The sequence below is a fragment of the Podarcis muralis genome, chromosome 1 (assembly GCF_964188315.1).
Source record: "Podarcis muralis chromosome 1, rPodMur119.hap1.1, whole genome shotgun sequence".
Classification (NCBI taxonomy): Eukaryota; Metazoa; Chordata; class Lepidosauria; order Squamata; family Lacertidae; genus Podarcis; species Podarcis muralis.
In genome coordinates, this window is record NC_135655.1 from 33146804 (window position 1) to 33218561 (window position 71758).

Consider the following 71758-nt stretch of genomic DNA (forward strand, 5'->3'; position numbering starts at 1 on the left):
CTGCGGGTCATAGAAAGATGGAATGACCCTTAAATCTAGTTGAGGCATAGCCAAACGTGGCCCTCCAGATGTTTTGGGACTACAACTCCCATCATCCCTGACCACTGGTCCTGTTAGCTAGGGATGATTGGAGTTGTAGTCCCAAAACATCTGGAGGGCCGAGTTTGCCTATGCCTGATCTAGTTCATACATAAAGCTTGGCTATGGATTCTCATCCTGTGCTGAGGGGGAATGCAACTCCTTTCTCCAAAGGTCTTGTATGATAGCTTCACATATAAGACAATATGCATGGGGTCCCTGCTTCAGACATTGATTATGAATGGAGTTGAGAAAGCAGGACATACCTGCTCTTCCATCAAAAGATCCACAGCCCAGGTGAAAGCAGGAAGTGGGCATTAAACAATGTGGGTTGTATTCAAAGCAACGCTAAGTAGAATCGTTCTGTCAGCACAAGGATTTCTTCTTGCACAATGGAACGTTCCCCCCCCTCTCCACTTCGCTCATGCCCCCAACCCTCCAGAGCAGATTTGGGGGCAGGGTAGGATGCACCCAGGGAGAGGAGGGGAGGGAGGAAGTCCTGCTCCTCACCCTCCACTCTCATCAAGCCCCCGCTACTTGAGATGCAGGATGCAGAGATCTCTGTGCCCCCCCCCAAAGATTCTGTGCCCAGGGCCTTGACCCCCTGGCACCCCCCACGCTACACTACAGGTCCCATTTTGGTCCTGTTGGTAAAATTTAAATCCACAAAGCGTTACAATTTTGTTTTTCATAAAATAAAATTATCTCTTCTAGGTGGTGCAGTGATGCTTCTGGTTTATGAATATGCTTCTCGGTGGCTTCAAGAAAACTGGTGATCAAAGACATAACTCCCAAGGCAGCAGATGGTTTAAAGCAATGGCTGTTAAAATATGTTTCAGTATCAAATTGGAAGCAAATATAGCACAAATAATATGGATATGGAGCCAGTAACCCAATCCACCATTTTAGCCTGGGGCTTTCTATAGGTGCTTTTTATGAAGAAAAAGACAAGCAAGCCTGGGCTTCAAACACACTTTTCAATGTAACATGTAGTGTGACTTTAAATGAAATGATTTCCCCAGTTGTTATTACGTTTATATCATTTTTCTGTGAGGTAGGGCATTTAGGACACTGGCTATCAATCTGTAACTTTTCATAGTGAAACGATTTGTATTTTTTCTTCAATAAATTTGGATTTTAACCTTGTTTCCTTCATTTTGTGTGTTTGTGTGTGCGCATGCGTGCACACACACACAAGAGCAGTTTTCCCTTCTGTGGTTTCCAGACAGTGGCGGAGCTTCATGCTCCGGTGAAGTGAAGGACATGAGGCAGGAGTTGATAATGCAGGTGAGCTGCGCACAGGTGAGCTGCAAGCAAGCTGCCGGCCAGCTCTGTGGAGGCTCCTTTTATTGACACAATATGCAAACCTAGGCAGATACATTTTGGGCTGTGACCTTTACACATCTTCCAGTCCCAAGATCATGAGGTGGTACAAAGTTATTTTGGCACCGCGTCATTTTCCCCTTGCACAATGTATGACGAAGGAGACAAAGGTCTCAGAGACAAAGGTTACAGACAGGACACGGCAGACTACTGAGACCGCAAAAGGTTAGACAGAGGACAAGATATTCAGACAGCTGTGGCTTTATCTTTGAGAGGGAGTGTGCTCCTCACCCCAAGGTCACGCATGCAGGCAGCTGAGGCTGCCTGTGGGCGGGGAGTGTGCTCCAGAAACCCAGCAATCATTCCTACACTCCGACACCGGTGTGTGTGTGTGTGCAGAGAGCAGGTGGGGGTGTGGCTGGAGCGCGTCCCGGGGGCGTGGCGCCCAGCCTGGGGGCATGGTGTGGCGCCCAGCACGGGCAGGAGGGCAGCTGCGATGGCACCCCACCGGGGTCATGCTGCCAAGGGCAGTGTGCTCCCCCTGCACCCCTCTTCCCCCGTCAGTGTTTCCAGAAACTGGTATTCAGAAGCATTGCTCCTCTTGTGCTTGAATCCTGCTTGCAGGTTTCCTACAGGCAACTGTTGGGTCACATGATGCTGGACTAGGTGGGCCAGTGGCCTGATCCTGCACTCTCTTCTTATGTGCTCGGAAAAACTGACTCTTAAAAAACAAAATGTTTGAGAATAAAAACTGACATGTGCCCTATACATCTTCTAGGATCCAGAACTCCAGCCACCCATATATATTGGTGTACTTCTTCTGAGTGGCTTTGCAAAACTCTGTCCCTAAGATTTCAAGCAAAAGGAATCTAGTATGGATTGCGGTATTTGTATTCTTTCTTTAAAATAAAAAATAAAAAAGCACCAAAGTATAGAGGCATACACTGCGCAACAAAAGCAGAGGTGCCTTCTCAGCATTTAAAAAATACTTGTGCTGACATGAATATCAAAATATCTCTTTTGTCTGGATTTGACCACAGTGACTTCTTTGAAATGTGCTTCAGTAGGCAAAGTCAACAGAAAGGTAATTGGTTCTTTTTGTCTCATACCAAAGGCAAGTCTTTTGGGAGGGTCATTTTGTCATCAGTTATGCATTGGGTCTCTCCGGTGAAGGAATGAAAGATTTTAAAAAGGAAATTAGATCCACCTCAGTTAATTCTTTTCTTTATTAATTTAGAGCATTCAAGATATAAAAATAAAAGGCTTTATACATACTTTATATACATACATAGCCTTCTGGTATACATTGTCTCCAACATGTTTTTAATTACATCTTCAGCCCAATCTTTAATTAAAAGCAAAACCTCCTCCAAATACGTGTTTTTTAAAAAATAGCTACGAAGTTCTGGTTTTCTGGCTACAACACAACCTTTTTGCCAAATTTGATCTCCAATTTTCATTTATAACAATAGCTTATTTCTACCACAGTGTAAGAATATAACACGTTGATCTCAGTTGGATTCTTTAGCAGTAAGTCCCATTGATTTCAATGGGATTTCCCCCAATCCAAATAATGTGTTTTGTGTGTGGAAAAACAGCTGATCCAAAGCCAACTGGAAGCAAGGGGGAAACCCATATTCAGCAACCACCAGCATAAATCGTGTACAAAAAGAATGATGGTGCAGTATCAGTAGTCCCTCTATCCTAAAAAGCAGATGTGAGAAGCTTCAGAGTTAAAATTCACAGATAAGAAGAGACTGCTGGATCAGGCCAATGGCCCATCCTGTTCTCACGGTGGCTGACCAAACACCTGTGGGAAGCATGCAATTTAGGCATGAGCACAAGAGCATCTTAAAGGTAAAGGTAAAGGGACCCCTGACCATTAGGTCCAGTAGTGACTGACTCTGGGGTTGCAGCGCTCATCTTGCTTTATTGGCCGAGGGAGCCAGTGTACAGCTTCCGGGTCATGTGGCCAAGCATGACTAAGCCGCTCCTGGCGAACCAGAGCAGTGCACGGAAACACCGTTTACCTTCCCGCTGGAGTGGTACCTATTTATCTACTTGCACTTTGACGTGCTTTCGAACTGCTAGGTTGGCAGGAGCAGGGACCGAGCAACGGGAGCTCACCCCGTCGAGGGGCATCTTGCCCACATGCAATTTCCAGCAACTGGTACTCAGAGGCATCATGCTGGCTGGTAGTCCCTGCCGTCCATCTAGTAATCCATGCTGCGAGAATCTATTAGGCAAGATGGTAGTGGGCAAGAACAACAGGAACACTAGGCCTCCCTAATACCCATTCCTATCCTTCCTGAGCTCTGCACCACGATTGCATTTTCAGAGCGGAAAATGATGTGGAAGACATTGCCTGTGAGGTGTGACACACCCTAGCTATCATTTCTGACCCTGACCCAGCTGTGGTTGGGGGGCAACTACTGACCCCTGGATACAGATGTTCATTCCTCCTTTGTGTCAGATGCTCTGAGGCAGTCAAACAGGGCTCAGGTGAGTGTTGCAGTGTAGATGTACATCTAGATATTTATCTGTATCAGCAATGTGCACTAATATCTTGGGCTGAAACAGGGTGGGTGGGTGTGGGTGTTAGTGCTCTAAAGACCCTGCAAGATTTGTTTGAACAGAACTCATAAGTGTAGATTGCAAGTAAAGATGCTACTATCATCAAGTCACGTTGCTGTCTGTCTCTTGTACAGTTTCTTGAATTAAAGTCAGTGCTGTTTTCTAGGGGGGGGGGAGGTGTCAGAACTCACCATGAGGGGTGCCGGAACTGAATTCCGGTGAGTTCTGGCTGTGGGGGAAAACCCTAACTGAAATGAATGTGTTTTGAGTCAGGACAAGAGGCCAATCCTAAGGCACTTGCTTGGAAATGCATTCCACTGAAGACCATGGGACTTCTTCCAAGGGCTGTGTGAAGGATCAGGGTGAAAGCTTTTGCAGGTTTGGATCATAAGGATAGTCTACACGGGGACGTGGGTGGTGCTGTGGGTAAAACCTCAGTGCCTAGGGCTTGCCGATCGCATGGTCGGAGGTTCGAATCCCCGCGGTGGGGTGAGCTCCCGTCTTTCGGTCCCAGCTCCTGCCCACCTAGCAGTTCGAAAGCACCCCTAAGTGCAAGTAGATAAATAGGTACCGCTTTATAGCGGGAAGGTAAACGGTGTTTCCGTGTGCTGCGCTGGTGCTGGCTCGCCAGAGCAGCTTCGTCACGCTGACCCCATGACCCGGAAGTGTCTCCGGACAGCGCTGGCCCCCGGCCTCTTAAGTGAGATGGGCGCACAACCCTAGAGTCGGACATGACTGGCCCATATGGGCAGGGGTACTTTTACCTTTTTTAATTAGTCTAGGCTTTTGTAGAATAAATATTGCTTTAAAAGGCTGAAGTTATTTCTTTTTCCCTTCCCCATTTTAGAGTAATTGGAAGATCAATTCTTGAAACAATGTCAGTGGGACCTCTTTTATTTAAATCTTCTGCTCTGATAAATGGGTCCGAAATTGATATAAAAGAGAGCGCAGCTACATAATTTCATCTTGCACTTTGCCTCCTATGCATGTCTTACATGTTCTTAGACAAATGTAAATACTTTATAATAACATAAATGAAGAACAACTTTTAAAGAGCCAGAAAAAAAACCAACGTTGTTCAATGGGCTCCATTGACTGATTCCTGTACTTTGAACAGCATTATTTTCAACAACTAGCCTATTAATATCCTCCCAGGTACAAACCAGCAGGTATAAGGTTATCAAGGTCTGACCTTCCCTTAAAGGATGAAGACTGTGTCAACAACCTGTGCCATTAATTCATATTTCCACAAGCATAATTGTTTTAACTATTATTTAGAGACACTCATACTTCATGGGACATTCAGAAAAAAGATTATTTGTTCAGGAAAATAAAATGTTATAAAATGTTAACTACAATCGCTTTGATATTTGTAATACATGCTTTTGTTAAAAAAACCAAAATGGTTTAACCATGTTTCTTGCTATCCCCAGCTTTGCTGTGGTCATGCTAACATGTCACAGCTATGCAAAATTCTGCTTCCTATGAACTTGGATTCCACATGAACCAAAGCAAATAATTTACTTAATTTAAGATGGGATTGTAAACGTAGCCCCCCCCCAAAGTTGCAATCTTGGTGAGAGAGTCGGAATCATTGTTGCATGTGTGTGAATTTACTAGAGTTAAGCATTATATTATTCATTGCATAACCCTGTTTTTTTAATTAAAAACTTCACCTTTCTTTTTTTAAAAAAAGAATTAAAATTAAATAGAGACAATAAGAGTAGAGGCAAGGAGAAACTGTCACACTGTATACAAATAGGCTTCTTTCTTTTTCCTAGTATTTTTCTTCCTCTTCACCAAATAGGATTTTTCATAGAATCGATACGAGCTGCATGAAAGATGGGGGGGCCCACTCAGGATTAGGGTACTTAACTTCTAGACTCTGATCCACATGGTGAAGAAATGGATACCCAGGCAAGTGCTTTTTGCACTGTTTTCAACAAAAAGGATTATGTGAAATTAGGCTCACATGCCTAGGGTAAAGTTACCAGATTTTTTTCAATGAATCCGGGGACACTTTTCAGCTTCCTACTAAATAGATGGATTTTGTCAGGGGACTGATTTGTAAATCCGGGGACTGTCCCCAGGAAACAGGGACGTCTGGTAACCTTAGCCTAGGGTGCAGTGTGGGTGTGTTTATTATATCTGCCCTTCTTCCAGCTGCAGGTGTGCGGGATGACAGGTGCTGCCCTCCCCTGCCAGCTGCTCCTGCAGCCCCATTTTAGTCTTTAGCAGCACAATCCTATACAGGATTACAGTCATACCTCGGGTTAAAGACGCTTCAGCTTGAGCGTTTTCAGGTTGCGTTCTGCGGTGACCCGGAAGTAACAGAATGGGTTACTTCTGGGTTTCACCGCTCGCGCATGTGCAGACAATCAAAATGACATCACGTGCATGCGCAGAAGTGGTGAATCATGACCTGCAGATGCTGGTTGCATTCTGCTCAGGATGCAAATGGTGCTCCGGAACGGATCCCGTTCGCATCCAGAGGTACCACTGTATTCAGAAGTAAGATTTACTGTATTCATTATGATTTATACCCAAGAAAACGTGCATATGCCTGTTGTTTTTCTCCATGGAGTTTTCTTGGCAGGGATACTGGAGTGGCTTGCCGGGTCCTGCTCCAGGTGGAGCACGTTTAGTCAAAACTCTCCACTGTGACCTGTCCATCTTGGGTGGCCCTGCATGGCATAGCTCATAGATTCTTTTGTATTATGGTGCTGGAGGAGTCTCTTGAGCAGGGGTTGGCAACGTGAGGCCCATGGGCCAGATGCGGCCCACGAAGACCGTTTTACCGGCCCACAAGCCGCCTGCAAACTGAGCTGCCCGCTTGGCAAACCCCTCACGCGCTGCACTAAAGCAGTGCAGTGCGGCACAGCGCGGGGACTCACTGAGGGGCGCCAGAAATGGCGTCTGCGCACGCGCAGATACCAGAGATCACATCTGAGCATGTCCAGATGCTGAAAACTGCGCCTGTGCAGGCACGGTTTTCGACATCTGTGCATGTGCAGAAGCGCTCTCTGGTGCCGCGGACATGCGCAGACGTGATTTCTGGCATCGCACTGTGCCAGTCCAGCTCACGGGCGATCTCCATTGGAGTGATCCAGCCCATGGCCGGTAAAGCTTGCCAACCCCTGCTCTTGAGAGTCCCACGGACTGCAAGATCAAACCTATCGATTCTTAAGGAAATCAGCCCTGAGTGCTCACTGGAAGGACAGATCCTGAAGCTGAGGCTCCAATACTTTGGTCACCTCATGAGAAGAGAAGACTCCCTGGAAAAGACCCTGATGTTGGGAAAGATGGAGGGCACAAGGAGAAGGGGACGACAGAGGACAAGATGGTTGGACAGTGTTCTCGAAGCTACCAGCATGAGTTTGACCAAACTGTGGGAGGCAGTGGAAGACAGGCGTGCCTGGCGTGCTCTGGTCCACGGGGTCACGAAGAGCTGGACATGACTAAACAACAAACGTGCATAAGATTGCAATCCAAATCACTTATTCCTGAGTATTTGGGCAAGATCCTGTGTCACACAAGCAGGCTTCCACTTCTACAGCTGGATTTCTCCTTCCTCTCCTACCCCCACACCCCACATGGTTATCTGGCTGTTAAGGAGACCCTCTGAAGCAGATTTGGGGGCACTGGGGAGTTGAGAAACTGGAGGTCCCATTGTGCAAGCAGACTTCCCTTGTGCCAACTGGCAGACATTCTTGGATGTCATCCTTTGTTCTGAAATATTCATTCGCTGCCTTTTTGAGTGAAACTCATTCAAGGTGGCTTGAGAGAGCCCAGATCAACAGAGCTGTTCTGCTGGCTGCACTAAGATTGTAGCCAAAATGAATACTGGCCCATGATCCAAGGGTAACACACACAAGGGTAACACACAGCGCATCAAACACAACAACCGCACACCCTTCATTCATTTCCAGCAGTTAGTTCCTGGTCAGTCGGTTCTGTTGTGTGCCAGAAGAAAATTGTGACCCGGAGACTGTTTGCTCATGCTGATTATATCTCACCAATATTCTCAATTCAACATTTGACTAAATGATTGCAGTAGGAAAATGTTTTGGAAAGTTTCCCAGGAAGTATCGGCATGACATCACATATTATTTTCTTTGCAGTGCCTTAGAAATCTACCTTTGTTGGCATTTTGAAACAAAAGCATGAAATTCTCATAAAAGAGACAGGATCTTATCTTGCTGTTTCAGCAGTATATGTAGCATGGCTAGGAAGAAACGGAGATAATTTTATTAAAGAAGTCTTTCAAAATCTGTATTGAATGATGTGTCTTTACATTATTGCACTAGACTTACAAAAATACATAATATATTAATATTTTATAATGCGAGGAAATATCATGTCAATTTTCAAATCGTTCCTTTTCATGGTTAATCTTCAGCACGCATCTGCAAGCTCGAGGAGGCTTTCCGAAACTATATTCACAACTTTATTATTGTCCAAGGAAAACAGGCCATCTTGAAAAGATTATACTGTTAAGGGGAAAAGAGTAAAAGAGAGCAATTGGGATCCAAAAGGCTGTGAAATGATGCTTGATAAAGAATACAGAAATGTAAAAATGGAATTTTGTTAACATTATAAATAATATCTGTAGTACCGCCACCAATATGCCTATGAATGAAACATGCTTATGTACAACATTGTAAACTTTACCGAAAGTCTTTCTTTTTTTACATTCAATAAAGCATGAATTTAAGACAACTTTTCTCATTTTCCTTTTTTAAAATGACAACAAAGTTTTGGGCTGGAATTACTGAACACAGGTAAGCCAACAATTTACAGTACAGTTTTCTTTCACAGTGGTTAACATGGGGCATAACTCACCCACCTCCTGCACAAGCACCCACTGAAATGAATGGGAGGTGCACAAGAACTCTACCATGCTTGGGCAGGAGAACTTCCTGGTGGATTGTGCCCTTGGCTTATTTTAAAAAAAAAACATCTGCACAAAATTTCACATTAAATGCAGGCTCCCATTCTGTTCAGGTCCTTCCCATCCACGAATCTTTATATTGGTGTGATGATACCATGATTTCAGAAGATTGGGTACCATATGGAGGAATTTTCTCAGCCCTAATCCAGAGAACATAAGTCACACTCAAGTGCCATTGTAATCAGTGGGTTGGATCCAGAGTCTGTGTGAGCAGAACACAGAACAATTCTGCTGGATTTTTGCTAATTCCCCCCATGGCCCCTGAAAGGTCACTCCAGACGCTTGCAGAGACCCTCTGAAACAGTGTGAGACGCTGTAGGGAGAGGAAATTGGAGAAAATTACTTTCCCCTCTCGTTGTACAGCAGACATTTTGGGATCTTAATCTCTTCTGCAAATGGAAAGTGCAGAATGGACACTCTGAAACCAACCCACGGGGATTTGAGGGGGGGTCACGTTAAGTTCTCTGCTGTAGAAACAAAAATGCTTTTCATGAGATGCAGGTGTCTCCACCCTGTGCCCAAAATATACTCAAAAGAACTGTCAAAATTTGGATCGTTTAAGGTAAAGGCCATTGTTAAGAAACGAAAGCAACACATGGCTAGGATGTCGCCTTTCAGGCAACAAAAAGAAAACAGAAATGAGTCGAGTAGTGGGAACGCAAATTATGACCAAGGTCCTTATTTACAGATAGAAAACAAAAGTTAAATTGCCTTTGTAATCACAATAAAATACAGGGTAAATAACAGAGCCATGTATTCATTTGCTTTTCTTGTTTGTTACTAGAAGAAGTCAACTGTCTGTTAGCCAAAACTCTTCTCCACTTGTCCATACAATTTATTTATTTATTTTGTGGAAAAAAGAACGATTGAGTGATCCAGAAGAGAACTTCTGGTTTTGGTCGCCTTTCTTAGTTAGGATCATAGCATTATCTACTGGTTTTCCTTGACTGGGTTTTCACAAATCTGAAACAATTGCACGTTGGAGACACTCCTGTTTCTTAGAATAAATATGTGTGGTTTCACCAATGAATAGCCCTCTGAGGGTTGTAAGGTCTTCTCGATGCAAAACAGTGCAAGGGGCAGCAACACATTTATCACTTTCTTAGGTTATTTACACTTACTGAACCCCAAGGATTATTCTTATTATTATTATTAATGAAGGGAAAAAATATTTCAAATGTCAGCAGCCCCATAAGGTCCATCTGTGAGAAGGAATTACAGGGAAAGTGACTGGGCTCGTCTGGCTTCAAATTGTTCTGCCATGTTTCTGATATCAGAGTGCAGAGGCTGTGACAGAGTGACTACCTTCTCTGGCTGTCTGCATACCCTTGAAAGCCAGCGACGCAGGGATGTCACAGTTGTGGGGCGATAGCGGAGTGCCTCCAGCATGCTGCCAGCCATGGCCAGCTACGTAACCAGAAGGAGCGGCACTATACGCCATGTACGGAGAGACTTGCGCTGCCGTGGGATAAGGCGCCATTGTTGGTGCAGAGACAAAACTTCCAACAGTGGGGAGACAACTTGGTGCCTGAAAGAGAGGAGAGGAAATCATGACAGTTACTGAAAAAGAATAAACACGTGGATTTTTAAAATTGGGGGCAGCCCTGCCGTTAGGCAGAGTGAGGCAATGGCCTCAGGCAGCAGACTTGAGGTGTCATGAAAAGGCAGGTAATTGTTAAGCTATTAAATGGTTGTATTATATTTTTACTGCTTAGAACGGGGAGAGGCACTAGTGGGATTTTCCGCCTCAGGTCCCAGGTACTTTGAGTGAGAGGTTTGTGGGGAGGGGAGACATTTCTATTGTTTTTCCTCATAAAGCAAAATGCCCTGGACCAGCTCTTAGTTTTTTAAATTATCAACTAACATCATAATGTTGGCTTCAGAGGTGCCACTTCAACTTTCCAGGATGCGGTGAACAGCCAGACTTAAAAAATCCAATGGCTTTTAGGTACATCTTTACAGTGTAAATACTATCTTGTTTCTTTCACCTCATAACAACTACTGCAAGCTTCTTAATGCTGCAAAATTACTTCCAAAAATATAAGTGGTACACTTGTTGTGTTTTTGAGTGGGCTATGCTGTTTACTGTTGCTGGGCTTGTTCCTATTTCATTTACTCGGAGGATGGTTTAATCCAATTGACATCTTTTAAGTTTTGATTTTAAACATACCCACTGGGGAACCCTGTTGAACGAAAATCCTTCATTAACTAGAGAGCATATTTGATCTGTAGAAAATGCAACTTGAAAAAAGACACATTGCACATAATAATAATAATAATAATAATAATAATAATAATAATAATAATAATAATATCTTTATTGTAACTTTTGTAAACTTTTGTAAATCAATAAATCTTTAATATATTTTTTTAAAAAAAATAAAATTGGTGCCCCCGTATATATCTAATTCAAAATATAACAATAATAAAATGTAAAATAAAGTTATATTTTTCAAAAAGAAAAAAAAGAAAGCATATTTGAGTTTACAGTGCCTTCTGCTTTCTAGCTTGCTTTCAAAAAACACACCAGAGCAAAAGGCATTCATATAATCACTTGGTGAAACACCCTAAGATGATGTTTACATACTTCCTTGAACAGGGACTACCAAATTTACATCCGACTGCTGTGCTCATTGAAGTTCTCTTGCACAAGCCACACTGGAATTAAAGTGAGCGGCACAGGAGCATTGCCAAGCCCATTTCTATGGAATTCTTGCTGGAGAACGTTCTGGTGGAACCTCCCCCCAAAACAACAACAACACTGATCATTAAATCCAGCCCTTGTATTTTAAGGCTTCATTCCTGGGGAAATAAAGTATTAAAAGACACAGACAAAAAAAGAACAAAATTCTCTCTCTCTCTCTCTCTCTCTCTCTCTCTCTCTCTCTCTCTCTCTGTGTGTGTGTGTGTGTGTGTGTGTGTGGTGATCTTGTCTTGAGGACAGGAGGCATTCTGTGATTTAAAGACCAAACTTCTTTTATTTAAGTAAAGTGTCATTCACTGTGAATTCCGACAGAGACAGGGGGTTGCCTCTCCCTTCTTTATACAAACAGACACCTGGACCACCAGCTTGCACAAACACCCATGGAGAGCAGTTAACAACTTCAGGCCCAATCCTGCTGTCATTCTACTGAGGAGAGACAGTGGACATTTCAAAATTCCAAATTTATGGGAATTTAAAGAACGAAAACCACAGCTTGGGCAATCTACAGTTGCAGGTCATCAGGCACTGCTCTGACACCAAGTCATTGTAAAAACAGCAAAAAGTACTGGGTTGCCTTAAAAGCTAGCGATGCCACAATATTCTCTGCTGTTTTTGTTGCAACGGATTAATACAGCTAGCGACCCCTCTGGAAACCATTAGAATCCCCTGTAATTTAACTGAATAGAGAGAAGTGTGTAAATATTTTGTTTAGCATGTTTGTATTGTATCCTCTCTTCAAGGATTTCAGGGTGGCTTATGCGAGGTTATCTCATTCTCTCCTTAGAGGTGTCTCTGCAGATAAAATTAATCCTCATTTACTCCTTGTCCGGACCCTTTTGGGCTCTGGTGCAATTCAGTGGGAGGGGTGAAGGGCTGCTGCGATTTCACAAATTGTCACAGTAGAACTGTAAGTGGTGGCAGTTTAATGGATGTGAACCATATCATAAGCCCAATCCCTGCCCTCAAAACCATCTTAACTGGGCCACTGATTTGAACTTTTATTTCCCCCCTGCAAGTCCTCTCTCTAACCACCACACTGGATCTTATTGGTGTCTTCTAGAGATCCAGAAGGAGATACTCTCTTAAAACAGGATACTTCCAAGTACCTTTTTTCTTTTTTACCTTTTAAACACCTGCATGCCAAAATCAGTATGCCATGTGGCATACATGGATATACGGCATAACAGAGTGTTGGAATGAGGTTTGGGGGAGCAATTCAAATCCCCACTCAGCCAGGAGGTGCACTGGTGTCCTTGGGGCTGTCACTGCCTCTTGGCCTAACCTACCTCACAGGGTTGTTGTGAGGATAAAAATGGAGAAGGGGAAAGCCATGTATACAAACTTGAGTTCTTTGGAAAAAAATTTAATGATAGTTAGAATTTATTTACCACACATGTCCCATTACACTGTACCCTATTAAATAATAAAAGATCCCTCTACTGTTATGTTACTACCCCGGTGAACAATGACATTATATATATATATATGTATAGACTCCCAAGCAAAACATCTCTACTGAAGTTATTAATATGGAGAATAGAAAGCAAGAGAGACCATTTTAAAAACAAAGCCAAAATCTACATTCCAACCAACATAGGTCATTTGAATAACAAATGCAGGGAACTGAAAATCTGATTCAAATGTCACTTTTCAAAAAGGCCATGCAATCCTACCTATGCTTGCCTAGAAGGAAGTCCTACTGAATTCAGTAGGCCTTACACTCAAGCAACTATGGCTAGAGTTGCAGGTATGTTGTTGGGACTAGCTTGAAATTTAGGCTGCCTGGGTTAACGGTGGAATTGACACCCATTTGTTAATCTGGCATTTCTGACAAGAACTACAGTCACTTGAAGTTGAACTGGAGGGGATTAAATTCCAAGGCCCAGCAAATATTGGGCCAATAATTCAATGGAAGGAAATGAACACCAAAATACAAAATCAGGAGTTGGGAGAACCCTGCGGTGTTTATGGGCTTGTAAGGTACTTCGAAGTCTTTACTTAAGTGCTGGGTTTTGAGAAACATTTTTTTAGTTCTGTAAATATTACTCACATAATCGAAGCCATTGTTTATGAAAGGAAATTTAATTATTTAAGAAGTGCTTCTAGCTGAATGTAACCTATGTTCTTTTCCCTTTTCGCCCCCTCCCCCCCTTTGCCTCCTCTTTAAGGGGCAAAATCCACAGGGGAGATGTTTTGGATTGTTTCGACGGCTCAGAATTAACGTTTTGCAAGAGTCAAAGAGAACTGGAACTTCAGAAAATCTAATGCTAACCCCCTTGGCCTTTTTGATGCTTTATATATTTAGCAAAATGCATTTTTACAATTTTGCTGCGGCTGATGTAGAATATACAGTGCAAAAGGCCTGCATCAGGAGTTACCCCTCAATTATACTAAATTAATCTGTGTCACTCGGTGTATGGAATCAAAGAGTTAAAACAGGTTCAGATGCACAATTGTGCTTATCAGTGTTGTTCTAAAGAATCTGAAGGGACTGCTAAACATCTGACATAATAAAAGCCTTTCTGGACCCCATGATCTGCCGTGCGCATCTGGCTCAGGATAGCATCTAATGTCCTTGTCCTCAGGTTGTGCGTGTTTAGTCTATTGCAGGGGTGGCCAATGCGTTGCCCTCCAGATGTTGCTTGACTACAGTTCCTATTATCCTTGACCTATAGCCATGCTGACTGGGTTGATGGGGACTGTAATACAACATCTGGGAGACACCATTTTGGTTACCTTACGTCTAATGTCTATACACACCTTTGGGACCTGCATCGGTGGCACCATCTTGGGTTGAAAGGGTGGATATTTTTGGATGGTTGGTGGAGATGGATGCTCAAAGGTCACATGAAAGAATGTGACAAGTTATAAGAGTAAATAGGTAAAGAAACTCGTATAGGATCCAGGAATAGACAAGTAGCCAGTGTAAGGATTTAAGGAAGGGTGTCACATGCTCAGAGCAATGACAGAAGTGAATAATTTGGGTGGCAGAAAGTGTAAGAACTGTATGCATATTGCCTTGGCCCCATTCACACAGATAAGTCTACACACTGACAATCTGAATGTGTGTAGGGCCTGTTCAGACAGTACACTTAGCATGAGTAGGTTGGGGGTGCACATTGAGTCTACATGTCATCTCAACCATAAAGAGTTGTGATGTCTCAACGTACATACATTATACTCTTTTATACACAAGACTAAGGAACTTTTATCAAAGCTGGTCTATGGTTCATTATATGGTTCAGATATATATATATCTGTTTTTGCAGCAAAGTGCTGGTCGGGAAAAGCTTCTCAAACCAACCACCAGCCTGCATTGAGAAATCACTTCAGCTTGGAAGAGCATATAGCTGGAAACAGGACAGATTGCAGCTGAGCTTAGTGTTGATTCACACAACCTATCCAGTGGGCATCAGCCTTGAGAAAAGCCCACCTCAATCTGACTTCAAAGCATTTCAACCAGTGCTGCGCCACTCTTGGCCTGTCACTGTGTGGTGGAGATACACAAGAAGCTGCTTTATACCAGTTCAGACTAGTTGTCTACCTAAACCAACATTGTCTATTCTGAAAGTAGCTCTGTCTTGAGTGTTAGGTCTGGAGACTGTCCTTTTAAACCTTCAGCTCAATCCTTCTAACTAGAGATGCCCTTCTTCATGCAAAAGACACACTCTGCCACTGAGCAATGGTTCCTCCTGAATACTGAGAGACACGCCAGCCTTAACAAGGAAAGTCCAGCAATAAGTATAGTTCAGTCATTTTTAAAAATTCAAAAACTGAATACAGTGGTACCTCAGGTTACATACGCTTCAGGTTACATACGCTTCAGGTTACAAACTCCGCTAACCCAGAAATATTACCTCGGGTTAAGAACTTTGCTTCAGGATGAGAACAGGAATTGTGCTCTGGTGGCGTGGCAGCAGCGGGAGGCCCCATTAGTTAAAGTGGTGCTTCAGGTTAAGAACAGTTTCAGGTTAAGTACGGACCTCCGGAACGAATTAAGTACTTAACCTGAGGTACCACTGTAGTAAACATATAAGAATGATAACTAAAAGTGATCCCACTAGACATTGCCCTCAAGTACAGAGAGGCCACCATAAAATTATCACAAGTGGTCACCATTAAACAGCAAACTGCTAAAAACCATACACCGAGTGAGCAAGAGACAGAGATCACCATCCAAATGGTTGGGGCGTACACAAAAAATTCTTAGCTCAGTAACAGAAAGATGTTAGACTTGGGGCCAGACACACAGCCCTGGGGAAAGCATTCCAAAGACGAGGAGCCATTGCAAAAAAAGAAGGCCCTTTCTCGTGTAACCACCCTTGGACCTCCCTTGATGGTGTTACCAAGAGAAGGCAACCCAAAGACAAACAGAGGATCTGAGGACGTTCATATGAGGAAAGGCACTCCATAAGAATCATCTAAAGCTTTATAGGTTAAAAGCAGCACTCTGACTTTGGCCCTGAAAACGACCCAATTCCAGTGGTGATGGGCCACACTTCCTGGTCCCGGTTACAAGTCTGACTACCAAACGTTGCAGTTTTCAAAGGCAGCCCCATATTTAACACAATATAGTAGTCTAGGCACAAAATTACCAGAGCATAGTCAACTGAAGTCAAGACAGTGGGGCCAGCAGCCCAAACTTGTAGAAAGTGTTCTGTGTCCCAGAAGCCACCCAGGCTTCCAATGACAGTGATGGATCCTGAAGCAGTCCCTAAAACTATGAACCTGCCTTGAGGATTATTATACCAGAAGTTGAGCTAAATTTCTTAAAATCAATCCATCATTAGCTCCTGGATCTCTAGGCATGGCTTAGCCTCTGCACCATCACACTCAGACTGCAAGATGCAGCAAATTTCAAAATGGATTGCATCAAGGCACAGTTATTCCTTAACCATGTGCTACGGAAAGAAATATGAAAACATGATTGTGTAAATAGAAAAGATTTCAGCGTTTGACAGCTGTTCTTTCATCACCCTTCTCTTTCAGGGCATTATCATTCCTCTGCAAACAGATTAATTCCCCCACTACCCATTTGAAAGCTGCAGCTCAGCAGAATATAAAGATGTGTGTCCAACAGACTAAACCTCACGTTTGCGAAATAGCTGTTAAAACTGTATGTTTGCATAACCAAGGGACATGGCAGCGCTGTTGCATACTTGCTGCTTCCACCCCCCCTCTCTCCCCCCCTTTGTTCTTTCTGACGGAATGAAGCAATGACCTTAAATTCTATATAAACATATTTCTTGGAAATAACGCCCCATGTGTTCTCCAAAGATTGTACTTCTGAGTGTGGACTGGGATGCCAGTCATATATGAGTAATATTAAAAGGGTAATATAACGGGAAGAGGGTGTAAGCCAAGGGCAATACACAGGATGTGAACATACTACATCACTCCTCTATTGGACAGTAAAGATGATTTATATAATCAAATCAATTTATGCAGTCCCAAGAGAAGACTTGACCGTTTGCCCAAATACAACTTAATCAGCAACTTAATTCCATCAGCGGTGGAATTCTTATTCACCGACGTGGAATTTAGTGTGCATTAACACTACAGTGGTACCTCGGTTTACGAACTTAATCCGTTCCTGAAGTCCATTCTTAAACTGAGGCGCACTTTCCCTAATGAGGCCTCCCGCCACCAGTGCCCATCCACTGTTCAGATTCTGTTCTTAGACCGAGGTAAAGTTCGCAAACCAGGACACTATTTGCGGAGTTCATAAACCAAATCATTCTTAAACAGGGCTGTTCTTAAACCGAGGTACCACTGTACAGTGGTACCTCGCGTTAAGAACTTAATTCATTCTGAAGGTCTGTTCTTAACCTGAAACTGTTCTTAACCTGAAGCACCACTTTAGCTAATGGGGCCTCCTGCTGCCGCTGCGCCGCCACTGCACAATTTCTGTTCTCATCCTGAATCAAAGTTCTTAATCCGAGATACTATTTCTGGGTTAGCACAGTCTGTAACCTGAAGCATATGTAACCTGAAGTGTATGTAACCTGAGGTACCACTGTACTGTCTTTTTTTAGAATATAATATATTTTACACACACACACACCACATCTTTTTTTAAAAAATCAATCAGCCCTGCGCACAGTTCTCCAGAAGCAAGATTTCAAAACTGAACTGCCAAATAAATTGCACCAGTGTGCTAGAATGGCATCTATATTCCTTGCCCACTGTTAATTCTACAGTGGCAAAGAGCACAAACATTTATGTGAGCAATGAGTCAACTAGCTGAGATCCTTTCCAGAGGAAATGTTATTTTATTTGCCTAAGAACCGGCAAAAAAGAATAAGGAGAGTATCTAGAACAGCAGTGGGCAACCTGTGCTGTTCCAGATGCTGCTGGAATCAGTTCCAGGCAGTGGGGACAATGCCCACGGATAATGGAAGGTATAATCCAGAAACATCTAGAGTGCCCCAAATTTCCCATCCCTAATCTAGAAGCCCTGGAGTAGAATGAAAATGGCAACATTCAGAGGGACAGAGAAACTTGACCTTCATATGCTCAAATTTCTAATAAAAAGCACATCCGAATGTTATACAAAGTTTCATATGGATAGCCAGAAATGCTTTGGGACAAAACTAGAACAAAAAAAAAAAATAGTTTTTAGGGTTTTCCAATTTATATTTTGTACACGTGTAGCAGGTACCCAATTCCACCAACAGAGATTTGCAGCAGTCCTAAATTTTGCCAAATGTTAAACAAGGCAGCTACCACAAATAAGGAAATTTGTAGGCAACATACTTGTTGTGACCATTCAACAGATGGCAAATTTTGCCCCAGAGGAAATCCTGGGCAGGATAAAAGCTGGTGAGGAAATATCTGATAGTTTGAGAGAGGCTTAAGTTCACATGGTTGACACACATTTTTATTTCGCCCCACTGCCAAATCTGGTTGAACAGGTTTTTCAGGCTTTTAAACAATTCAATATAATACAATACAAAAAAAGCCCGTCAACATTTCTGCTTACTGTTAAGATCGGTGGCCACCAATCAGTCAACCAGCTTCTCCAGCATATTGGAAATTAAAACCTGTTTACCAGAGATGAAAGTGGGAGGAACAATTCCTTCTTTAAACCATCATCAATTCTCTGAAAGAAAATTATTGTTTGTCTCCAGATTCAGCAACTTTTTTTGAGGAATGGGAAGAATATAAGGAGCAGTAAAGGAAGTACAGCTATGTGCTGGCTATCATTTCAATATCACAGATACAAAAAGCCTTTGCTCAGAAGGGGATTATTATTTTTGTTTATGAAAGGCTGACACAGAGAGCAAAGCCAACAAAGGTCCTTTTTAGAATTCCCATTTTTCAGAGCATGTAAGTAGCATCTCCAAACTACGGTCTGCCTTAACATAAAACCCACACTGAAGGAAAATCCAGTTCCTAAACCATACCTGAAATCCTGGATTGGATTATGACTTTAGCAGCACATGGATCAAGAAAGCTCAGAAAAAGACACAAAAACTCCAAATTGACTGATCAGCATAATAGAGATCCATAGAGACCAATTGGCATGATTTTTTACCCATTCTGGGATAAAGTGATGAAAGACTGGATATAAATCTAAATAAATGATAAAATTGCTTTCAAGAACCATACAGAAGGATAACTACTGCATCAACAAATAGTTCTAGCTGTCATTTATCAGCCAATCTGAAATTATCCATCCATTGCAAATTAAGCCAATAATAAATCAATATCTTTACTTTTAGTAAAACCTAGGTCCCAGGAAGTGTCTTTGAGATTGGTGATAATTAATGCGATATTGTTTCTCTGCCCCAAGATTTGCTACACCCGCCTACACCCAAACATAGGTGCTAGTCAGCATTCCATAAGGGTACATTAGCTAACACAGTGTAGTCTCAAAACATCAAGATGTTACGCTGGCATTGCAGAGGCATCACAAACCGCTAAAGCAAATTATTTAGGTTTGGAGGTGGGGAACCCACAGAGAAGAGTAATGTTTTGTTGTCAGTACCATCGCTCCATTCATAATATATTGCATAATTATTAGGTTATCACGTTTCAAATAAATCTGCCATTAGAAACAGAAACCATAAAATGTGATTGACTCTGCACCAACAATTACTCACTTGCAAAAATATTGTGCAAACAGTAGGATACAACAAGAAGAAGTGAGAAGTGGTTTCTTAGAGAGTCAGTCAATGAAAATCAAACCACAGTCTCTATTGGAAACAGGTTGGGATGGGGAAAGTTACAGGAGAAAGGGCTTATAAATTTCGAACCCCACTGGGAAACTGGGGCTAAATATTTTCAGATATTGTCTGCTGAAAGAAGAACACAGATGGATTTCATAGTGGAGACAGCACCACAACGAGGAGCTGGCAGCACTGTGGGAAGGGAGCAAAAATAGCCTACCAGCAGGGAGAGAAAAGCAAGTCAGATCTTGGCAAGTATTTAACTATGAAGTCAATGGAAGGGCTGGTCCAAGCGAAGGAGGCCTGATGGCTTGTTCTTCCCTCCATCTATCCCTAGTAAGAAACATGCGCTCTCATGCTGATTTAGATTCTGATAGTGAGAGCCATAGCGGGCACCAGCAGGTGGTAAGACAGCACTGCATACCCATGGCAATACAAATCTGACTTATTAAACAGGGCGGCAAAATATGCAGGAATGGAGGAGACATGTGGTTCCATTCATTTCTGATTTTAATACGAGCCTACCTAATTTGTACTTTCTGAAACAATATGCAAACTGAAATGTAGGTATCCTTTGAAACTCGCACATCCCAGAATTCTGTGATGCTGTTCTCCAAAGATGGTCAGTCTCCTTTTCATTGCAATTGCCATGAACTCTTGAATGCCGCAAGGACTGCCGCTCTCCATATGACCCTAGCCAGACCCTGAGATCATCCTCAAGGGTCCTGCTTCATGTGTCTCCTCTACGGGAGGTCCAGAGGCAAGCAACACGAGAACGGGCCTTTTCTGCAGTGGTTCCTCATTTGTGGAATGCTCTCGCCGGGGGGGGGGGGGTTGACTGGCGCCAGACAAAAATGTTCCTCTTTAAAGGTAAAGGTAAAGGGACCCCTGACCATTAGGTCCAGTCGTGGCCAACTCTGGGGTTGCGGCGCTCATCTCGCTTTATTGGCTGAGGGAGCCGGCGTACAGCTTCCGGGTCATGTGGCCAGCATGACTAAGCCACTTCTGGCGAACCAGAGCAGCACACGGAAACGCCGTTTACCTTCCCACCAGAGCGGTACCTATTTATCTACTTGCACTTTGAAATGCTTTCGAACTGCTAGGTTGGCAGGAGCAGGGACCGAGCAACGGGAGCTCACCCTGTCACGGGGATTCGAACCAGAGTCAATTTCCCTAACACCCCAGCAAGGTATTCAGGTGACTCTTGTAAACCAGTGGCTCCACTGGGTAGGGTGAATGCACACAACCATTTACCAACTGGGTTCCACCATAGGCTGCATGCAACATCATATTAGCAGGTCGTGTGAGCCCCCACAGACAACAAAATTATGCTGACCCGGTGAGCCTTCTCACCGCAGAGTAACTTGGCCTTCTGTATCACTTAGTCAACTGGAACAGAGTATTTTTGCATACATTGGGGCACCAGTGGCATAGTGTGGGAGGCATGGGGACTGTGGCCCCAGGCACATTTTTTGAGGGGGCGCAACCAGGTGCCCCCACAACAGGCTCTCTCATTGGAGCCTGGCTCTGGTACACAAGGGACAGCTTCCTTGCACGACGGCCCAACCCTGCTGGGCACAGAAGCAGTCAGTCAGGACGGAGGAGGTCTCACAAGGGTTCACTGCAGCTCACCTGGGAAGGAATCACATGTATGAGGTAGAAACAACTCACACCCTTTCATCTACATCATGCAATGACATGGATGACTTTGCATGAAAACGTGGATGATATTCTAATCAAGGTAAATTAATAGCTTGGGAACAAAACACATTTGGGAGGTTCCTCCTTCTCGTCATCATCATGGACCTCCAGATGTCCTCAGGCCCATCAATTATGCCTTGCCTGCCATCATCCACTCAAGTATTTTGACACTGAACAAAATAATTCCACTTATCCCAAGTAGCTACACATGCACAAGCAATCATGTGAATAGAAAGGATAAAGAAAACAGAGACGGACTGAAAGGAAAGGGCTTCTACCATTTTCCTAAGTCTTGAGAGGATGGGCCTGAGAACAAACAAATTCCACAAGAGGGTGCCATAACTGAAGAGGTCCTGCCACTTGCACTCACCAGTCTTGCCTCTGAAGGCCAGGTACTCAGAGAAGGGTCTCTCCTGATGACCTGAGTGCATAGGGGGAGGAAAGGTTACATATAGGAGAAGGCAATTCCACTATGTCCATATTCAAGAAAATTTATTCCCTAGAAAGGGATTCCCAGGTTCAATGTGAATGCTGATGAGAGGATTTCATAAGCATTTAGATTACCATTTTCCTGGGGTAGCGAATGTGATGTCCTCCAGATATTGTTGGACTACAACTCCCATCACCCCCAACTATTGGCCAGCCTGGCTGGGGCTGATGGGAATTGCAGTCCAACAATATTGGGGGGGGGCACCATGTTGGCTAACCCTGGCATATTCTACCTGCAACAGTGGAAACAGGGTTCAGATTAACTTCAGTGAACTTGCAAAGCCAGATCAAGTTGCAGCCTGACCAATTTTAAACCATCCACGAAAAGCTACCCATGTTTAAGGGGTGTGCATGTAGGTATAAAATTCTACTCTAAAGCTGTGTGATTCTAAACAGACTTAGGATGGTATTTAACTAAGTTTCACTCAGAGAAGACCCACTGAAATTATTTAACATGACTAAATTGGGTCCATTAATTTCTACGGGAGGAATTTCATGTCCTGCTAAGGTGATTGCTCAGTGAGGGCAAGCATTTTGACTTGCAAGATGCAACAATCCTCTCTTTCCTTCACCCATGCACTGTTCTGGGGTGGGGGGGGAGCATGTGGGTGAGTGGAAGCCCCATTGCACAAGCAGAGGTCCTTGCACAGGGCTTCCACTGACAGGACCTATTAGTTGAATCCTGCCCAAAGGTCTATTCCAGGGTTTCCCAACTCCCATCCTCCCTAGCTAGCAGGACCAGTGGCCAGGGATGATGGAGACCGTAGTCCAAAAACAGCTGGAGACTCAAGCTTGGGAAACCTGGTCTATTCTAAGGAAAACTTAGTTGAATACCACCCATATTTCTCAAGCCTTACGGGGGGGGGGGGGATTTCAACTGGACGCGTTACATATCGCCCCCATTCCTCTTACTGTCAAAGTGCAGAGTGTAAGTTATTTGAGGCAGAGACTTTCCTCTCAGCTTTTTAAAAAACAACCTTTGGTTACTCTGTAAAGTTCCTTTGTCATATAAACAAAACAGTAATTATAAAATATATGATTGGGATATGAGTAAGGAAGAGCTTGAATAAATTCTCTACCGCATCCATTTCTGAAGCTACCATATGTAAGACTCAAGGCATTTTTAGCCTGCACAATGCAGCTGGGGGAAAGAGATGTTCTCCACTACTGCACCACTTAAAGGTTCAGGAAGGTGATCCAGCTTACAGCCTAGAAACACGCAAGGCATGAAACTATGGCCAAGCACAATGCTTTCTTCTCCTTATAACTACTGCTTCTTCTTTCTGGGCAGATCAACCTGCACGTAAGCCAGCCAGTAAGGAGAGAGGGGGAGGGGGAGAGAGAGAGAGAGAGAAAGAGAGAGAGAGAGAGAAGAACAAGCATGCTTTTCTTGCCCATCTATGCCAGCATTGCATTCTTACAGTGGCCAGCCTGATGTTCATGGGCAGTTCCCCAACAGGACATTTGTTGTTGTTGTTGTTTAGTCGTGTCCAACTCTTTGTGACCCCATGGACCAGAATCATAGAATTGGAAGAGACCCTGTGGACCATCTAGTCTAATCCCCTCAATTCAGGAATATGCATCCATACATGGGATCAAACCCATGACCTTGGCATTATAAGCACCACACTCTAACCAACAGAGCTAACCAACAAGGCATAAGCACAAGAAAAAATCTCCTGGGTTTTGGGATCCTCAGCAGGGCCTTCAGGAGCTGAACGGAGTCTGACTGCATAAACACACAGTACATTCTCAGTTTGATGGTAGGCTTATCACCAGCTGTCAACTATTCCATCCCTATTTTCAGAAGCAACCTGCTTCTGAATACCAGTCAATGAGAGCAATAAGTAAGGGAAGGCTATGGTATGGATTTACCCAAAAACATCTATCTTCCTGGTTGGGAACAGAACACAGGAGTATATGAGCCTTTTGATCCGGCCAGTCAGAGCTCTGCTTAGGTTCTTAAGCACAGCCTGTCCACAGAATATGAGAAATACAGAGGAACGAGTTCCACACACTGAAAGTATCTGTAGACAGAACCATCTTATAAATATACCGAGCAGCATGAGTTTTCAAAGACATTCACTTGCGAATTAAAGAATCACAAAAAACCAAACACAGAGACTTTCATCATCAAGCTACTAGCCAGGGAAATGTTATATATAACTCAGACAAAAATCCTTTGTAATCATCCCACTAAAATGCAGTGACTAAATGCAGAGTGTGTGTCTGTGTGTGCGCATGCGCATGCGCTTTCCACTGGTGACAACTTCACTGACCTATGGCAGTGGCGTAAATGTGAAGAGTATTCAAGTGGTGAATCTGTCCCACTAACTTCAGGTTGGCCTATATTCTATGGAGGCAATTACAAAACCACCACTTCCTGAACAGAATCTGAGTAATCAGGTTTCATTCAGGAAACTGTGGAGATTAGGAAAACGGCATTCAGCCCTTAACCCACAGGCAAAACACGTATTTGACTATAGGAAAGGGGGGTGGGTTGGAATGCCTGTGACTTCTCTATATCACATTATCTGCTCTGTTCATTGAAAGGGCAGGATATAAACTAATTAAATAAATAAATAATCAATCAGTCTTAGTTACATATGTATAAAAGGTCCAGATATGCAACCAAATATCACTGGTGAGCATAGAATACTGCATACTTCCCCCCCCCCCTTTTTTTTTCTTTGCTCATGTAAACACAGACAAGTTGTTTTCTATTTTCATGGAGCGTAACAACCAAAGCTGCAACCGATTCAATTTTTTTATCAGAATGATTGCTCGCTTTTCAACTGCCTAATAAGTTAATCAATTTATTACATCTACATATTGACGAAATTAAGATCTAGTCTAGTAGCATTGTTTTGTTCTTAGATACTGAACCAGGTAAGAGACAACTGCAAAGGTACCAAGCACAATAACATACAAAAAGCATACCTTTGGCATTTATTTTGCCCCATTTGCCTACTGCAAGATGTAAATTAGATGAAAAAATCAACAAGCACACCCCTAACTCTCAGGCCCACCAATTTAAACCTTGTTAGAATTTGCATTTGCCAAATGTCCAGCTAAAGTTGGTTTTAGTAGGTTAGTCTACTGCTTAAACTCTTTGGGACTTCTAGCCTTACTAAGTGACACAAAAGTTAGAGGAATTAGCACCATTCAACTGTTTATGAATGTCTGATACAAATAGTCTCTTGCATCTGACGAAGTGGACTCTGGCCCATGAGAGCTTACATTTGTTAGCCACTAAGGTGTCTTGAAATCTTGTTGTTTCACTATTCTCTTATTGTTGATATGAAGAGATGAGGACTGTTAAACACAATCCCTCGTGCATCTAAACAGTTAACATCACTATTAACTCTTTCCTGAAAGAGATTAATGACACTGGGGGAAGGAGAGAAAGGGGAGACCTATATTCAGCCACATGTGGCATTCCCATTACCCCTGACCATTGGCCAGGCAGCTGGGACTGATGGGAGTTGAAGTCCAACAGCATCTGGAGAGCCAAAGGTTCCCTATCTATTCCCCAGCAATTCTACTACATCATTAGGTAAGTGTTCTACGTGCTTAGAATCATACACTGCGATTACGCTAGTAGGATTGCAAGAAGTTTTGTAAGGAAGATTATGCGAAATATTGCAGAGAAAACTACGATTAGAATTATTAGTGAAGGAGTATTAAATGTAATACTGAAAATAATGAAATGCAGATTAAGTGATAAAGCCAGAAAAATCTTCAGATGCAGTTGATGGAAGTCCAAAACATTGTTTAAGATAAGAAAGTATGTTATATGATTTTTGTAAATTATTTGTAAAAATCAATAAAAATATTTTTTTTAAAATAGTATTGTACACTGCATATACACCATGCAGTTAAAGCAATTCCCCAGAAGCCTGGGAACGACAGTCTGCTAAAGGTGCTGGGAAATAAAACTCTATAAGGAGCAAAATACAATTCCTATTATTTTTCTGGGGTGGCAGGGATAGAGATGTGCTTTAAATGTATGGAATGTTGGAAGGGACCTTAAAGGCCATCCAGTTCAATGTCCTTCTAATGCAGAAAACCCACTACTCTTGCCCCCTCAGCTCCAGTCATTCTTACTACAGCACTACAGAACAGGCCAGTCCCTGCCCCCCTAATATTATAAGGAGTGGGGGCAGAGACAGCAGACACCTAGGGATGGAATTAAGGCTGTCTTGACGCATAATTTATAGGAGGAATTCAACACTCTTCTGGTCATTCCATCAGCACAAGCACTTCTGTTTGCTAGATGGAACAATATCCCTCTGTTCCCCTCTGTGCTATTCTAGGGGCTGTTTTCATCACACCTAAAGCAGATTTGGGGAAGCGAGAAGGGGCCACTCAGGAGGAAGCCCTGTTGCACTTGCTAGAGTCTTTGTGCTGGCTTCCTTAGTTGAATCTAGGCCTGTTTTCACTACATTCCACACCAGCACCAAATAGTCCCCAGCCTGACCCTATACTACAGAGTACAGGGTTCTCATATGCACAGATCCCTTGCAGTAGCAAGACAGGGATTACTTTCAGGATCACACACATTCTGCACCAGCAGGTTTTTCTACTGCCAAAGAAAGGAGGGGAGAAAAAAAATATTTGAAAAACTCAATCTTTCCTCATTAAATAACAACAACAATAACAACAACTATATTTGTACCCCATCTTTGTTCCAAGTACCTCCATTTTTTTACCTCACAACAACCCTGAGAGGCTGAGAGTAAGTAACTGGCCCAAGATCACCCAGTGAGCTTCATGGCTGAATGGGGATTTGAACTCTGGTCTCCCAAGTCATAGTCTGACACTCTAGCCACTACACTACAGTGGCTTACAGTACTTGCTGTGCTCACTGTAAAGGTAAAGGTAAAGGGACCCCTGACCATTAGGTCCAGTCATGGCTGACTCTGGGATTGCGGCGCTCATCTCACTTTACTGGCCGAGGGAGCCGACGTTTGTTCGTAGACAGTTTTTCTGGGTCATGTGGCCAGCATGACTAAGCCGCTTCTGGAGAACCAGAGCAGTGCACGGAATTGCCGTTTACCTTCCTGCCGGAGCGGTACCTATTTATCTACTTGCACTTTGATGTGCTTTCGAACTGCTAGGTTGGCAGGAGCAGGGACCGAGCAACGGGAGCTCACCCCGTTGCGGGGATTCGAACCGCCAACCTTCTGATTGGCAAGCCCTAGGCTCAGTGGTTTAGACACAGCGCCACCTGCGTCCCTTTGTGCTCACTATGCTTATCACTAAATCCACAGAACAGGAAGCAGTTACATCGCGGGGGAGATTAAGGCAAATGAAAGTGCACCTGGTCCCATGTATGCGGATTTTACTCAAAGGAACACAACAAGGCTGCAGTTGGTTCCCAGTTCCTTATTCAACCCAAGAGCTGCATGAGCATGACCTGGACAAGGAACTAAAGTTTACACACCTCTGCAGTCCAACATAAACTTTCAGCAACCAGAAATCACATATGCCTATGTAAACACCAAAGGAACAAAAATTCAAAATGAAATCTGTCCTGTACTGTAACAACTCTGCTGGTGTTAGAAATTGTGTAAGACCTGGGCAGGGGAACCCTCTTTCACAACTTCTTTAGAAATGCTGGGTTGGATCCAGGCCGCTGAGCGGAATTTAGTTCTCAATGAAACCAATGGGACTTAAAGTGACCATTACTAACCTGTCCCATTTATTTCAACAGGACCTCAGTTCAGCTAGCTTATCAAACAATCCCATGGCTGGGTTGTCTGCAAACAGTTTGGTAACCCAAATTCTTTGCAGTACAGAAAACAAGCCTTTCCAAGCAATTGCCATCACACAAACAGAAGCTGAGGATAGAGATGCCATGCACAAGTGTGTGTGCCAGGGTGTGACCAGCTCCTTTGGCATGAGGGTGATTTCTGAGGGCCATGTGCCAGTGGTCAGAGGGGTGAGAGAAAAACAGTGGATGCAGCAACAAACACACCTGTTACCTTTGTGCAGTAAGTTAGTTTCTACACTCCTGCATGCACTCCAGCCCAACAAAACTACTCAAGAAGAGGGCAAAGCAGGGGCAATGAGGGGTGTGGCTGGGGAGTGGGTGTAGCCTAGGGAGAGTGCCATAGGTGGGGCAGAAAGGCTTGGAGAGCTGTATCTGGCCCTGGGCCTGAGGTTTCCCACACCTGGCTTCTATGCCAATTCTAAAAGCCTCTGAACAGAGATGGGTAAGCTGGGGTGTTGAGTATTAAAGGACTGCATATATATATAATAGGAATAATAATAACCCAGTGGAATGGAGAACACCAGTGAAGCATTCTCACTGGTTCAGAATACAAACTCTATAGGAAGGACAGGTTAGGGCATAAAAGGTTGGTGTGTCAAAGGGGGAACAGACTGAAAATCCCAAAAGGGAAAGACACCTTCACAGCATCGCTGTGGGTGGCAAGACAGGTCCCAAAGTAATGATGTACTTGGAATGTACCCAAATGCCCAGGGTGATCTCAAGATGGAGAATGCTACCAAGGAGGCCTCTAAAGGAGGAAGTGTTATAGTAATGGGAAGGATGGATATGTGCATATTATGGTCTCCACTAAGAACTAAAATGTCAAGATACACTAAATGACTATGCTGCAGAACACCTAAAAAAGGTGAGGCAATCCTGGATTGAAACTTAAGTGGTGCCCAGGACCTGGTGGGAGATGGAAGTGTTGTCAAAGGGACTGGAAATAGTGGCCATAGTAATCTCAAATTCAGCATTTACATATGTGGACAATTGTCAAGGAAGTCCGACATAGGCACATTTGACTTCAAGAGAGGAAACTCCTTGAAAGTTGAAATGGAAAGTCAGGAGGGTCAAATCTCCCAAGAATGCAGGCAGGGGTTATTCAAAACTGCAATAACAGAAGCCAACTTTGAACATACAATATGTTGCAGATTAGGAAACAAAGCATCAAGGACAATAGGAAAGATACCAGAAAGGATGTAAGCATGGTTAATGAGAGATGTATATACAGTGATACCTCAGGTTACATACGCTTCAGGTTACAGACTCCGCTAACCCAGAAATATTACCTCAGGTTAAGAACTTTGCTTCAGGATGAGAACAGAAATCACACCGTGGCGGCGTGGTGGCAGTGGGAGGCACCATTAGCTAAAGTGGTACCTCAGGTTAAGAACAGTTTCAGGTTAAGAACAGACCTCCGGAAAGAATTAAGTACTTAAACCAAGGTACCACTATAATTAGGCATGGTGTGGAAAACATGAAAAGGAGAAGGTTTTATCCCCCTCTCCTAGTGCCAGAATCCAGAGTCACAACATCATGAGAGAAGAGTTTCCAGCTACCCCACACTTTGCCTTTGGAAGCCTTGCAAGTTGCTGCAGGAGAGGGACTGTAAGTGACATGATGGGAGGGGAGTTTCTAGGACCAAGGTGACACAGTCAAGCTCCCTGGTTACTTTTGCTAGTGGATATTAGATGTTGATGTAATCTCATTGTATTTATGGTACGGGTTTTTTTGCATGCTTTTATATACAGGCAGGTAGCTGTGTTGGTCTGCCGTAGTTGAAACAAAATAAAATTCCTTCCAGTAGCACCTTAGAAACCAATTAAGTTTGTTATTGGTATGAGCTTTCGTGTGCACTGGTATCTGAAGAAGTGTGCATGCACATGAAAGCTCATACCAATAACAAACTTAGTTGGTCTCTAAGGTGCTACTGGAAGGAATTTTTTTATTATGTTTTTATATGTTATTGTATTGCTGTTATGTAGGTATTATGCTATTATGAAATTGCTTTTGCACTATTTTATTCTGAAATTCATTCCTGTTTTGTAAGCTGCTTTGGGTATGATTTTTGTGGGGGGGACATACAAATAAAATTATGAATGAATGAATGAGAGCCATCCAATAAAGCTGATTGTTGAGATTGAGGGCATACTAAAAGAAGTACTTCTTCAAGCAGCACATAGTATTTGCTACCACAATATGTGGCTTCCAAGCTTGGGTAGCTTTAAAAGGGGGACCATATAAATTCATGGAGAAAAGGGCTATCAATGATAACTAGTCATGATGGTTGAATACTTCAGTGTCAGAGACTGCATGCCTCTGAATAATCATAAGGATCTGGTTGTCCACTGTGAAAATAAGTTACTGGGCTTAGATGGGCCTCTGATCTGATCCAGCCGAGCTCTTCTTACTTTCTTAAATAAATCATCAGTCAGTTGAACCAATTCCTCAAAACGTGGTGCATTTACAGTACACAAAAATATATTGGTGAAGGGTGTTATTTATGCTTAAGTGGATGTACTCACAAGTCGGGGTAATCAATGAGCAAAAAGAAGCATCCACAGGCAGAACATCGTTCTGGATGAAAAATGATAAATATGCATGGAAATAGCACACCTGGAGCAGCATCTACACATCAGTCACTGCACTGGGAGCAACCAACTAATCTGAGGTTGAAGAAATAAAAGACTTGGAGAAAGAATGAATAAAGGTTCATGATATATAAAAGGTAAAGGGACCTCTGACCATTAGGTCCAGTAGTGACAGACTCTGGGGTTGCGCCGCTCATCTTGCTTTATTGGCTGAGGGAGCCAGCGTGCAGCTTCCAGGTCATGTGGCCAGCATGACTAAGCCGCTTCTGGCAAACCAGAGCAGCACACGGAAACGCCATTTACCTTCCCACCGGAGTAGTACCTATTTTTCTATTTGCATTTTAATGTGCTTTTGAACTGCTAGGTTGGCAAGAGCTGGGACCGAGCAACGGGAGCTCAGCCTGTTGCGGGGATTCGAACTGCCGACCTTCTGCTCGGCAAGTCCTAGGCTCTGTGGTTTAACCCACAGCGCCACCCGTGCACCACAATTCTAAGGAGGTCCATTGGGCCACATGGTGGGATATATAGTAAGTACATTACAAAGCTTGTTTGGAGGTTCTAGCAGGGGAGTGCAGCAATCGTGTATCCTTGACCAAAGAATGGTACATGCCTTCTACCTGGGATGGTCGTCCTCTCGAATGCACAGCTTCAGGAGGGACGCATATGAAGCTGCGAGGGAGGAAGCGGACACCCGACTAGCCAGCCAAATCAACCCTGGCAATCAGTGGGGTGACAGATGTCACAGCCAGATCACACCACAATTCTAAAGAGGTCCATTGGGCCATATGGTGGGATAGAAATACATTACAAAGCTAATATCCAAGGTTATGCCATGGTCCAAAGGGCACTCTGGGGCCTATTCACATGACCAATGCATGTAGCTTTTATGTGGTCATCTCCACTAGTCCCCATTCAAAGGTGGCATTTAAATCATGTTAATTCCACTAAGAAAATGAAGTAGGCGCTTAACAGGATTAAGCAAGTTGACTCAGAAATAGGTATTACCAAGTTCAATGGGGCTTGATCCCCAGTAAGGGTGCTTAAGGAACTGTCTCCACTCATCTAGGAATAAACCTCATTGGACACAGTGGGACTTCTGAGTGAATGTGTAGGATAGAGCTGTATGTTTTTCCTGTTCAAAACCAACACGACTTCAGGATGCTTCACTGAAAGGTGCCCAGAGACAGTAGCACAGTACTGTATTCAGTTTGCTCATAATGGACCAGGGCAGGAAAGAAATAGTTTGCTAAGAGAAGACAGAGCTCCACCCCCCTTCAGTTCCAAGACAGCAGGCAACATACTACAAACCAAGTACCAGTAAAATCTAAAACTTAAAGCAAGGGACTCTTGGTCTGGCAGATCATTAATTGAAAACCTAGCTCAGTATTCCCACGCTGGAATGGCACAACCTCGGAAGCACTTCAGAATAAGCCAAGCCTCCCCTCCAGCACCTCTCAACAAGTGACAAGTAATAATTAATAATAATTAATTTATTATTATCTATACCCGGCCCCATCTGGCTGGGTTTCCCCAGCCACTCTGAGCGGCTTCAAACTCATATAACACATATAATCAGGTTTACTCTGCATTGGAACAGGACTAACAGTGCAAACCTATGATCTTGTGTATGTCTACTTAGAAGTCCTATTGAGTTCATTGGGCCTAACTCCTAGTTTGCCTAATGAAATCAATGGGGCAAGTTAATCATGACTTCACTTAAGCCTCATTGATTTCAATGGGAATAAAGTTCAAGTAACTGAGCCAGATCAAACTCTCAGTATGGGAGCTGAGGCTGCTTCCGGAATATATTTCCAGCTAAACTCTCTCCTGTGGGTCCTGGCTTTGCTGAAGACAAAGCAAGCGTGCACAGGATTCGGGCAGGACCATCCTGAATTTCTGCTGCTGCGTACTATTTGTGATACCCCAATATCACCCCCAAAAGGGGGTGGAGTGGAGAGGAGGGTCATACACACACACACACCAAAATAGGTGTGTGTTGGAAGATTGACTTAAAGCAATTCATTGGATCCTGGCTTTACTAGAAGGCAGGGGCGTAGCTAATGGGGGGCAGAGAGAGGAAGCTGACCCCCCAAATCAATAAAAATAAATGCATAGTTAAGAGGTTCTGGCCCTCTAACAAAAGGCCTGCCCCCCCCAAAAAAAAATCCTGTCTACGCCCATGCTAGAAGGCAGCTTGTTTTGGCTTTTATCCGGAACCGTAATCCAGATCGCTGCGTGTTCCAGTTCGAAAACGTTTCTCTCTTTATTGGAAGTTAAAAAATGATTCTGCTGTGTAAGTATATTGGAACTCAACTGGAATATGGCACAGGGAGGAAAAGAAAGCCAATAAACCCTAGTCACACTTACCTCGGAATAAGCCCCACTGGACTCAGGAGGGCTTACTTGGAGGTAGGCATGGCTAGGCCTGCGCTCCAACTAACTACCTCACCACCAGGGAAGGGCACTGAGAGCTCAGCCAGCGATTCCTACCCCTCCTCCAATCCCCCCCCCCAGCCCTTCTTCCAGGCAACCGGCGCTCGCTTTTTACCTGGCTGTACTTGGCCTCGGGCTCCATGGAGCTCTTGTCCAGCCCGTTCACCGCGACGTGCTGCGCTGTGGCCGCGAAGCCGCTTCTGCTCAGGCTGCTCCATTCTTCCACCTTGGGGCTGTGATAGGGCGAGCTGTCGCTTACTGCGGGCAAAGACAGGGCAAAGGAGCGTCAGCGAGGGGCGCCGGCCTCGGATCGGGGCTCCCGGGAAAGCAGAATCGTGCGCAAGGGAGGGCCGGGTGCAAGGGGTATAGCCAGGGAGGGACAGGGGGGCAGCAGCTTTCCCCCACCCCACAATCAAGAAATTGTAGAAAGATTTTGACACATATATTATTCTTTTTAGCGCTTGGGGTCAAAAGAAATTTAAAACAACTGTGGCTGAGACATTTCTTTCCGAATCTGCTAGACAGAGCCAGAGGAGGATGACAGGTGGGTGTCCTCCCGTCCTCCCCCAATAAATTCTGGCTACGCCCATGGCCGGCTGGGGTTAGCATCTCCACCAGAGACTGAGGGCCCGGCTCCTCCCTCCCTCCCCCCCCCCGTGAAAACCCTCATCTACATGCACCTCGTTAGCCAAGGTCTCCCGGGGCCAGGGAAAGGGCGACTGACCCTCGTGCCTGACCGCACTGACTCGGAAGCAAGTCCCGATCATGGAACTGTAGAGCTGGCAGGGACCCCCCGAGTCATCTTGCCCAGCCTCCTGCAATGCAGGAATATGCAGGTGACCCCTAAGTTGGTGCATCGAAGGGGCGGCAATTCTGGTTTCCTTGGGTGCTAAACCCCTTTTTTGCAACCAACGGGGCTTGGAAACCTCCTTCCTAATGGAGGCGGGCTGGGGGTTTCCGTGCCATTTGTTCCCAGATCTTCATTTCCCCCAGCCTGAAACCGTTCCCCCCCCCCTTCCTTGGGAGGAAAAGTCGTGAAACTAATCAAATTTGCTTGAAATCGTTCAAATCAGTGGTATTTGTTTCTATTTAATGCGCCTAGGATTTAAGGTTTCGGGTAGTCGGAAATCAGCCGTCTCGATTACAACGGCTCTTCAAGCCCCGTGGGCAGCCCGAGCCTAAAAATGTTTACTTTGAAGTAAATCCCATGACGTTTCATTCCCAACTAAATGGGTTTAGGGTTGCAGCAGCCCTGCAGCCAGGATCCCACGCACGTTGACTCGGAAGCGAGTCCCACCGAGTCCAGCGAGGCTTACTCGGGAGTAAGTTTGCCGAGGCGACACTAGTATACCGCCTCCGCTGGGTTTATATGGTTTCCACAGCGGTACTTCCCAGGCGCTGGATCTCGCTCCAGCCTGGAATGTAGTTTTGAGGACTGCGGTGCCATCGCAACCGACGGGACCCACATCCCAGAGCAAATCTGCTCCAACGGAGGCCTCCTGTTTAAGTCAAGGGATTCAGCCTATTAAGGCTTAGTAAATCAGGCGCTAGATCGCTTCTCTCACCACCATCCAACATGAACATTACCAAAGAAATAAATGGAAAAAAAGGAATGAAAATGAAAGCAACAGGAGGCCCCGACTTGGAAATACGTGGGACCTCTCTTCGCAGCGCAAGCTTCTGGCGACACCTCAGTCGGTATCTGCCAGGCTTTGCCCATCAACAAACAGCGAGCGCTATTTCAAGCTGTGGTTTTAACGCAGGCTCATAATGCGCCGCACACACCCCGCCCCGTCCCAGAGTCTTCTTATTTTCCGAGGGTCTCGTTCTTTCTCTCCCTCCCCCGCAGTTAAAGTATATTCGGGGTGCGCGGGCGGCAGGCCGAGCGGAGTCCCTCGGTGCAAACCCAGCTTCCCGCCTCCTGGCTCCTTGGATGATTCCAAGAGACGGTGGACTGCCAGCTGACCTGGCGAGGAAAAGGCTTCTGAAATTGTTAAGCAACAGCGCAAACTCGGGATCACTTAACGGAGGCTATTTATTGCCTTCGCTGCGAAGAGATACTGGTTACTGATACGCCTGAGAGTAAGTCCCATTGGCCTCAATGGCGCTTACTTCTAAGGAGACACGCATGCAACTGCGCTGTAAGGAAGTAAATAAAACAGGCTGAAGCCAGCCCACCTCCTCCCTGCCTAGTGCGTTTCCACAGCCTGCGAGCTGGAAACTTTTGCTCCTTCTTTTAAAGTTCAAGTAACTGAAACCCCAATCCTACGGTCCGATAAACAGCTATTTATAAGTACTTATTTCTGAATAAACGTATAAAGGAGCAGGATGCACATGTAGGACTCACTGCCGAGGAATGTGTTTCCTCGGAAGTAAGCCCCTCTGTGGTCAAGCGCGCTTACTCGCCAGCAAACGTGTTTACGATTTCAGCTTTACCATGTTAGAAAGGAGAGAGCTCTGAGCTCCCACAAACCAACACTGAAAAACCTGTCTGCCTTCCTTTCCTGGAGATCGCAGTTAATATCCCTGATACAGAGAAGCTGCGATCCTAATAATATTCTGAACCACAAACAAGTTCCAGTGAAATCAAAGTAACACAGATATTCAGCTGAGCATAGGGGTATATTAAGTTTAAAGGGGTGGGGTAATTTTAGCTCGTAAAAGGGTATTTGCTGTGGCTGCTTCTTTTTTAAAAATAAAAATAAACCTACGTTAATACTTCTGGGGGGGGGGGAATTTGACTGTAGTTTGACTACAGTCTGTGTTTGATTATAGTTGTGCAAACATTAGATGCGCTAGATACATAGATACAAACACACGAATCAAAGTCTCCTCCAAACTTTTTCAGCCTGTATGGGTCTACCAAAGGAGAAAGCCATGCAAATGACCAGTAGCTTTGTCCACCGGGAAGCTAAGCTTAACTTCATACTTCACACACAAACTAATTCTCATTTAATTAATCGCAAAAGGACAAACCACTATGAACACCTGCAGAATTAATGAATTGTGTTAAATTTCCTGATGGAAGGTCTTTCCTCCTAACACTTTGGCTTGTGACTCGTGATTTGGGTCGCCTTGTTATGTCCCTGTCCAGCACCCGTATAATTCTGTTTGCCTTTTAAGTCCCATCCTAAACGCGTTTCTAGTCACTGAGTTTCCAACAGCCTGATAAACACAATTCATAAAAAGAGAGAAAAAGAAAAAAGCTATCTAGTTTTGGACTTCCCCAGCCTCAAAGGCCACCACTTATGACAGAGTGAACTAGAAGTGGCCATTCATTCCAGTCACACACTTCCATGAATAAACGGTAATCGATAATAGGCAATATATTTAATATCAGAGAATGGGGGGGGGGGTTACAGGGCAGTATGGCGTCATTTTAGCACATAGTATCATGATTCTGGTTTCACGCCTGAATCCACTTCCTCCAGAGTACCCCAACTGTATTTACTGGCTCCATGGGTGGATTGAAGTCTTACAGTGACATCCCATACCTGTCTATTAAAAGGTAAATGCCATTGAGTTCGAGACTGGGTTGAATTTACAACGTTCAAATAAGGAACGGAAATCCATTTGGAGCGTTCCAAATAATTGGATTCCAATCTTGTTCTGCGCAGCGTTTAAGCGCCCTTGAATTAACAAGTGTTTACTTCCAAGTAGACATGTTTAAGGCACATGTGGACGGGCAGATCTGACATTCCATTCCACCTTCCACACTGTTTTCAACGAACCCCGCCCCGCCCCCAAACTCCAGCGCCCAGTTATTCCATCCTAACACAAAGGAAGGAAATTATTTGGGCCTAACTGGATTAAGAAAAACTCCGCAGTTGTTGAAAGTCACCCATCATCCTCTCTTGCTGACAGCCCCTGCGTAGTGATAAGTATCTTTGACATAATTATTTTCAAGGTCGATTTGATGGAATAGTGTCACATTTTAAGGCAGGAGATGCGTAATGAAAACTAACTCGCAAATTAATACGGAAGGTGGGTTTTTTATTTGTTTGAAAAATTTAGCTTGCAACCTATATCCTGTTACGGATGGAGGAGGCAAACCCCACTGAGCTCCATAGGACTTACTTCAGAGTCGACGGGTACAGGATTGCACTGTTTGAAAGCTGCGCGGTTGCAGCAGCCACCAGAAAAAGGAATGTTTGCGTGTCTCTATCCTAAACCTGCATCAATATTAGAGCCTACTTCCAGATGTGACTATGATCCCCGCCTCTTTTGCCATGAAGCAAGTGCCTTTGAAATCCATGGGGCCAACTGACTTCCTTCCAAGCAAAAACCCGTAAGGATTTAGGGGCGAGAACACTTGGATCCTAAGATAGGACTGATTGGGGGCAAGTCCCATAGATTTCAACCGAATCTTAATTCGAAGCCATCAGCGAAAGCTGGCAAACGCAGCGAGCCTTCGATGGGATCCACAAGCCGGTTAAGCCAGGGCATTTAGGGTGCAAACAGAACCTTTTATGCGCAAACACTTGGGGGTTTTATTTTATGAACTCCTGCCATCAACAGGCCGTTGGAAACTCGGTGGATGCCCTAAAGGGCGAAGGAAATGGTACGGGTGCTCGGCAGGGACATAGAGGAGGCCCTCGAAGCAAGGACGCGGGGGGGGGCTCCTCTCCGGGACGAAAGAGGGGAGCCCCCCAGCCGCTGGTTTCTTCCCTTCCTCGCGCTGGCGCGCGTCGAAAGTTGTCTTAAGAAAGCGAGCTGTCTCTGCGAGCTCCCTGTTCTGCTGATCTCTCACTTTCCCATGAATAGGGGCTTCCTTTCCGTGTCAGCAAGGTCAGCTTATCCTATAAATCAAGGGCAAAGCGCCCTCAGATGCAGCTCCGCAAACCGGAGCGGGGAAGGGGAAGGGGAGGGAGCGGAGGAGGCCAGGAGACGGGATGGAAAAGCCTCCTTGTCATTCAGATCCCACCCGCTTGCCCGGCTCCCTAGGTAGGAGGCCTTGGCCACTATGGCTCTAAGAAAAGGAGGAAATACACGCCAAGTCGCGTATCGCTCTCGTGCAGCAACTTCTCTTTCCCCAGCACCCACCCACAGGGGCACGATTAGCATTTGCAAATCTCCCCCCCCCCCTCCCTGGAAAATGCATTGTAATTTTTAAAGACTGGCAGCGTTCATTTTCCTGCAGAAATTCCAACTGGAATCTTAAAAGTGAGCTAGGAAAAGTTAGAACCTAATGATTAGCTGCTATTATTATTATTATTATTATTATTATTATTATTATTATTATTATTATTATATTTCTGCCCTCAGCATGCAAAGCAGTGTGAATTTTTTTTAAAAAAACACCCTGAATTTTATTAACATGGTTTTTTTTAATTATTTTTTTGCCAAATCATACAGCAGCCATTATCTAAATAATAGTGTTTAGTGATAAAAGTAGGTAGAATTGATGGAGGGGGAGTTAGACTATTGGGAGGAGTTGACTAGATTTACAGACACCTTTTTTGGGGGGGGACTTGGCCCCATTAAAACCTATGAGACCCCCCTAGCGAGATTGTTTGTGTAGCATCACATTTTGAGATGGTGGGCGAGTATCTGATGCCGTGTGTTTAGTTTGAGTGTTTCACTGTTCGGTTCAATCGCTCTTGCCTTTTTGTAACGGCAAGGTTTCGATTTCTGGAGCAAAGTAAGGAAAAGCGAGCCGAGCAGCAGTTCTTTGGAAGGGGCTAAATGCTAGTTAAACATCGATAGTTTCAGTTTTCTGGACCACCGCTTTGGAGGAAAACAAAGTGAAGCAGAAGAACGAAAGCAATTAGGTGACATTTGAACTTCCTGTCTGAGCATATTTGGCCTGATTGCGAAAACTGGTGGTGGATTTGCCTGCAATTTCAAGGAGATGCCTTTCCTGTAGAATCCCTGACATGAAAGCAAACAGGCACAAAGGCGGCCTGGCAGGGGGAAAAAGCAAATATACCTGATAGCTTCTCTCTTTTTTTGCATGCTTGCCTATTGCTTTGCTTGTGCATTATTCATCTATATCACAGACATTTAGATTTTTAGGATATATTAAAATATGTATAATCTCACACACCATTTGCTACCTTTCTGCCAAACTGAAGGTGACATTTAAGCATTTGAGAAAGGCAGCTATAGTCTGCAGAAACATAATGGCACAATAAAATTGTTTTTAGAAAGCCACAGGATTCTTTATCGTTTTAACACCCTCATATGTTTATATAACTGTTACTACCAGGTATATAATAACAGCAAAGAGGATTGTGACACCTTAAAGGCTAACAAATTTATTATGGTATAAACTTAGGCCATATTAAATTTTTAAAAGATGTCACAAGACGGTTGCTTTTGCTGGGGCAGATGAATATGGCTAGCCATCTGAAAATAGGTTGCATTATGTTATATTTATTAAGAGGTATACTTGTAAGGCAGGAGTTACACAAACTAGGCTTTCCAATATAGTGCCATATAACATTAGCAAACATATCTTCAAATATGCAGATAAGCTTGAGTGCCATATCACAAACACATAGCCGCAGCCCAGTTTAAAAAATGAGATGCAGGATTGTTTATTGAGAAATAAGTCCTACTATGCTCAATGTCACTTAATCCCAAGTAAGCATATGTAGGAATGCAGCCTAATGTGGTCTCTGAACAGGCCAATCCTGTGCATGTTTACTCATAAGCAAGTTAAACTAAGCTCAATGGAAGTTACTCCAAAGTAAATGAGCCACTTATTGGGCCATAGATTTAAGCAAACTGGGTTCTATTTCAATTTGGAACTAGGTAATTTAAAATAAAACACAACATATTTGTTTTCATGCATTTGATTTTTGTTAGCTCAAATTAGTTTGAGGTACTTTGCAAATATATACAACCCAGTCAGATAGGCTGAATACAAATAATAAAAATATTATTTCTGCTTAAATTGAAATGGGCCATTTAGGAGATATACCCAAAGCATCAGCCAAATGTCATCTGGGAAGCTGAAATTCCCACCAAGTAAGATGAAGATTATTTCAAAGCAGATGCGCTAGCTAGAGGTTCAGGGGACGTCATCCGCAGGGGGTTATCTGTAGCTTTTATATTGGGCGAAGTCGTGAAGGATTTCTATTTCAATTTACACCTTCGCCAAGGCAACATTGGCAGGATTTGGTACCGAGGAGATCTTCTAACTTGTAAAGAGATGAGCCCACCCCACCCCACAAGTAGGCCCAGGGCCCTCTGGGGGAGGAGCTCAGGGGGGTCCTCCTTCGGTTTGGCTCACCACTTCCTGCCCTAATCACCCGAGGTCTCCAGGAGCGCTTACCTTGGTCGGTGATGGACCTGATTCCTAAGATGTCGGTGACGGAGTGGGAGGAGGGCCAGGTGCGAGGCATATGGACGGCGCTGTGGATGGTGGGCACCCCGGGCGGGGTGGGCACCTTGGCCCCCGCCGCCGCCGCGATGGGGCTGGGGTACGAGTAGATGTGGTTGTAAGGCAGGGCGGGCTGCGGGGCCGCCTGGTGCTGCTTGTAGGAGTCGTAGTGGCTCTGCTGCGAGAGGTTGCCGATCTTGTTGCGCAGGATGCGGCTGATGGAGCTGACCGAGGGCACGTTGTACTTGTCGCACACGCCGTCGGCCAGCAGCCGGTCTCGGATCTCCCAGGCGAAGATGCCGGGGTCCCTTTGTTTGTAGGTCCGGATATGCTTCACCACCGTGGGCGTGGTGACCCGGGGCTTGCTGCCCCCGATGGCCCCCGGTAAGATGGAGCCCGTCTCGTTGTAGCGCGCCAGGATCTTGCTGACACAGCCGTGCGAGACGCGCAGCTGCCGGCTGATGTCGCACGGCCGGATGCCCAGCTGGGCTAGTTCCACAATGCGGAGCCGGATAGCGTTGGGCAACGGGCGCCCGTTGACGAAAACCCCGCCGAGCTGGTTCACCTCGCCGAAGGCTGGCTCTGTGGGGAGAAGCACACGCACCGCCACATAGGACTCGCTCGGGGGAACAAGCGCAGCCCCGACGCCCCCCAACCCATTTCTAGCCTGGACCCGTTTACTGGGAGGAGGAAGCAGCCCCGCGACTGCAAGGGGGCAGCTGCATTCCCAGGGATCGGGCCGAGCGCGCCACGGAGCTGGAAGCAAATTCCACCCAGAGCCAGGCCTCGCTTCTCCCTCGAGGTACGGCTCGCCCCCGGGTCACCGGCCTTGGCAAGAAGAAGATGGTCACAATCCTAGGCATGCTTCCCTGGGAGTAAGGCCCCCTGAAGTGAGCGGGGCTTTCCTTCCAAGGTTTGGGCTCGGGCTGCCAAAAAAACCAAAAAACTCTTTTCGGACCGCGGTGGCCCACCCGTCCGGAGAAAATGCTATTTTTGAGGAGGGAAATCTCCTCACGAATCTCCATCCTAAAGCATCCGTCTGCAGCTCTGGAACGGGCGCAGCAGCAGCGCGGGCCGCGATCCTAAAACACCCAGGCTTGAGAGGGAGTCGCTTATGTGGAAACCACCGTTTTGCAATGAGGCGGGACGGGAGGTGGTGAGAAAGTTCGCACCGAGGCGTTACTTGGAAGCAAGTCCTGTTGAAACGGGACCCGGGCTGCAATTTAACCCACTCACCTGGGAGTAAGCCCCCTTTAGCTACAAGAGCGCTTGCTTCTGAGTAGACACAGCTAGAATTGCGCTCTTGAATGCAGATCCAGATGCGAATAAACAAAACGAAAGGGCGGTTGTCGACCACTAATTTCTGCCCCCTCTTCCTGTTCCTCCCCCCCTCTCTTTTTTTTAAAGAGTATGATTAAAATTATCTGGTCTCGTTCAGCCTGGAAAATTTAAGTTCTGGGAAATGCTGGCGAGGCAGCGGCGAGCAGCTAGCGAGAGCTGCGGGAGCTCCTTTCCTAAGCCAGCAGCGCTTGGGAGATTCCCTCAGAAATACAAGTAGCTTAAAGCTAAGGGCGAAAAGACAGGGCACCTCGGGGGACGAGGCGCCCGAGCTATCTGCTTCCCTCCGGGCGAGCCCCAAATTACAAGCCCAGCCTGATTAGGATCGCTCGCTGCGGCTGAGGCTGCTGACCCTTCGCGCGTCCCTCCAACTTGTAGGAACAAGAGCGAAGTCGAGAAGGCGCTGCTGCCAGCTCCTGCCTCGCCAGCCCCGCACCCTCCTGCCTTCTCCCTCCCCGGCCCAACTTACCCATGGCTCGAGTCAGGGCAACCGCGGAGCGGGAGAGACGTGTGGTGGGGGTTGCTTTTGCTTTTGCGTTTTTTGGTTTTTCAAGATCCCCCAAGGAAACGAGGCGACCGAGTGCGCCTTGGCCGGCCTGGCGCAGTGCGCGCTGGAGGAGGAGGAGGAGGAGGAGGAGGCCCCGGCGGCTGCCTCCGATTTCCACCACGCGAGCCGGCGACGGTGTCAAGGAAAGGAACCCCGAGGAAGTCACTTTCCTGAGACAGGAGACTTAAGTTCTGCATTTCAATCTCGCAGCAACGTGGGCTGGGCTGGGCTGGCCGGGGCGGCTCAGGCTATCACTCAGCAGGGGAACGCCCCCGCCAAGGGCGGACCTAAAGGAGAACGGGCCCTCTCATTGGCAGAGGAGGGTGACAGACATGCTCGGCCTGGAAGGGCCTTCCGTTCGCTTTCGCAGGCGGGCTTGGATCAGCACCTGGGTTCCCGGCGCAGGGGCAGCTCGCAATAGGTGCGCGATAACTGCGCATTAGCAAGGAAACTAATGGCGGAATGTGCCAGATGCATTAATGAGACGGGTAAGCAGCTCAAGACTGTATAGTTTTCATTAGAGAGGGTCCACCTTTTGCCGTCCAGAACCTGCAGATTTTCAGTAGGTGCTAATAATGCAATTTTTTCCCTTCTACATTTGCGGGCAAAGTAATGTTTTCAAAAATCAGAACGTTTCCCCTCCCACCCACCCACCCCCGCACAAGAAAGTATACTTCTTTTGTAAGAAATTGGTTGTGCGTTCTAGGAAAGTGTCAATAATTTAAAAAGAGCTGCGGACGTCTGTCTAAGGAAAAGTATTAATACAGTGATCATATGGCAATAGAAAGTGGGGAGTCAGCGGGTCCCATTTTCTCCACATGAAAAGAAACAACAATAACTTTTGAATTCGTTGCTCCATGAACGAAATTATCACATTTACGTTTACGCACTAAAATCACCCTAGCTGCCTACACACACTTTTTTTTCTTTGTTGAAACCCGGAACAATTACGGTAATCTAAGTGGCTTTCTATGGGAGTCGCTTCCCCTAAGGATCCTTATGACAGCACTCCGAGAAGAAGAAAAATCAGCAGAGCTACAACTGCCCAAAGGCAGGCAGATCATGATGCATTGCTGGCTGGCGGGTACAATTTCCTCTAGGCATCCATAGGTCCGTAGGTACCTATTTAAAAAATAAATAAATTAAAAAATAAAAGTTGCAGGGTCCTAAAACGAGAAGGTCACTGGCCCATTAACTTTCCCCTCCTGCAAACGTTTGGCCTGTCTTTAAACGTAGCTCCGCCAACGTGAAAATTTAAGTAATTTTGGAGGAAGTGAAAGAAAAGTGCTGGCCGTGCTTGCGGCGAACTGGGCTCGGCAACACGTTCGTGGATGTGAAAGGCTGTGATGTGTGTTTTGGCTGGCACCGTGGTGCTTCTGAATCGAGAGGTCTAATGTTCAGAATATTGACGCGCAGCGCAGATAACACCCGCAAAAACCTCAAGGCAGAGTTTTCTGGGCATTTTTTTCGCCCGGTTGCTAAGCAGGAACCTTCTCCTTAACGCCCCCCTTCCCCCCCCCAAAAAAAAATCACTAACGCACGTCCTTTACGGAATGGGCCTTCTCGTGTTTTAGGATCGGGTGGCGAAGGGTTTTCTTGTCCAAGAAACACCATCGGGCCCATTAACGACTCCGTGTGAAAACACTCAGCTAGAACAGTGAAAATCTGGTCGGCGTTGCTTGCAAATGGCATCGCCGAACGGAGCTGAGCAAAGCTTTTCTTTTAAGAACGAATAAAGGCTGCTGGGAACCCAGCGCCGCATCAAACGGGGCCGTCTGGGTTTGAATTTGAGTCGAATCCCTAAACAGGAGTGACTGGCGTACCAAGTGGAAACCCGAGGCGAAAGAAGCTGCCTTGTGGCCAGTGCTGGTGGAAGAAAGAGCTTGTTATGGGCCGGGCCGGGTGCTTACAAAAGCTCAGAATATCCACTGAAACCTTTGCTCTGTGCAAGAATGAATGGGGGTTTCGTGTATTCTCCGGAACGTGTTTTGAGGCCGCTTACAAACCAGCTCTCCACTTCTAAACAAAGAGATTTCTTCCGAGCGAGGACATGCAGACCTCGTGACGCAAGGCAGCCCCACACCACGGAGATGCGCGGTCACCCTTTCGCTACAAGACTTTTCCCCAGTGATAAGAAGTGTGGATCGGAGAGCAGCGGGCCACAACCACCGCTTTGGGGTTAAAAAGGAGCTTTGTGGAGCGTAGACAGGACATTCTCACGCAGGCTGACTTGTGAAACTGGCAATTATATCACTTGAAATGTAAAAATAAAATAAAATGGTTCATGGACTCGTGGCGAAATTTAAGCAGCTCTCCAAAACAGCGCCGAAGAATTCTGGGTAACACCGAAGTCTGCATAGGCTGTTGCAGCCTACTGAATATTATCAGTTAACGACAGACCTGGGCCGGCAAAAGGACTATGTTGGACTTAATTCGAATGCACACCCCGATCCGTAAACTAGTTACCTTGAAACGCTGGGGCTGGAACATATTTTTTACTTTTTTCATATCCTTGTCCCTACAGTCCTAAATCCATGAGGTGTAATTAAGTCCAGTGATGATGATGATGATAATAATATTTATTAATAATAATAATAATAATAATAATAATAATAATAATAATAATAATAGATTTAGAATCCTGTTGTCATGTTTAGTCAATGGCAGTCACCTCAACCCCATCAAGTTGTTTCAAGCCCTGTTTGTTTCATGGTGCCCTGTCACTGCTGTCATTTAAGATCGCAGCCGAAGCACCTCGAAATCCTAATCGTTCCCTTTTAACTTCCCTGTGTGTAGATCAGGCTGCTGATATTCCAGTGCTCCCCCTGAATATATTACCCAAGAGTGAAACTCTTTGACCCGCGCCCCAGTGAAGCCTCGCTAACTGGACAATAGATCTCCCCCAGCCCTCGTCGCGTTTTTGTGGATTTTCATGACACTTCCTTCCAAGGACCCGCGAGCTCATGATCAGACCAGAGTAAATCCTGGCATTCCAGTTTAAAGGGGGAGGCGAGTCCTTGTTATTAGGACTGGAGTTTTAATCGGTAACAGCCGCTCCTAAACACTTTTATCGCGGAAGGCGGTTCAGTGGATTTTATAATGGGACTTCTTTCCAGTTGAGGTTGCAGTCCTTTATTTCAAGCAAATCGCTACGTTAATCTTCCTAAATAAGCGTGATAGGCTTGAAGTAGACAGCTTCGCCCACGACTGCACCCCTACTATGCCCAGTTACTTTGCAGGAAGCTTCACATTTAACTCATTGTAATGGATGTCCTGCATCGGTCGGGGGTTGGACTAGATGTTTCCTGCTTGGCAGGGGGTTGGACTCGATGGCCCTTGTGGTCTCTTCCAACTCTATGATTCTATGATTCTATGATTCTAGATGCCCTTTGAGGTACCTTCCAACTGTATGATTCTATGAACTTATTTCCGAGGAAACGCGCATGGGATGGCGCTCATGGGATGGCGCTGGTGAAAACACCTCTCGTGCCTCCAGACCCATCTCCGATCAGCGACCCTCCGACCTGACGGCCGTTTGAACATTTGGCCCTCTGATCCCTGGCAATTCCTGCCACCCACCCTTCTTCTGGCAGTAATGTATGAGGCTTTGTTCTAGCTTTATTGGTTTGTTTGCTTGTTACATTTGTATGCCGCCTTTCCTTCCAAGGAGCTCCAGGCGGCGTACAATGGTTCTCTTCATCTAATCCCCACAACAACCCTGTGAGATAGATCAGGCTGAGAGGCCCAAGCTCACCCAGGTGGCCGGATGAGGATTTGAACCCTGGTCTCCCGTGGCCTAGTCCACACATTCCGTCCACCCTCCTAACGTCCTGGAAACGAGTCCTCCGGCCATCTCCATTCCTTTTTGCGCGTTCCGCTCTCGCCCTGAGGCGTCTTCTTTTCCCACCCAACCTGCCCGTCCATACCTTCCCGACCCCCCACCCCGACCCCCAGCCACAGCAGCTCCAACTCCGCCTCTCCCATCCATCCCTGCCTGCTTCCCGGTTCCTTTTTCTCAATGTGTGTTCCTGATGTGGTCCTGTCGGAAAAGCTCGTTTACTCTGCCCGGGTCCCCAGTGGTTTAAGGATAATGTTTATCAGGAGTGAACGTGCTCAACTTGTTTCCATTGAACTGCTGAGTGTGGGCTGAAATAACAAAGGTCACATCCACAGTGAGCCGGGCGAGGGCGAGGGAGCCGAGAGGAATATGAAAACATTATAATAAACAGCAGCCTGTTGATCGCGCTGACCTGCCTGGCAAAAAGATTAATTTCAGGTACAAAATAATGAAATAACTGGGAGGTAGAGAAAGAGAAAAGGAGGAGGGGGTGCAGAAGAGGAGGAAGGAGGGGGCTGGATTGGAGAGGTCGAACAGAAGGTTTCCTTTCCTGCAAGTCTAATCGCGCCATAAAAACGGATGCGAAATAGTGCGCGCCTCGGAGCTCTGGGTAAACTCTTTTGCTGGGCTGCGAGGCGTCCCTGTCTGGCGACTGCGGGTTTCGGGGATTCGAATGAGAGTATTCGAATAAGAGTATCCACTGATACCTCTTTTTCTTGGCTCCCCGCCGCAGAGGAGCGGGGCAAGTGCTCTTGCTCCAAGGCACCTCAGGCCAAAAAGGGACTGAGGAACAAAGACCGGTGGGTTGGGTTTGAACCGTGCAGCTCCTGGTCCTGGCACTCAGAAAAGTCCAGACCCACCAGCGGATGGAGAGATCAGCCGGATCCTATCCATTGTTCTCATTAACTAGGAACACTTCCATTGAACTCAGTAGGACTTGCTTGGCTAGCACGCAGGTCCTGTTTGCGGGTTTCCCACCGGTCACTGTGAGAATAAGATGCAGGACTAGATGGGCGATTGATCTGATTCAGCAGGCTCTTATGTGTTGTGTGTGTGTGTGTAGGCTGCAAAGAGCTCTGGGTTGCAAAGTGCTCATTGCGATGAAAAAGTGCTTCAGCACTAAATGACTCTTAAATCATTATTAATATATTGAGTAGTATAATTAATTCGGTGGTGATGGTGGTAGAGTTGGGAAAGAAATCACTCCCCTGCGAGAATGAACCGGCGCAGGGACAGCGCGTAAGCAGCCAGGATGCAATCCTAAAGGCAGTTACCTAGGAACGCAATGGGGAGCTGTTTCTGAGTAAACATGGATATGATCGGGCAGCAAACCGGAGGCGTATTTAAATACGTACATTACAAGGTGATTTATTGCCCGAGTCATAACTCAGCTAAGTGGAAATGTTTGCATTTCAGCCCGTTTATTGCTCTGGCACGTTAATCCTTCCCTGATTATTCCGACAGGGATTCTCCTCCACCGCCTCGAGATTTTATTTTATTTATTTTTTGCTGAGAGGAGGCACGTTTGGGAAGAGAAATTAAATCAAATCCAACATGATCAGTCCGATCCAATGCAGAATGGGACGTGCCTTGGCAGATCCTACGGAGATTTAGTCGCCTATTGGAATAACGGGCTGCAGTGCACCTAAGAGGATCGGGTGAAAAACGTTTGGGATGGGAATGTCTTAACGTAACTGGGGGTTGGGGCTTAAAAATTCCCATCACGTCGTCTTAACTGTCTACTCAGCAGACTCTACTGGACTGAGACTAGACAAGGGCTGGCTGAACGGAGGCATATGGGCGAGGGGGCAACATTTCAGCGAGCTGACATCCCCTGTTTTATTAAATTGCAACGAACAGGGTGCCCTGACTTGCTCCCAATCTAGGAAAACCAAAATCAGAAATAACGGGAGCGTGAACAGGATCCGGCATAAGAGGAAATGCGTGGCTAATTAATTCCATTGATTGATGGAAATGCTTTGGCTAAGTATAACTAGCCCATGTATTGCAACCTACTTTGAGTAGCTTGGGGTACTGTGTATATTGGCTGCTAATGTGTTGTCTACTTTAAGGTTGCGATCCAATCCACATTTTATTTATTTATTATTATATATATGTTCCACTTTCCCTCCAAGGAGCCATACACTCCCCGATTTTATCCCCATACAACACTTTGAAATTTAGACTTTTGCGTATTGTAGGGAGAACAGCGAGGTATCTGGGCAACCATTTCCCCTAACTGGGAGAGAAGTGGGAAGGGACAGATTGTCCACCCAAATAGACCAGAGACTTGAACCTAAGTTTCCCCCATCAAAGTCCACTGTGAGAATAGGTGTGCCCCAGTACTGGACTCAGTCTGAATGGGTTCCAATTTCAGTTCTACTTGCCAGGACAAGGGGCGTTTATCTCTCTGGCACTGTCCCCATTTGTAAAACGGGAGGCTGAAGTATTATGCACGGTTACTTAGGAGTAAGTCCACTTGAACCCTGTGGGATTTTCGTCGCGCATAGACTCGGCTGCTGCAACCCTTCCCCTGGCGCCTCGCCACACCAAGTGCAGATTGCTATGAGGTCGGACCGTAAAACTTTCGAAACCGCCTGCGTTTCAAAATGGGAAGTGGTTATGATAACAGCTTCTAAGCAGGGTGTCCTTAATTACATCCCATTCTGATTTTCTACTAGTGTGGTAACTCACATCGGCAGCACTCAGACGGGATGTGTTTCTTAAGTCACATCTCCAGAATCCTGATGCCTGGAAGGACCTCCCACAGAAATCAGTGGGACTCTAACAGCGCCATCATATGCAAGGTCACTCAAAAGTTTGCCCCATTACAACTGAGCAGAGCTATCACAACTTCTAACTGTTGAGTGTTCAGACTACTGCAGCGTCTTTATGCGGGAGCAAGTCCTGCTGGACTCGGGGGCACTTACTTCCGAGTAAATGTGTACAGGATCGGGCTGCCAGATGTACAGCATCAAGGCATATTCCAGCGAGCAATCCTGAATCTACAGCTCTCAGTGTAAATCTCGTGGTTTGTACGGTTCAGAACCTGCAGCTGTAAAACTCTTGACATTTCCCCCCTCGACAGGAAACACAATTTATAGAATGAGCAGCAATGCGAGCCTGACAGTATACCTTACCAAACCAAACATCTCCAGGGCCGGTTTCCTTGCACAACTCCCTCAAGGTCACCCGCTGCTGCTGAACACCGCCAACCTGGAGCCCACGGGCACGTTTCAAGGTCTTTAAAGCAACAAGAACAATTATTTAAAGGTGGCTTTCCCCCTCTTGACCCACTCGCTTGATCGTATTCGGAGGAACTGGCAAGGCACTGCGATTGTTGCATAGTAATTGTGCACAGCCTTGCAATCCCCATTTTGCACAACTGCGTAGGGCTGCCGTGCTGGCGTTTCTGCCTATGCCACTGGAGTGTGGCTTGTTGATTTGAGGCCCCATCTGGTGTGACCTCCCGTTAGGGGCATCTGGAAGGGAGGGTCGCCGGTAAGCGATCTTGGGCAGCTCCTGCATTTATGGGAAATGCCCAGCATTATACAGGAACATCTGGGAATGAAGGCCAATGCCCATTTCAGGAGTTCCAACGTGGCGGCCCTGAGCACAATCGTGCCACTGATGCCCACAAAAGCCTCTGAGCACTTCCTTCACTGCCCCTTGGTCATGAATCAGGAGTGCCAACTTCAATAAAATATAGGGGGAGGGACAGGTAAGTCCCTCCCCCACAATCGATCACAAGCACACACACCCCATTTGAATGTCCATCAACTTTGGCCGGACCCCTCAAATACCCATCTTCCTCGTCACACACAGATGGAAGAAGCTCCAGAGCAGGTATGACAGGAAGTCCTCCCTGTCTGGAGCCACATTCCCCTGTGTCCATTCTAGGCAACAGGAAATTTTTGTACTTGACTGCTCCAGTAATAATACATCCCACACCAACACCTTGGCGTTTAAGCTCATCAACCGGATTCCATCCATGTTTACTCAGAAGTAAATTCCTACATTGCTGATCCTCAAAGAATCGTGGGAACTGCAGTTTGTTAAGAGTGCAGAAAATTGTTAGGAGGTCTCTGTTTCTCTCCTAGAACTACAAATCACAAATTTCCATGGGAAGAGGGATTGATTGCTCAATCACTCTGAGGTTGTAGCTCTGGGAGAAGACTAGGAGCCTCCTAACAATTATCAGCACCTTTAACAAACTGCAGTTCCCAGTATTATTTGGAGGAAGTCATGACTGTTTAAAGGCAGCATACTGCTTTAAATGTAGAGTGCAGATGGGGCCTAAATCGCAGCAGGGACTGGAGGCTGGAGGCTAAGCATAGGCCACTGAATGCCACGGGGCACAATTCCACTGCACTGGGCTCTAATGGCAGGGGTCTGGACTAGAGAACCCTTTGGGTCCCTTTGGGCTTTATGATTCTGTGGCATCGCAGTGCGCGGGCCTAGATCGATTCCTACCCAGCTACTTCCACAGACATTACCTTTTGGCCTGGGACGTCAGTCTGAAAGCGCAGCAGCAGCAGCCTCCAATAAACCGAAATACTTAAATAAAACGCCTAAGCCCCATCCCGCCCGCCCCCCCCTTCTTGCTGGACAAAGTCCCCTGTGTGCGTTGAAACCGGCTGGATGTCGAGGTGGGAAACAAAATGGCATATGGGTTCATTCTTCTCCGCTGGGTCTCCTGGAGCTTCAAGACACACAGAGATATTCAGGCGGCCGGAGGGAGGCCGGGCCAATGAACTGCTCGCGGGGACGATTGATTGCACAATAAAAGCGCTGGCCCGGCCGAAATTAACAAGGATGCGAGTGTCTCCGCGAAGCGCCGGCGAGGACGGCCTTGCGCCGGGGAGAGCAGGAATGCCGCTTTTTCCGAGCGCCGCGGCCAAACTGCAGTGGGTGTTATTCCAAACGCCTAAGGAAAATAACAATTCGGACAGAGACGCGGCCTCTGGGGAAGGACAGGAGGGGCGTCTGTGGAGGCTTCGCGCCGAGAGCGGAGATGCTGGATGGGGCCGGGGGCGAGGGAAGGAAAGGGAAAGGCTTGGCCAAGGCTGAGTTTCTGGAGAGCAGCAGGAGGTCCTCTCTCTGCGCGTCTCTCCTCGCCGGCGCTCGGTTCAGTGTTTGGGTGGGAAGCGTTCAGGTTATGTGGCTGCGGAATCCCCTTCCTTGGAAGCAGAGTCAGGCTTCCTCAACCTCGGCCCTCCAGATGTTTTGAGACTACAGTTCCCATCATCCCTGACCACTGGTCCTGCTAGCTAGGGATCATGGGGGTTGTAGGCCGAAAACATCTGGAGGGCCGAGTTTGAGGAAGCCAGGGTTGGATGGCTATCTGTCAAGGATGCTTTAGTTGAGATTCCTGCATGGGGGGGGGTTGGACTAGATGACCCTCGGGGTCCCTTCCAACTCTACAGTTCTATGGTTCTATGCAGCCTCTTCACGTGGGTGACTCGGGAGAGCTCTGCTCGCAGAACTTAATCGGAACCCCGTCTTGGCCCCGGTAGTCCTTCTTCAAGCAGCGCCTGGTGAAACTATGGAACTCTCTCCCACAAGAAGCAGTAGTGCCACCGACCTGGATGGCTTCAAAAGAGGATTGGGCAGGTTCGTGGAGGATAAGGAGGATTATCAAGGGCTGCGAATCATGGTGGCTCTGCTCTGTCTCTACAGCTGGAGGCAGCAAGACTATTGGAAACCAGAGGGGAGAGCGCTCTCTCTGGTGCTCGAATCCCGCCTGCGCTTTTCTCACAGGCATCTGGAAGCTGCTGGGAGAACAAGCTGCTGGACTTGATGGGCCGTTGGTCTGATCCAGTAGGCCCTTAATGTGTTCCAGTGCTGCAGAGTCTCTGAGAATATGCAAAGCGCGTTTCCCTCGTGCCAAAGTGGATTTGAGATTAAGGTGATGCGGACTTCAGACAACCATATACCTCGGCACTTTTTGCTTAGACGTAAGCCACGATTTGCTTGACATAGAGACCCAAGGAAAACCTCTGCAAATGACTGTTCGGTCAGCATCTAAGACTATAATTTTACACCACAGCTCGAAAATCTCCACAATAAACACGCTTGGGCCGAGATGAGTTTTTAAAAAACCCCTAGAATAATGGTTTAAGAAATGTAATTGTATACTCTCCTGTCCCCTTAAATCTCTTGAAACAAATGCATAAATTAACAACACAGACTTAAAGGGGCTTGCGTGGAGCAAATTCCACTGGTTTCGGAATTCGCGTTCACACGAACGTGTTTTGGAACCTGGTGCGGCTCGCACATTAATCACGTGTTTGAAGGTATCACATTAACAACCATCCGAAGCACATTTACTTGGAAGGGAAAAGCCCCCTCTGGTGGGGATGATGCAAGATGGGCCACACATCTTGCTGAGATACTTTTATTTCCAATTCTATCGCGAACCGCCGAACTTCCATTGACTTCAGCTGAACTCGAGTGCCTTTGCCAGGCTTATATAGGAGCTCGTCCCATTCAGAGGGGACACGCATAGCATAGGACAGGGCCTCAAGCCGGTAATTTCAAGAAGCGAAGTATGGCGAAGCGGTTCGGTTTCCTTACAAGTACGTGCACGGAATTGCAACCTTGCAAGGAAGCTGTACGCTGCGAGATTTACTTCCGAGTAAGCACATTTCGGACGGCCTGGATGGACATCAGCCAGAGGGCCTCCTTAGAATCGGGGTCGTTGTAAATGGTGCTGGCTGCCTGCGGACCGGGTGATAGTCCCCCGCCCCCAGCCGGCGCTTTCCTTCTGAACATTTGTTTCGCCAGTCTGAAGAAGTGAGGTGAGAATGACCTTCACAATATTCTTGAAGAGCGAGGAGGGAGGCGGCTCCCGCCTCTGTTTGGCTTCCCCATCTGCTGAGCACGTAGCTCAAAGTCCAGCTCGAGAAGACGACCCTTTGCTCCTCTGCGCTCTCTGAATCACCCATTTGACAGGAGCCCCATGAACTGCCTCTGAAATCATTCAAGAAATTTGTGATTTGAGGTGGCGACCCCTCCCGCTTCTTCTCTCTAACTAAGAAGGAGGGCCCCTCTTCCTTCCTCTGGTAGCAGCTTGGAAACTCCCCTACTTTTTAATCCATAGTCTAAATGGTCTGCAGCACTGGCCTTAATAGAGGCTGGCATACTGGCAATCCTCTCATGCTATTGGGAAAGGGCCTTTGCTCAGTGCCGATGATTTGCATGCACGCAGAAGGTCCTTGGTTCGATCCTCAGTAACTCGGGGTACCATTGGGAACGTCCTCTGTCTGAAGCCCTTGAGCCACTCATGGTAGCTAGGACTAAGTCAGAAGGACGAAAGGTCTGGCAGCTTCCAGTTTTCGTGGGAAGCAAATCCCAGGTGCTTCCTTCTGTTCTGAATCAACAACATGGATATAGGGTCGGGCGTGGATCTAGGAACCTTCACACAACAGCTCCTTTTAGAGAGTGGATCTACTATCCGAGAAGCCCTCAGATAAATCATTGGGCCTCATTTCCGAGCAACAGCTGGATGCTCTGCAGAGTCAAGACACACCAACCTCTCATTGATTTAACTGGGCTTAAACGCGTCTAACTCTTCGTAATAACAATGCTCAGAGAGTGAGACTTGGACAGCACAACCTCCCATTTTCCTTGCAGAAACGTGGCGAAGTTTGGAATGGCCCAAGCAGAATTTGGATGGCCATCTGTCAGGGATTCTTTAGCCTGAGGTGTACCGTATATTTGCTCCATTGAAATCAATGGGGCGGACTTCTGGGGATCCGGCTGCCACCGAGCGGCTTTAATCCAAATGTTTTGTCTTCCGCGGCTTGCGGCTTCATTCTTGAGATAGGCGCACGCCAGGCTTGGTGTTTCCTCTCCTTTGAAATCCATCCTCCTTTTGTGTGCCGCATTTGTATACGCGGCTTTCCAACTGCGCCGACGAACGCCGATATAATACTTGCGGCGCTTTTGGGCTTTTGAAACAGCCCTTTGCCTCTCGATTCCGTGCATGCACATGTAGCCATTATGATCAGATGTTCTCCCTCATGGATGCATAAGGATTTTGCTGTGGAATTTTAATCGTTTTTAAATAATGAATCTGAGGCTTTCCCATGTTCCCTCAAGACACTTAATTGAAGAAAAGGCCCTTTATCTCCTTCCCACATTCTGCAAAGGGGTTTGCCTTTCGCTTGGATGTGGAGAGTCACGTCTAAGACGTGATGTTGTTGAGGGAATTCTCGGCGGGAGCGGAGCGAATCCGACTTGCCAAATAAAACAAAAATCCAGAAGCCACTTCGACTGCTCCCAAGTCGTGCCGAAGGGCACGAGACTTTTACGCGTGAAAAGAAAGTTTCACGCTGGAGGTGTGTGGGGCGAGGGAGGGGGGGAGAGACCGGCAGCCGCCAACGACAGGGAAGACCGTGGCCCCGATCCGGCGAGAATCAGTTGTGTTTCGGTCCCATGGAAATCGACTAACCCCGACGCCTGTTGAGTTTCACGGCCTCCGTACCTCGAGCCAACTGCATGTTTACCCATCAGTAAGCGCCGCTTTATTCAATGGGTCTACCTAACCGTTAAGCCTACCACGGGAGCGTTTCACTCCGATGCGCATAGCTGTCAACTTTTCCCTTTTATTGCGAGGAATCCTATTCGGAATATGGGAATTTCCCTTAAAAAAAAGGGGGGGGGGAACGTTGACAGCTATGCCTGTGCATTCTATTTGATGGAATAAATTCCCACCGGACATACTTTCCGTGCAAATCCGTTTAGGATCGGCTGCTAAATGTGGCCAATTTTCTCTGGATTGCGACTATGGGAACAGGGAAATTCTGTTTGGTCTTAAAAGTGCAATTGGAGACAAAAGGGCTGAGAACGGTGCAAAGCCAAGGAATTTCGGGGTGGAGGCTGTGTTGGCGCCTTTCTTAAGGTGTCCAGCCGCGCTTCTGCAGTGGTCACGACCCTACAACGTTCCCAAGAAACCCGGGAGAAAGTCTAAGGCTTGCCTCTGGGTCTCTGCCCCATATCTAACCCCCTGCGCTTGGCCTGTCAAGTCTTCTTGGTTACGGCTGCCTGTCTAGTTTTAATTCCCTCTCGGGAAGGCCAATCCATATCAATTTGATGGGATTCATTCGCTCCTAAGCCAGCGCTATTGCGCGCCATAAATCGCCTTGATCGTTCACTGGGGACGCAGCTTGAAGGCTCCGCGTGAAAAGCGGGTTTGAAAACGAAGGCCTCTTGGGCCGAAGATCCACGTGCGGGAGCAGAGCGATCCAGCCGAAAGAGGGTTCCTTATTCCAGGAGGAGGGGGCGGGGAGGAGAAGAAAGAAAGAATTTATATTGGCGTAGCGCTATTAACGCTTTCTCCCCGCGCCTCGGTGCGTCCCGAGTTTCCAGTGGGGATATGATCGTGGCGTTAAAATTAATTTAAAGTACACAGGAACAGCTGGAATAAAGTGCATTTATTTTTCACAAACTGTAAAATCACACACCCACACCCCAGACTCCCCGCGGACGGTTCTCCCAGCCTTTCCCAATTATTCTGCTGGTCAAGATCCCCTTTCCTCGAGGTAGTCGGAGTCTGTCAATGGCAGCAGGACTGCCGCCCTGGGCGAGATCTCGACTTTCCAGGCGGCCCGGGAGGAACAGCGCCGCGTCGCAAGTTGCGCCTGCTCTTGGCTGCTTGGACTGATGGGTTGGTTTTCCTTAATGATGTGTTAGTTGCTTTGGCTGTTTTAATAACTTTGCCTCCACTTGCTCCTGGCCGGTCCCATTGGATGGAAACTAGCCAGTGTCTAATTAGGGTTTTCCTGGAGAACACATTGGACTGAAATGTGCAGCACTCAGCTCATTTGCGTTTGTATTCTTTTAAGCAATCTCTTTATTTTTATTTTTTTAAAAAATCACAGCACAAAGGAAAATATACACATTTTAACGTCTCGAGCTCAAAAGCTGCGGAAAGCCGGATTTTAAAAGCGTATTTGGTTTTAATAAAGAAATCGGTTTCTCATTTGTCACATGTTACATGAATTTAGAGTCGATGGGGCGGGGGGAAAGCCCGCATTGTTCTGTCCTCAATTACAGTGAGCAATTGGGAATGTCTGGGCAATTTTCTCGGTCTCAACAAGGCTGAGCGGGCTTTCGGATTACCTTGTAACAGCGCCATCTAGAGGACTGCTTCGGGCTAGGCGGCGTTTTAGGTTTGAGGGACGCGGTGTTGGTTATTGAGATGATGAAACGAGGTGTTAGGGTCGTCTATTTTAATTTGGGGACTATGGTTGTCTGAGGCAGAAGTGATGATCCACTTTGGAAAAGGCCTTTAGGTCCTCTTGTTGCTTATTTCTCACATGTCGTGCCTTGATGGCGAGGAGAGAAATTAAAGAACCGAATTAAACAAGGAAGGGGGGAAATATTTGAAGGGGCTTTTTCCTGGCATCAGGTGAGTTGAAATGTCTCATTTGTTGTTGATGGACATTAGAAACATTTTCCCGCTGCCTTCAGTGGAATGGGACCGGATCTCGGCAATAAAAACAACCCAATCATTCCTCCTCCTGGATCGAGGCCTTTACAAACATAGAGAGACAAGCTTCCGCTTACAAACCACTTGTCTGAGCGCTAAGGCCCACTGAAGTCAGTTCCAGGACTGCTCAGGAGTAAATTGCTTGTGAATTTCTGCCAGTAATAAATGAAGGGATATCCAAACAGAGACAGGAAACATTAACCCGCTGCTGAATTTCTATAGCCTTCTTATTTCTCCAACACATAATTTTTACGATTAAAAAAATCATTAATAAAAAAAATACCTTTTAAGAATATCTCGAACATTTGCCAGCTTTCAACAAATGGCTAAACTGAAGTTATTTGGCATAACTTCCGTTGGCAGAGAGAGGGTTTTCTTCTCTAGATAAAGGGCTACATCCAGTATTAGCCATAAACAGAATGCTGGAAGTGCTGAGATTGCAACTCAGCTTGTATTGAACAGCTTGTATTGTATTCTGCAAGGTCATTGCCCTATACTATATGAAGTTAAGTTGCCATGAGATTCCTTGTTTGCTGTCATATGGTGTTCTGAAATTCATTTCCAAACGGGGAGTGGGATATTATACGGCCTTCACTTGAAGAAAATCAGGACAACCCCCTCCTCAAGCCTTGAACTCAATATTTCAGGATAAATCTTCGCGCTGATTCCCCCCCCCCCAATATCTCCTATACCGCGATTTCGTGGAGGACAGGTGACATTTAAACAATTCCTTTTCCAAGCCAATCTCTCAAAGAGAGTGGAGAGGTTCTCTTCTGCCCAGCAATGAACCTAACTAAAAAGTCAATCCTTTATTAGGCATAGCAAACCACACCTTATCAAACAAACACCTTATACGAATTCAGCATAACAAGGTTTGTCCCAGTCAGATCTTTAACTCCAGAGCAAATCAATTTGCATAAATAATACAACATAACACTACCACATCACCGATCAATTATGAACCGCTAAATCTCTTTATAATGGCCCAGTCTTTCTACGTGGACAGCACTCAGAAATTCAGCCACTATTAAAGTAATTTGACCATTCCTGTCCGAGAGCAGGTCCTGAACCGTTGGTGGCATAGAATTGAGCCTGTTAAGTTGTAAGGCCTCCAATAATTGTCTTCTGGCATAAATGCCAAAATCACAAGAAAAGAAAATATGCTCCAAAGTATCAGGTTCCTGTTTACTACATTTGCAGAGACGCTCTGCTCCTGGGAGAGCTAACTATCTTCCTCTTACTATCATGGAGGGAAACATATTAAATCTGGCTAACATAAACAACCTGCACAATTCATGATTCTTCAGATTTGTCATGTATCCCTTTTGAAAATCTCTACACAAAGGACCTAACTATTAAAAGAAAGAATCGTATAGGAAGCGATCAGCGAGTCCCTGTAGAGTCTAGTAAGGCAATTGACTTAGAAGCAAACCCCACTCCAGTAAGTGGGATTTATTCTTGAGTAAAGATGGTTCGCAGGCGTGTCTGGCACTGAACTTGCCATCCCTTCAATGCGACCAGGCTGCAGTTCGGGATTATTTCTTAGTTCCATTCAAAGGAACCAGACTGGAATAGGCTCCAGCCTAAGCCTTCCATTTGTTTGGTTTGTGGATGGAACTGTCAAGGGGAAATATTTGTAATAGCAGGAGTGGCAGTATTTATATCAGCATTATTAACCTATGCCAGTGAGTAGGAGGTAAATTTGTTCCAGGGCACCACCCGGGAACCCGTTCTGAGCTCTTCGGCATTTGATGTCATCAGCGCTAGGAGTGCCCGCCCTCAATAGCTACAGCATAGGCAGCCAATTTGATAAATTGGCCAGCAGGGGGCGGGGTAATCTAGAATCCACAGTAAAGTAACACCTTTAAACGCCACAAAATATTGAGCAATTTTCTGAGTCCTCCAGAACACTTCAGCTGCCTTGAAGTTAAACCCAAGGAGGGCGAGGTTGGAAGAAGAGGGGGGGGGGAATATCTCGGAGTGGTCTAGCTGTTCCCCCAAGACTGCAGTTTTAGCACAATCCCAAAAGGGCGTTTTGCAGGCATCACTGAATTCACCTCTGAAGGTGCAAAAGAGATTGCAAAACGAGTCTCTGATCACTGGGATAAAAGACAGAGAAAATGAAACCCCCTGTTCCACTTTCTGAGAACCTGAAATCCGGTCGTTACCAGGTTCTGTCAATGATGAGTGACAGCAAACCAGTCTCAACCGGATTCAGGGCGTCAGACTGTCAGGGCAGAAAAGGATGAAGATTGCAGGAGTGTTTCTCCTCCATCACCATCATCACCAAAGCGGAAATCCTAGGCACGTTTGGGGGGCCCAGGTGAGCCCCGTCCCGCATAATCAATCACATGATGTGGCGCGCACACATTATTTGAATGGCAATGTCCATCAACGGGGGGGGGGGGGGGCGGAGGGGGGCGAAGGGACCACGACCCCTAGGAGTTGGCTCCTATCTTTGGGGGAAAGCTCCATTGAATTAAGTGGGACTTGCTCCCAAGTAAACATGCACAGGCTCAGGCTGCACGTGCTGATTGTACCGCAGTTTCCCAAAAAACACGGAACCCGAATTTATTTACTTGGGGTGAGGTATAAAAACTGTCTTGCGGAATTATTGCCTGCGTACTTTACTCGGAAGTCTGGGACATACACTCAGGTTCGTATGTGTAAGGGATTCATACAGACTGCCTGAAGTGGGAGGCAATGTAGACTTGTTGCACTTGAAAAAAACCACAATTTAAAAACAACAAAAGCAACGCACGACCACCTGCGATCAGCAGTGCCTGGAGAGAAGGGAGGAATAATAGAGGCATGTACATCAAGGTTTCCATTGAGGGGGGGGGAACGTGTGTGGGTGTTTAAAATACCCGAGGGGAACATTCTTAATCTTCTCCTGAAAAGATAATGTGTGCCCACGCATGTCTAAAAGAAATACTGAGTGATTAAGAGAGTAATTTAGCAGCTTCTGTTTCTCTCCTGCGCAGAATTCCCGGGAACTGGGAGCTCTGCCGCGCAGGCCCCATTGAAGTGAATGGTGGCGCTCCTGAAAACGTGATCATGCTTTATATAAATGTTACCCAAGAAAGCAAACCGCAGCTCCCCTAAAATTAACTAAGATAGCTGTAAATAAATGCCGCTGAAGACAAGGGCGCTATCAAATAACTGAGCTTTGGGAGAGGCTGTAAAACATCTTATTTGGCACAATCTTTGAGGTGCTTTTCCGATTGTGGGAAATCGCATGGTTTTGCTATATATCGTTTCCTTGAGGCAAAGCGGAATATTTAGAAATGAGGGTTTCCGTTTACACATAGTTGGTTCCTAACTGAGCCAAATTAGGCGCGACTCCATTCACCGAATTTACAATTGCGCTAATTGTTGTTATTTATTTTTTTAAAAGTAAATAACAGCCGAGGGGACCGATCCAGATCAGAATCTCGCGCCTGCTATTCTGCAATATTTTTCTTTTCTTTTCCCTTTGGGCATTTTTTTTAAAAGCTACTTTTGAACTAACGTAACTCCCTTTTCCAGAGAATCAGTAGGAGTCTAGAAATAACCCCATAATGAATTCAGTCCTATATACCGAACTTGTTTATGATCTGATCCTTTCAGCCTATAACCTTCCAGTTTATTTCAAGGATGTTCCAGGGATGGAAAAGAATCAAACCTCTGCATTGCTGAAACGGCTGAGATGTTAGGAGTCCTGCCTCGTTTGCTTCCCTGCGGTTGGACAAAGTGAAGTTAGAACCCATTCGGCGTCAGAGGGACAATAAGAGTCTTTTTCTGGGAACATAAACCCTATCGGGACATCGGTTTATTCCGTTTTTTTAATCGCAGGAATGTGTAAAATATCATTGACTGAAAATACGTAAGAGCTGTGCCAGCGAAAATGGGGCCAAGTTTTGTTATTTCTAGATGTGAATATGGAATAATCCTTTTACTAAGCTCAATGACGAAGAGTTCAGTGTAACTGGAAAGCCTGCATTCCCCAGGTTGTAAGGCAACGGCACTATTTTCTCTAGGCTGTGACTAACTCGAAGTCATATTATACTGACAAAATAATCATGGATTTCAAAGGTATGAGTAGAACTCCGGGCAAAGCAGTAGCTGCCATTTAGTTGAGATCAGTGACCAAAGGAGAGCAGCAGTGTTAGTCTCTTGAAGCAAAAACAGCCAAGAGTCTTCTGGCACCTTAAAGACTAAGACTTTTATCATGACATATACACTTTTGCTCAGTCGAGTCCTCTGTAAGAGCTGTGACAGTGGAATGGACTCCCTCGGATTGTGGTGGGCTCTCCTTCACCGAAGGCTTTTAAACAAGGTTGAATGGTCGTCTGTCGTGAATAATTATTTGGGTGTGACTCCTGCATTGCAGCCTGCCAACCTAGCAGTTCGAAAGCACTCCTGGGTGCAAGTAGATAAATAGGGACCACTTACTAGCGGGAAGGTAAACGGCGTTTCCGTGTGCGGCTCTGGCTCGCCAGATGCAGCTTTGTCACGCTGGCCACGTGACCTGGAAGTGTCTCCGGACAGCGCTGGCCCCCGGCCTCTTGAGTGAGATGGGCGCACAACCCTAGAGTCTGTCAAGACTGGTCCATACGGGCAGGGGTACCTTTACCTTTTACCTGCATTGCAAGGGTTGGTCTACATGACTCTTGAGGTTCCTTCCAACCCTACAATTCTATTATTCAGTGATCCATCCAGTGGCGTAGCGTGGGGGGTGCAGGGGGGGCCGGCCGCACCGGGCGCAACATCTGGGGGTTAGGGTTAGGGGGCGCAAATCCACGGGTTAGGGGGCGCAAATCCACGGGTTAGGGGGTGCAAATTACTTGCCTTGCCCCAGGTGCTGACAACCCACGCTAGGCCACTGGATCCATCAAATGCGTGGAATGTGTTTCTTGTTGAAAGTGTTGGGATGCAATCCAGCTTGCACTGTAGGGTGATATTCCTGCATGGGAAGAGTAGATAAAGAGGAACCTTCAACCTTCCTAGACTGTCATTCCTGTGGTGACCTACTCATCTTCCTTCAGTTTAATACTCTCAGGGTTGCTGCCCTCATTTCCTAATTTCTTCTTCATCTTTACCTTGAGAGAGGAGACATCTTTGTGTGTGTTTCCTGCTGAGGTAGGTGAATGAGCAAGAATGAGTTTTTCCTGCCACTGAGTAGCTATGGCTACTCACAGGTGCCTGGGAATGGGTGTCAGAGGAACAGGATCAGAGGGGAACTTCCAGTTGGGATTAAGCCTCAGCACAAGACATTGGTCCAGCATCATAGAAAACTTTAGGAGCTGTAGATTTGTTGAGGAACTTGGTCCATGTACAGAACAACGATCGGCAGCTTTCCTTGTTTGGGAATCAAGAGAAGGTCTGAAGCTCATCTAAAATGTGTAGTGTAGATCCTTTATTTATTTGTTTATTTGTTTACTTACTTACTTACTTACTACTGATATTATTATGCTATTAATTAATCATTACAATTCTATCTCATTTTTTCTCCAAGAAGCTCAAAGTGGTTCCTCCCCTCCCCATTTTATCTTCACAATAACTCTGTGAAGTAGGTAAGGCTGAGAGACTGTGACTGACCAAAGGTCACCCAATGAGCTTCATGGATGAATGGAGATGTAAGGCTTCCCAGGTCCTAGTCCAACAGTCTAACCACAGCACCTTAGTAGCTGTAGACCCAAAGTGGGGGAGCCTGTGGTCCTCACATGTTGTTAGACTCCAGGTTGGCTATGCTGACTGAGAGCTGATGGAAATTGGACTCCAGCAACATTGGAAGACCCACAGGTTCTCCACCCCTGTTTTAGAAATCACTCAGTGGCTAGGTCATAGGGCTGATGTTTCTTCAGCAAAACCTCACTAGATGAAGAAACAGCACACTTCTGAGCATCTATCTTTCCTCAAAACTGAAGCCACTGAAGCCTGTTGGCGTTTCTTGTTTAGGAACTCTGAGCTGGGCTAAATCATCTCCAAGGTTGGATACATTCCATCAGGATATGATTACCACCCTAACCAAGACGAATGTCTGTTTATTATTTGTCTATTGGAATGTACATTTCCTTCTTTCTTCTTCTTCTTCTTCTTCTTCTTCTTCTTCTTCTTCTTCTTCTTCTTCTTCTTCTTCTTCTTCTTCTTTCCATTCTCCAAACCAGGCTTCCCCAAACTTGGCCCTCCAGATGTTTTGGGGCTACAATTCCCATCATCCATGACTACTGGGTCCTGCTAGCTAGGGATCATGGGAGTTGTAGGCCAAAAACATCTGGAGGGCAGAGGTTGAGGAAGCCTGCTCCAAACAAATGTATTTGTCTGCTTCTCTGTGTGTCCCTAAAGATACCTGGCAGTTCAGTGAGATGACTGATGGGTTGTCACCTAATAATACCCTAACCTATGTTTGAAAAGAGCAGAGAGACAGAGTGAAGCTTGCTCTCAGTCCAAGGGAGCAAATAGCTTAGTCACACCAGGTAGTTAGGAGCCTAACTGCTTACACCATCTAGCATCCGAAGGGAAGAAGGAAGGAAAGAGAATAATAGTCATGCTAAAAGGAGTCACAAACACTCTGTTTACTCATTTTACTTTTGTGCTCTAAAAAATTCTATACAGAATTTTCAGAGGTAACTTTCCATTCATCAGGTTAAGGGCAAAGATTGCTTCCTTTTCAGACCCTCTTACAAGTCCAGGGGGGCCAGGGAGGCTTCCACCTTTTCAGGCCTCTAAGCCGTAATAAAAATTAAAAAATGGTGACACCCAAACAGAAAATAAGGTGCCAAAAGGAGAGTGACTTGTTCATTTCCATAATCAGCTGATCTGAGAGCACACATTCCTCACTGTCTGCTCTTGTAACAGCAGAACTGATATTTTAAAATTAAAATTATGAACATTTAAAAACTCTTCACTATGGCCAAGTTTTTAGCAATTAACAAAAAAAAAGTCTTTTACCAAATCACATCTCTTATTTGCTTAAATGTGCAAGTCTTAAGCTGTGAGTGTATGTCACACACTGTGGTTCGATGTACATAAAGACAAGTTGCAAAAATTATCAAATGCCCCAAAATTGAATATTTGGCCCAGGCCCAAGGGCCCTCCTGTCCCTCCCCCCCCCCCCGATCTATTGGCCATTCCATGCTTCCAACAACACAATGATCTTTATCCTTGGGTCCTCAAAGTATTATTGAAGAACAACTTCCATCATCACCAACCAGTTTAGCCAACCAACTCTGGTCCAACATTTGGGGAACGGGAACAGGAATCTGGAAAGAGAAAGTCTCGCTTTCTGTATTCTGGATGCCATCCACACCACAAACATCTCAAAAAGTTTGAAATAAAGCTAATAATATTGCTAATATCCGCTACAAATAGTTTATAGACAGGACTTCCTATTAGCAACTGCTGTCCCACTCACTGTTTTGTCACATCATTTGGGCAACCAGGGATCATAGTTGGGGGAAGCAGTTGGGGGAAGGAATGAAAGAGAGAAGAGCAATCTCTGCAACACACATTTTCTGTTTGTGGAAGAAGCCTGCCTTGCTCCCACAGTTTCCTCCCCCTCAGTGTGAAAGTCTTGATTGGCAGAAGGTCACGCTAACACCTTTCCTCCAGTTCAATATGATAATATGCCCTGGACTGTGGTTTCTAAAGAAACCTTACTTTGTGCAGACCTAACTCAACTTCCGCATTAAGAAAAGTTGGAATCTGATACAGGAAAATGATATGCAAATTAAACTTTCCTTCCTTCCTTCCTTCCTTCACCCCCCCCCCCTGCTTATTTGCCTAAGTTCAACTTTTCCCAAGCATGGGAACAACAAGGAGCACAGCCTGGGTTCTTTTTCAGCATACAGTGCTTGCGTCCTCAATCCAAAGGCCTATTCTAAAGATTTGGGCTGTAGAAGTAGTTTTAAAGCATTTATGACACTGGTTTTCTTGATTTACATACACCCCATAAGAACAACGCCAATGCTATCAAAACAGATGGGACAATAACCTCCTCCTTAAAAAACAAAAACAAAGGGAATTAAGCCTTTGCCATGAATACCTAATCATACCCCCCATTGTTTGTAACAATTAAGTGTGGAGAATCATTAATCTAACCAGAGAGATACAGGAACGCCTAATGAATCACGTCGTGCAGTGTCTTGTCCAAGACCACCTAGCGAGTTCAGATTCGAACCTAGAACTTTCGGAATCCCTGTTTACACTTTTAGGTACGGTTCTCAGAGGGGTAAACTGTGCCTCAACATTTCCACTTCAAACAAACGACGTAATTTCTATATGGAGGATTTAATGCTTCTCCATACAAAAGGACTCTGCTCATTTAATGTCAGGAAGAAGGGTGTTTTTTTTTCCCTGGAGGAGCATTCCGTCACACAAAGCCCACCCACAGTCTGCAGTGTGGTACAGTCCTAACACAGGTTTACCACTTCACTGAGAATTAGGCTTAAGTCACAATGCTGTTTCATTTCGGCTATACTCTTAATCAAAATATGCACCCTTATTCCTTAGCCAGACGTTTCACAGCCTGTGTGGAAGCACAGTTTGAGCTAGGTTTTTTTTGCAATGGCTCTGGAGACCTGGCAATCAAAACAGATTCTGAGCCTGCCTCCGATTAAGTCCTGCAGAAGAGAGGAGAGACCTGGTAGAGGTTGGGCTGCCATTTTAAGCATTTCTGGCCCTCCCTAACGTCTAGAGATCCGCAGGTTTATATATGTATCTGTATATATATTGTGACAAAAGTCATTCATCAGGTTTCAGGGTTCTGGCCTAGCTACCAAAGTTCAAGCTGCGGTTCACTGCACATCCGCAAATCTCAGCAAGCCTCAAGTTCAATCCCAAAAGCTGGAGCTTGATGGATGAGTCATTCATCTTTCTTATGAACGGTTTGTTCTGGGGAGGGAGGGGACCCTGGCTTCGCGGTGCCCCGGCTGAGAGATGGAGCGTAAATCGAACTGCCGAATCATTGGCCGGCGGGAGACGCGGTGTCACGGCCTCTCTGTCCAATGGAAGAACCTGATTTGGTGGAAGATGGCCTGAGGACATACAAAGCATCTTTCATCGGATGACAAAGGCCTCCTGACTGGATCAAGGTGAATAGGGAGAGTAACCTTTTCAAACAGTCTAAAGAAAACCCATCTGGTTTTGCCCTGTTCTTTGTTTTAGTTAAAAAAACAACAAAAAACAGCAGCACCTGAAGCCTAATTGAGATTGCAAACGAAAAAAGCTCTCTCTGGTTAAAGTTTCGGTATAGCGACACGATTCAAGTTGCTTTCATGGAAATAGGCCGTGGCGAGAGCGCAAACGCGGCGCATTAATGAGATAATAGGATGCTATTGACCCACCGCTAGAAGGTAGTAGTATCCACTTGTGACTCGCAGGGAGGAATACACTGATACGGAGACCCACCTTTAACATTCTCTCGCAGACCCAGAACTTTTCAATTGTTTCTGTATGCATATTCAGCTGCCATCAAGCCTACCGTCCTCTAGTGCACGTATGTGGACGTGTGAAGCTGCCGGCCATAGGAGTCGACGCCTAGGGGCCGGTCCCGATTCCCTTCGACACCCCCTCCTGAAATATTTGAGGGCTTCAGGCTCCCCAAAGTTGATGGGCATTGCCATTCAAATGGTGTCGGTGCAAATGGTGTACTGTGATCAATTATAGGGGGACAGGGCTTATCTGCCCCCCTCCCAATATTATATTCACGTTGGGACCCGTACTGCCAGCGTGAAGCCCACACAGTCTCTCTAAAATAGGGCAGCACAAAAATTCTCATGTTGACCCTTTTTCCAGAGGGGCAACCGCATCAGCCCAGAGTTTTTCGGCACCTTAGACTTACGGTGTCCTTAAAATGACAAAAGAACATGTTAGTATTATGTATTTACTGCATTTATATCCCACCGTCCTCTCCAGGGAACTCAAGGTGACGTGCAAGGTTCTTCCCCCTCCTGAATTAATCCCCGCAACAACCCCCCGAGGTAGGTCACGGCTGAGAGGCGGTGGCTGGCCTAAGGTCACCCACGGAGCTTCATGGCCGAGTGGGGATTTGAACCCTGGTCTCCCAGGGCTTAGTCCGACACTCTAACCACTGCACCACGCTGGCACTCGCATAATAATACAGGAAAAAATACAGAAGATATATGCAATAAGAATACAACAACTCAATCAGAACCTTTTTTATTTTTCTCTTGGAAGGTTATCTCTTGCTTAGCTAGTTACAATGCCTAGTGACAATTATGACATCTCACATCTTGCGGGAAATGCTTATCTTTTTGGCCTGAAATGTTCTGCGCATAACTCTTTAAAAAAGCAAACACCCCCAAGCCATCAAACAAAAACCAATGAATTGCATCTCCCTTTTTCCTCCTTTTGTGCGGAGCTCCAGTTACAGTTCTGAAGATGTTTTAAACCTGAAACTTGCGCGTCGGTTCACGCTTCGCTAGGCTCGGGCATTTGATCTGGGCGAAATGGTTTGAATTTGCAGCCTCCCCCCCCCCCCACCTACATCCCTTAAGGATTTAAAAAAGCAAAACGAGGGGAGAGAGAAGAAAAGAAACCCATATTTGTCTTTCACTGGGGATCTTTTCCACTCAAGGACAAACGCGTCATGAAATGGGATGATGACGCCACTTTGGGATCCGAACAGTGTGAACCCTAAAAACACGCATCGCGGCTCTGCGACAGCCACTTTGCAGCTCTTGCCTCCTCGGGAGCCGGGCGCGCAGAGGCCATTAATCTTCATTTCTCCCCTTCTGAACTGCGGACGCATCTCGGGCGGATGAGCAACCTCTCCCGGTTGCTGGGCTGCGTCCGAGCAGGCAGAGGGCCGCTTGCCCGGTCTCTCCGAGGTCCTTCTGGGGTCCCTGAACTCAGGCAGCTTTTCTAGTCCAATGTGGATCACAGCTGCAAGCGAGAAACCCTGATTTCACATGGGGCAACAAAGGGGGACAGAGGGGAAAGTGGACCCCGCACTCCCCAAGCAATCACTCGCCTCCTACTGCTGGATCTTTTCAAGTACAGTGGTACTTCGGGTTAAGTACTTAATTCGTTCCGGAGGTCCGTTCTTAACCTGAAAGTCTTCTTAACCTGAAGCACCACTTTAGCTAATGGGGCCTCTCGCTGCTGCTGCGTCGCTGCTGCGTGATTTCTGTTCTCCTTCTGAAGCAAAGTTCTTAACCCGAGGTACTATTTCGGGCTTAGCGGAGTCTGTAACCTGAAGTGTCTGTAACCTGAAGCGTATGTAACCCGAGGTACCACTGTAGCGCTTTTAACGTGCCTCTCCTCACTCAGAAATGCTATCCGCCTAATCTGTGCCTTCCTCGTCTATCTTTATATCAGATGACAGCTATCCTTTTTGTAAAATGAAGCTGAGAGAGAGAAAGGTGCCCTGGTTAGAGTGTCAGACTAGGACCCAGGAGGCCAGGGTTCAAAGTGACCTTCGGGCCGGTCACTGCCTCTTCGCCTCGCCTACCCCACAAGGTTGTTGTGGGGGTTAAATGAGGGGGGGGAGAACCGTGCGCGCCACCTTCAGCCCCTCGGAGACGGCGGAGGGATAAAAATACATTCAATAGCTAGAAGGAAGGAAAGAAGGGGGGAAAGGGGAAGAAATAAAACAGGAGAAAGAACTAGAGTTCATACCGGATGGGGAAATTTATGTCTCCATCCTGCATTCTCTCCATACAAAGAGAAGGCGCCAAAGATGAAATAGAACGCGGAGCTGGTGCGGTGGTGGGGTTAAAGGGAGAAGAAATATTTTATGATGGGGGGGGGCATCTTAAAACATCCCCTTCCCTATACCAGAAAGCTGTTATGGTGAGCTCCAAATCCCGGTGGAAAGATCAAAGAGCAGGGAATGACTGACACTTCGCCCGGGGCTCAGAACTCGCGTTCAACCCGCGCCCGGCCCGCGCCGGCCTCTCGCTGCTGCTGAATAGGGGCTTATTCTGTGCCCCTGTTCTGTGGGGCCCTCCAGTCAAGGTGCGTTTCCATAAACCTGACTTCAGGAGGAACTGCCTTGAAGCGGGCAGCCTAAACAAGAAAGCGCCGCTACGATGAACGCGACGCATTTCCAGGTAAAATGTATTTAGGGTCGTGTGTGTGTGTGTCTGCCTTGCTTCCCTTTAGATCCGTTGGGTGATTCTTGCAGGTACACAAACGCCGACCCTCGGGTTGGAGGGGTGAGAGGAGGCGCAAGTTAGTCGGTTGCAATGGGGTGAAGCTCAGTTCACTGGGCTGCCTTGGGATCGTGGCCAAAGAAGTCAGCAGTATAGGACACAGGACTATTCCTGGCTTGTGTAGAGCGGACGCTCCCGCGGTGGAATCGTTCTGAGGAGAAGCTGGTTCCCAGTTTGGAGGGAAAGTGTGTCCCTCTTTCTGTTAGAGCTGCCCCAGAGCACGGTGCTGTTGTGGCTACCCTGGTAGTCCGAGAATTCCAGGTGCATTTCAAAAAGGAACAGCATTAGAAAACCATAGGAATCAATGCATGTTGTTTACCACTGACTTCAAAGGGATGTCTATTCCTGCGGCTCATAAAACAGGGCGCAGTTTCATGCTGAATAAACTCACATCCATTGGGATGGAACAGGCTCGTGCGCCCTTCCCCGAAGCGGTATAAGCAACTACAACCTAGAAATATGCATTTATTTTATTATTTCATTTTACAGAGTTTACTTGCTAGTAAAAATGCTTATGCACAAACCGGTTGTTGTTGTTTTGTTTTAATCTAGCTTTGTTTGCTATTGTCTCGCGAGTAACGTAATATGCTTTAATTCGGGTCCCTTTTGGATCGTTTCATGAGATTTTGGAGCTGCCGATGTTGACTGAACGTTGCTTTGGCGTAGGGATAAGTTATTGATTGCCGTCATGGTCGGCTTCCAGAGACAAAAAGGGTAGAAGTGCTGAGAGGGAACGGAAAGGCTGCTTTTATTTTATTTTCCTAATGGGATTGAGACTCACCTTCAGGAAAGAGCTGCGTGAAATACGAATTGACTGAGATAAATACAGAGTAAAAAAAACCCCTCGATTTTATTTTAACGTGACTACTCAGAAGTGCCTTCCGTCGAGTCCATTAGGTCTTACATCCAGCTGTGGGTATAGGATTGCAGCCTAACTACTCAAATCCTATACATCTCCTAGGTAAGTGTGTCTAGTGTTGGATTGTGCTGGTACAGAGCAATCCTGTGCATGTCTACTCAGATGTAAGTTGCGCTATGTTCAGTGATGCTTAATCCGAGGTAAGTGTGCATAGAACTGCACCACTGATGGCTTTATTCCTTTCCCTCTACTGTGGTTACAGTATTGATCTAAAATGTGCTACTTATTTTGCTTTATAATCGAATGCAATATTTTTTTTAAAAAAATAATGACGGAATCCATTTCCCACTCTCAGTTGGGAAAGCAAGGTTTTCGCGCTAGTTCATTAACAAACTAGGGAGAATAATTTTACTACATGATTTAAGAAACCTACCTCAAATCAAGAGACTTTTGAACCATGACCGCTGGCGTGAATACCTATTTGGATCTGGAAGAGGGCAGACAGAAGATGACTGGACAGAAATAATAATAATAATAATAATAATAATAATAATAATAATAATAATAATAATAATTGCACTATTATTAACCAGAAACCAATGCACGTACGGCAAAAGAGGATTGTGATAACAGAGCAGCCTTTTCAGCGATCTGACTTTTTTTTTTAAAAGGAAAGTAATTTTTTTTCTCCATTCTCCTCTGCCACGGACTTCTGGGTAGAAATCATAAGCGTGGGTGGCCTTAAAAAAAAAAAAACCCATCGTGGAGACAGGAAAAAACACAGACACACCAAAGTTTCACAGCGGAATCCCATGGATGTGTACTCAACTGAAGTCAAGGGAGTTTATTTCTGTGCAGACATGTATAAGCTTGCACTTGGAGTAATGTAATCCTATATCTATTTACCAGAGAGTAAGCCTCGTTGAACTTACTTCTGAGTAGACATGCATAGGATTGCACAGTAACTGGTGCGCTGAGTCCGACTAATGAATGGCTCATCCACTCTGGCATCCAGCGGGCAATCGGTAACAGCCAATGAGAAGCCCGCAAGCTTGTCCCGAGTTCTGCACCCACCCACCCGCTTGTGATTTCCAGCAACTTGTATACAGAGGCATAATGATAATCCCATTCTGCAGAGCAGCTCTTAGGATGGGCAGGCATGAATGTGCGCGTGCGCAAGTTCTTTTCTTTGGTTCTCGTCTTGTTCCCTGGATGACTACGGGCCGGTCCACACCTTAGCTTATTGTGCATTGTGAACCCATTGTACCTCCTTAAATTCCCCTTGGCCACGAGGCCTTCTCCAACTAGGCTGATTCAAGTCAAGGCTGAACTGTTCCTGCCTAGGATAAACTCACGCGAGGACAGGACAATTAGGGCAAGATCCGGCCAAGCAGAAGTCTTTTTATCTGGGAGCAAGTCCCACACAACTCACTAGGGCTGTGGGTGATGATGGGACTGCATTGCATATTCAATCCTATTTCGGGTTTCAGGATTTTAATATGCTTGTCTTTGGCTGGATCATGTCCAATGCTTTCTTGGACAGTTGCTTGCGAGCAATATGAGCCGGGCACAACGGGGATTTAAACAGAAAGGCTCTGAGATAGGAAGCTTTGAGGTCATTCACCTTCTTTTCAAAAATTAAGCCCTGAACGATTTTAAAGCGACGTTTTCGTGGGAGTGTTTGTCTCTTTATAGCCGGGGAAAGGAATCCGTGTCCCTCTAGAGCAGGGTTTCCCAAACTTGGGTCTCCAGCTCTTTTTGGACTACATCTCCCATCATCCATGAGTCAGGGATGATGGGAGATGTAGTCCAAAAAGAACTGGAGACCCCAGTTTGGGAAACTCTGCTCTTGAGGTTGCTGGACTCCAACTCCCACCAACCCCAGCCAGCTTGGGCTCAGGGATGATGGGCATTGTAGTCCCAGTACCCCTGGAGAGCCACAGGTTTCCTAGCTCTGCTTTAAAGAAGGCTGGATGGCGTCTTCCCATCGGGTTGTGATTTAAGAATTGCGGAGACTTAATGGTTTGCTTTGCTTGCGCGAAGAAAGAAAACCCGCCCCTCTGGAAAGGCATTATTGCCACTCTATGGCGCGTAGGACTAGCTCTCTTAACTTCAAACGTGCAAAGTAAAGCAAACATCCCAGCCAAACTGAAGGCTCTCCACTCAGTCATCATGAATATGAGATTTTAAACGAGCCCGTTCCCTCGGCTCTAATTAGCAACCACAGCAGGACATTGGCCAGCAGCTCATCGCATCTTTTGATGCCAAAACGGACTTCCTTCCAAGCGTTAGAGTTTGAGGCCGTCGCCTTCACGCCTTGCTCGTGATGCTGTCAAAAGGAGCTGTCTGTCCGCCGTCGGAAGCAGAGCACTCGGTAACTTAGACGGGTCTTAACTCTTAACGAC

General features: G+C 45.9%; 2 protein-coding genes across 8 annotated transcripts in view; one reads left to right on the forward strand and one right to left on the reverse strand.

Moving 5' to 3' along the window:
* The window catches only part of SLC25A21 (solute carrier family 25 member 21), a 275631-nt gene extending 274407 nt beyond the window's left edge, over positions 1–1224 (forward strand). For all 4 annotated transcript variants that reach the window (XM_028720379.2, XM_028720389.2, XM_077925834.1 and 1 more), the window contains one exon: positions 793–1224. In XM_028720379.2, coding sequence (XP_028576212.2) covers positions 793–854 — 62 coding nt within the window. In that variant the 3' untranslated portion in view covers positions 855–1224. The remainder of the gene's footprint in view (positions 1–792) is intronic.
* Positions 1225–8201: 6977 nt separating this feature from the next.
* On the reverse strand, positions 8202–42215 carry PAX9 (paired box 9). 4 transcript variants are annotated; one of them, XM_028720434.2, is made up of 6 exons: positions 41926–42009; positions 40071–40700; positions 32907–33049; positions 21873–21923; positions 10232–10454; positions 8202–8465 (listed from the first exon to the last, which is right to left on the reverse strand). In XM_028720434.2, the coding sequence occupies exons 1-6, from the start codon at positions 41927–41929 to the stop codon at positions 8461–8463; spliced, it is 1056 nt and encodes a 351-aa protein (XP_028576267.1). In that variant the 5' UTR covers positions 41930–42009; the 3' UTR covers positions 8202–8460. The 4 variants fall into 4 exon arrangements, with proteins under 4 accessions (XP_028576267.1, XP_028576257.1, XP_077781979.1 ...); XM_028720424.2 differs by having other exon boundaries at positions 8202–10454; XM_077925853.1 differs by lacking the exons at positions 21873–21923; positions 41926–42009 and adding an exon at positions 42122–42215 and having other exon boundaries at positions 8202–10454.
* Positions 42216–71758: the final 29543 nt, after the last annotated feature.

Excerpts from the sequence above, each read along its gene's own strand:
- PAX9 (XM_077925853.1), bottom strand. The coding sequence starts at position 42,200 with ATGCAGAACTTAAGTCTCCTGTCTCAGGAAAGTGACTTCCTCGGGGTT. Across the intron at positions 33,050-40,070 it reads CAGGTCCATCACCGACCAAG|TAAGCGACAGCTCGCCCTAT; the intron begins GTAAGCGCTCCT and ends CTTTGCCCGCAG. Across the intron at positions 10,455-32,906 it reads CCGAGGCCAAGTACAGCCAG|GCACCAAGTTGTCTCCCCAC; the intron begins GTAAAAAGCGAG and ends CCTCTCTTTCAG.